The sequence below is a fragment of the Helianthus annuus genome, chromosome 2 (genome assembly GCF_002127325.2).
Source record: "Helianthus annuus cultivar XRQ/B chromosome 2, HanXRQr2.0-SUNRISE, whole genome shotgun sequence".
In the NCBI taxonomy this organism is placed as follows: Eukaryota; Viridiplantae; Streptophyta; class Magnoliopsida; order Asterales; family Asteraceae; genus Helianthus; species Helianthus annuus.
The window spans coordinates 22,986,704-23,058,792 of record NC_035434.2 but is presented as its reverse complement, the minus strand read 5'-3'; the positions used below and the strand labels follow the sequence as shown (position 1 = coordinate 23,058,792).

General features: G+C 38.9%; 4 protein-coding genes and 2 long non-coding RNA genes across 7 annotated transcripts; 3 read left to right on the top strand and 3 right to left on the bottom strand.

Annotated features, from left to right (window-relative positions):
* The first annotated feature begins 19,145 nt into the window (after nt 1–19,145).
* LOC110887673 lies at nt 19,146–20,273 on the top strand. The gene has a single exon (XM_022135252.1). It carries the CDS (start codon nt 19,146–19,148, stop codon nt 20,271–20,273), a length of 1,128 nt encoding a protein of 375 aa, XP_021990944.1.
* Nucleotides 20,274–23,159: 2,886 nt separating this feature from the next.
* LOC110887681 (probable anion transporter 4, chloroplastic) lies at nt 23,160–24,724 on the bottom strand. Its single transcript, XM_022135257.2, has 3 exons — nt 24,378–24,724; nt 23,293–23,337; nt 23,160–23,195 (listed from the first exon to the last, which is right to left on the bottom strand). Exons 1-3 carry the CDS (start codon nt 24,684–24,686, stop codon nt 23,160–23,162), a joined length of 390 nt encoding a protein of 129 aa, XP_021990949.1. The 5' UTR covers nt 24,687–24,724.
* Nucleotides 24,725–28,326: 3,602 nt separating this feature from the next.
* LOC110912516 lies at nt 28,327–31,145 on the top strand. The gene is made up of 3 exons (XR_002577955.2): nt 28,327–28,775; nt 30,720–30,780; nt 30,861–31,145. It is a non-coding gene; the product is annotated as an uncharacterized LOC110912516 (long non-coding RNA).
* Nucleotides 31,146–32,521: 1,376 nt separating this feature from the next.
* LOC118483961 lies at nt 32,522–32,927 on the top strand. The gene is made up of 2 exons (XR_004872524.1): nt 32,522–32,586; nt 32,680–32,927. It is a non-coding gene; the product is annotated as an uncharacterized LOC118483961 (long non-coding RNA).
* A 2,551-nt stretch (nt 32,928–35,478) lies between these two features.
* Nucleotides 35,479–36,557, bottom strand: LOC110912523. The gene is made up of 2 exons (XM_022157260.2): nt 36,394–36,557; nt 35,479–36,072 (listed from the first exon to the last, which is right to left on the bottom strand). The coding sequence occupies exons 1-2, from the start codon at nt 36,425–36,427 to the stop codon at nt 35,630–35,632; spliced, it is 477 nt and encodes a 158-aa protein (XP_022012952.1). The 5' UTR covers nt 36,428–36,557; the 3' UTR covers nt 35,479–35,629.
* Nucleotides 36,558–37,394: 837 nt separating this feature from the next.
* LOC110912528 (pentatricopeptide repeat-containing protein At4g14820) lies at nt 37,395–40,348 on the bottom strand. Of its 2 annotated transcripts, XM_022157286.2 has the most exons (3): nt 40,106–40,270; nt 39,188–39,836; nt 37,395–39,098 (listed from the first exon to the last, which is right to left on the bottom strand). In XM_022157286.2, exons 2-3 carry the CDS (start codon nt 39,772–39,774, stop codon nt 37,505–37,507), a joined length of 2,181 nt encoding a protein of 726 aa, XP_022012978.1. In that variant the 5' UTR covers nt 39,775–39,836; nt 40,106–40,270; the 3' UTR covers nt 37,395–37,504. The 2 variants fall into 2 exon arrangements, with proteins under 2 accessions (XP_022012978.1, XP_022012957.1); XM_022157265.2 differs by having other exon boundaries at nt 39,188–40,348.
* Between the last annotated feature and the right edge of the window lie 31,741 nt (nt 40,349–72,089).

Here is a 72,089-nt window from a genome sequence, read left to right as displayed (position 1 = left end):
TTATTTCCTGGTAAATTATTATCTAGGTGGTCGGGAGCTTTTCCATCACCCACATTTTTCCACACGATGCAATTTAAATTAAATCTCGAAATGGAATCCCATTCAAAGTCAATGGCCAACGGCTAAAGCTCTATCAAGGATTTATTTAGGATGAAGAGGAGGAAATCTCGCTACAAGCGGCCAAAGATTAAACAAAGGTTTGAGCATCAACATTGTATCTTGTAAGTAACGAACGACGGGGAAGCTTCTAAATCGGTAAGATTTCTAAAACCAAGTTTCGGGAAACAAGGGACGCACACGAGCACTAAAAATTTAAATTTTTGCCCTCCCACGGGGCCGTGTTCGTGCAACTGACGGGGATAAAACCCCTTTTTCTTTCATTTCTTCTTTTCAACACGCCCCGTTTCCCCGTAAACTCTCTGGTTCCACCGGAAATTTCTGCAGGTTTCCACATTTTTCCGACTTCCGACAACGTTAAGGTATGATTCTATCATCATAATTAGTTAGATTAATCACTTGCATGTAGTATAACATCAAAAATTTGGGGAAAAATCTAGGGTTCTTTAACTTGAACCGAATCAAACCTCAAATTTTTGCTTAGATCTGTTAGTATTAGCATAGATGCATGTTATAGGAAGTAAATCAACTTAAATTGTTTGTAGATTTGCCCGATTTCTCACAAAAACCTCAAACCCTTGTTTTTGAACCGAAAAAGATGAAATTGAAAGGGTAAATGGTTTGTTTTGGGAAAAACGACATTTGGGATTTCATTTTCGGGGAAAACCGCCCCTACTCAACCAAAAATTTTCAAGTTTTCAGAACCGGGTCGAAAAATTGGATTTTTGGGAAACAGAGACCTGAGCACGGGGTCGTGCTCAGTGAGCACGGTGGCGTGTCCAGCTGATTTCTGGCGAACATGGGGCGTGTCCACTGAACACAGGGTCGTGTTCAGCTGACTGTTTTCAGTTTTCTTCGAAAATTTTACTGTTTCGTGCTAATTGTTTGGTGTTTTCTTTCAGATGGCCAAGAAGTTCACAAGATTCAACCCAAATGAGTGCGCTGCTCAAGCTCAGTTTGAGATTCTAAAGACAAGGCCCGAAGAAAACCCATGACAAGTCTGCTTGGAAACCTTAGAAGCGGTAGGACAGCTTGACCTCTTCAACAATCTAGTCACTGGTCCCCTAAGGGCAGCTCTATGCACTTGGCTCCACTCCGTGCATGAGTACAACATGGAGTTTTATAGCACGTTTGCCTTCAAGGAAAAAGCGGAGCCTTTTGACAATGAGGGGGTGGAATTCCGTTGTGCAGGGGTTATGTACTCAATTTCAATTGCACAATTTGGGGCTCTCATTGGGTTATATGCTGAGGAGGATGCTGGATATGAGGAGAACACGGGTGGTCTCCTTGAACTCCCACAAGACGATCGTCAAGCAGCATGGTCTCAAATTGGGGAAGAACACTATAACCCGAGCCAGACCAAGAGCACACAGTTGCGGGACCCTCTATACCGTTACATCCACAGGGTCCTCAGCAACTCCCTCTGCCAAAGGCACGACAGTACTGGTGTTGTAGGCTTGCGTGATATGACTATCCTCTACTGCATTCACACCCGTGTAAACCTCGATGTTCCACACCTGTTACTTCACAACATGCACCTGAACCAACTAGCCAATGCCCCGACCCCTATCTTCTATGGAGGGTGGATCTACCGCCTATTCAAGCATTTCGTGCAAGGGATGCCTAGGTCCTTCCATAGGGCCCATGGTCAGGTAAGGTGGACCTCGTCATATGCCGCTCAATGGGGATTATTAATAAAGCGGATGACGGAACGATCAGATTTCAAACGGTTAGGGGACATGTGTGGAACCCACAAGAGGCTCTCGTCCTTCACGCCCCACAGTTCCGTCCTCCTCCCCAGTTCCAGTATCAGCATCATGGTGATCCGGGCCAATCCTCCTCTCAAGGAGGTGGTTTTCCTAATTTCCAAAGTTTACATGATCTCTTGCAGGAAAACCTCATGTACGCCCGAGTCGGAGTTATAGAAAGGAACATCTCCGAAATTTAGGATGACATCGACAACATTCAGGAGTACATGGCGGGCCAAGAAGGAGATGACGAGGATGAAGATATGGATTGAGATGGAGGCGTTGAAGGTGATGTTACACGGTTGAAGGTCTTGACAGGTTAACCCCTTTGCTCTTACAAACAATTTCCTAGCCTGTGTGCCACTTGTTGAACAATTTACTTTCTGTAACTCTTTTACTTTCCTGCATTTTTTTTAGTTTGTGTTGTGGATGTTGAACTTATGGTAAGGTAGGATGTTTGTTATTTTGTGTGGTGTGGTATTTTTAAGAAAAACATGTACCTAGGAGGCTTGGGAGCACTAAGTATTAGTGCTACATAAGCCCGGAAACCAGAACCGAAAGCCAAAACCTGTTTTCAAAGATTGCAGATTGTTAACACGGGGTCGTGCCCAGCCAGCACGGCCCCATGTCCACCACCCAGTACCTGCTGTTTGTTTAATTTCTGCCCAACACGGGGTCGTGTTCACCAGGCACGCCCCCGTGTCCACCTTCTGTAAGTTTTCGTTACTGGCAGTCTGACCACAGGGTCGTGCTCACCCAGCACGGGGCCGTGTCCAGATGCCAGTAACATCAAAACCTTGTTTTAAACACCTTTACACATTCAATCAACCTAAAAACTTATTTTTGGGACACATTGAGGACAATGTGTAATTTAAGTGTGGAGGGGGGGGGGTGCTAAAACCTTGAATTTTGCAAGTCTTAATAACAAGCCTTACACAAAACTCTATTGGAACCGCTAATCACCCCAAAATTTTTTTCAAAAACTTTTCATTTTTTTACTTATCTTGATTTAATTTGGGAGTAACAAGTTTTAAAAAAGTTATATTTTTACAAATTTACAACCGATAGCGTCATGATAAAAAGAACCAACGTAAGAAAATTATGAAACGACATGACAAATCTAGTTAAAATTTGATTATATATACTTGATCACATTATAAACTCATTCCCACAAAAGTGAGTTTTGAGCCTTTATTGAGCATAAAAGCATACATCTTTAAATAAAATGTTCGTCTTTCGTTTTCTTGTGTGAATAACCGCTTGGTTTCTTACGACTCTAGAACTTGCCATGACGATACATTCCCGGTCCTTACCAACTTAAACCCAAGTAAGTAAATGATGGAGGCATTAGGACTAACCCTTTTTCTTTTCAACACAATTACTTTTCATTTTTTTATCACCTACCCAAAAATCCCCCTAGTTAACCCCTTTGATCCTAAACCTTTTCGTTTCTAAACCCACAAAACAAACACCCTTTACCCACCAAAACCCTTTATTTTAGTAAAAAGCTCGGTTTTCATGTGACATTTCTTATAAAAAAAATGAAGCCTAGCAATAAACAAACAAGTTCCTAAAAGAAACTTTGTTTGAAAATGCTTTGTTTGAATAAAAGTCACAAAAACAAAAAGTTTTACGACGACCGACGCTTTTTACGCTTTTCGCCCTTTTTACTAACCACTAACCCAAAACCACCTACCTTTAACCCAAGCTTAACCCTTCCCCAAGTCCTCTTGATATTTACAAAGGTTTATAGTTAAAAAGGAGGAGGATTGATTGCTTGGCAAGCATATGGTAGAAGTAAGTTCCATGCCGGTCTCGAGTGTTTCACAAAAATACATCTTCGGCCGAGTGTTGAGTGATCTCCCGTGAGGTATGTGAACTTGTATATAAATGGAATTTTAAAATGGCATGTTATGCCCTAATAAGTAATTTTTCTTATGAAACGTTCTAAATAAATCATAACGAATAGGATTGTAAATAGCATAAAAATAAAATCTAATAAAGATCTTGGATTCCCGACACTCAAGACAAGCCCAAAGCTTCTCTTCTACCCATTCCATTTGGGAGTGTAAGCCACATTATAAAGAGTTTTGCTTGAGGAAAAGAAAAGATTCAAGTGTGGGGGTATTTGATGTGTGTAAAATGCAACATATAAATTACATCAATTGAGGCATAAAACTAACCATTTTTTAGTACTAGTGTTGGAAAAAGTGTGCTTTTGTCTTCCTTTTGTATTTTCAGGACCAAATGAGCTTAATTGAACAAAAGGAACAAATATGCAGCCAAATCTAGCATAAATAAAAAGAAAAGGAATAAACGTGGCATGCCCGACCCCTCGATAGCATCTTCCCAAGCAAAAACAAGAGAACAGAAGGCTGACCACGGCCCCGTGCCCAGCGGACACGGGGGCGTGGCCAGTTGTCTACAGAGAGGACAAAGTTATAGAAGCTTCTATTCCTGACACGGGGGCGTGCCTAGCTCAACACGGGCCGTGGTCAACGCTAAGATTCGCAGAATCCAAGCAAATCTTGATAGTACAGATATGCTTCTGCACACGGGGCCGTGCCCAGCGGACACGGGGGCGTGTGGAACTAATGCAGACAAATTGCAATTAATGAAGAAAGAGAAAGAGGATGGACACGGGGTCATGCCCAATGGACACGGGGCCGTGTCCAGGCTTCTGTGCAGGCTATAAATAGGGGTGTTTGGTTCACTTCAAAGGCATCTCTAGGCAACCCACCTCTCTCCGACTTCACCCACACTCCACCACCACTACAACCCACATCCACCACCATCATCCATCATCCATCTTAGAGTGTGTGTAGTAGTCTCGGGATCCAAATTGATAGTAAGAGTTCTTGACAATCAAAGACCATGTTTGCCTAAGTCTCTTACATCACTTGGTGAAGACAAGCATTTAGTGTAATACTTTTGATTTTTAATCTTTTCGCACTTTTAATTTGGTTTTGTATTAATGACTTTAATAACTAGTTTCTTATGTTGAAGGTGAAACTTCCTTATCATTTGTCTGTGGTGTCTTGGCGTTATTTTACTGTCTATATAAAATAAAAGATTTACACCATTCATATCTCTATGGTCTATATAGAGATATGTTGGCTACCTGGTCGGGGGTTAAGGGAATGGTTTGGTAAGGTTCTTGCCTTGTTCAGTGTATAGATCCTGCAAGGACCTGGGTCAAGCTTACTAGGACATCCTTCAATACCCACTGGTATTGGATGGCGGGGGTGCGAATGGCTTGATCCCCTCATACGTAAACTACTATTAATACATTAACCCGGCTAATTGAGATTGTATCCCTGCTGACTCAAACCACTTAGCCGAGGGTAACGTCACCTTCAAAAGAGGGGCCTACCACATTACGCATTAATAACTTAATTAATTATCTTTCAATATTCCGACCCTTTAGGATTGTATCCTTGCTGACTCAAACTGCTGGGTTGAGGGTAACGTCACCTTCAAAAGAGGGGCCTACTAGTATTACTATAACTAAGATAATCTCTAAAAAATGCAAAAGTGCGGAAATCATCAAAGGTTACATTAAAGGCGAGTCGGATCCAAGTGATTCATCTTGTCTATCTGTTTTATTTTTATTTTATTTTTCAGCACTTTTAGTTTTTAATTTTCGTGTTTATAACCTTTTCTAATTTTTTGATTTGATTAGACGTTGAGGATAAACCGGTATTAAAAGCTCTTGTGTCCTTGGATGACCTCGGTATCTTACCAACGCTATACTACCCTCACGAGGGGTGCACTTGCCCATATGTGTGTTTAGTGTTAGTAGAATATCGTGTTTTATAAATTTAAAACTTGACCAAAGTGTTAAAAAGGGCTTAAAATATACTTAAAAACATATAACGCTACGCACGCATCAATGCCTTCGAGGTTGAGAGGCAATTCCACGAGTTCGTCACCGAAGTAAGGATCCTTGATCCATTGGTGGTAATTCTGTATATAGTGAAGGATCCCATATTCTGACTTTTTTGTGCTATGATTTGCAGAGGTTTGTCCGCTTGAAGGCCCATCATGAGAAGAACCTCGCTGAGATGAAAAATATACCCTCACATATTAGGCATGTGAGGGAACTAAACTGAGAAAATTAACTTGGTTAGTCAAAAAGGATCGAACCTACAACAAAAAATAACGTAAATGTTGTTTTCAACAAGTTTTAAACATAAAAGTTGAAACCTGCAAGTTTGAACAAACATATAGGACGTTTTGTACATTTTACTCTATGTATTATTATATTTGATAAACGTCTATATATACTTGTAAAGATTATCGGATTAAATATGTTTACTTGTGGCACCAAAATTTTTTATTATAGGTTTTGGACTTGAAATGAATGTGCCAAGAAATCTTCATATTTTTAAAAATTTAATGAAAATGACATCAAATTGAAAATTAAGTATTCACTTTGCTAGATGGGTTATTTGAGACCCTTTGAGTAGTTTAAGTTTCTTTAACAGTCTCAATAATTTAAAATAATATTATCGATTATTTAAGGATAAAGGAATACAGTTATAGGGTGGGGTTAGTGTAAAAATGGGTGATTTTGTGAGAAGTGTAAGAAGTGTTTTAAGCCCTTAGATCTTGTAGTTAATTGTTGAAATCAAGAAGAGCTTAAAATGTAAATTATGTTTTTTTTTTTTGACTAATTTGGCTAGAATAGGGGTAATAGTGCCTTTTCATATGGTATTTTTAAATAAAGAATCTGTCATCAACTTTAATGCACATGCAAGTTACACCCATATTTTTTGAACGTCAATAACTTTTTATATGTAACGTTTTTTTAAATATATTACACAATAATAACGAACTTTTTTATCTTTAATATGAGTACCAAATTGTTATATTTATATAGATAAAAAATTAAGTATAGCATGATATGAAGCCTACTGGAATGCAGGTGTAAATGCAGGTTTAAAACACCATGCTACGAACATAAGAAGAACACATACTGGACTGTAGGTTTAAACATACGAAGAACACCTACTAGACTGCAGGTTTAAAACACCATGAATGCAACACCATACGAAGAACACATACTGGACTGCAGGTTTAAAACACCATACGAAGAACACATACTGGACTGGAGGTTTAAAACACCATGAATGCAGGTTTAAAACACCACACTTTAGATTTTCGCACAGATTAGAAAAGAAACTGTATAACAATGATGATAACTTCTTACGATCTTGAAGATTTATACAAGATGACAAATAAATCACAGATTTTTAAAAGATCTTAAAAAAACAAATCGAAATCCTAATCTACCGTTATATACTAACCAGCGGTAGGACCCGTGTTAACACACGGGTAAGTTTAATAACCATCGAAATCAAATATGAAAAAATAGATTATAATACATCATTTAAATTGTTTGTGTTTAGTTACATATCTTTATAAAAGTTTTTGTCTACATCTATATGTAAAATATGATGTTACATTATATCATCACAGGCTCCTACTTTCAAACAATTAAAAGCAAGAAGAAAAAGTAAAGCAAACAAAACCTCATTCACTTGATCAAAACACAATATAAGAAAATGATCAACTCATAAATGATCAGAAGATCAAAGGGTAAAAGGGAGGTTATTATAAGAAACCCTCATACTCTCAACAGAGTCTCATTCACTTGATCAAAACACAATATACCAAACGCCTTAGATTTGTTATCGCAAGTTGTTGTCGAAAACCGCAATGCCTGCAAAAGAATACAAAACCCAGTACTTAACAAATAAATATGATGTTACATTATATCATCACAGGCTCCTACTTTCAAACAATTAAAAGCAGGAAAAAAAAGTAAAGCAAACAGAACCTCATTCACTTGATCAAAACACAATATAAGAAAATGATCAACTCATAAATGATCAGAAGATCAAAGGGTAAAAGGGAGGTTATTATAAAAAAACCCTCATACTCTTAACAGAGTCTCATTCACTTGATCAAAACACAATATACCAAACGCCTCAGATTTGTTATCGCAAGTTGTTGTCGAAAACCGCAATGCCTGCAATCAACGTTTCATGTGTCAAATACATACATACTGAATTGCCTTACATAATGAAAGGGTGTAAACTCCCTCAAAGACCTAAGAAAAGAGCCAAAATGATTCAAAGAACCTTACTTGCAATGGAGGTAGAAGACAGGTGTGTTATTACTCATGTTCAAGATAACCACTTCTGCAACAGAGAGTTTCTTCTTATTACGTGAACCTGTATCATCTGAACCGTTTTAACCCATCCTTTGTGTCTTCCTCTCTTCTTGCTCACATGAACACGAAAGAGGTTATCTTGAACATGAGTAATAACACACCTATAAAACAATGTTAAGCAAAGTATGTGTTAGTATTATAAGCTTATTAACAAATGAGACCATATTAATTTAAAATTTAACCTTATGATAACCAAGAGGCAATCTTCGTATAGTCTGAAACATAAAGCATCCTTGAACATGGGTCATTGGCCAAATCAAATACTAAAAAGCAGATTATATCCCTGCATGAAAAACAAAATCGATAAATTTAGGGAAAATGATTTTGAAAGATGATAACCCAACAGTAGAGGATCTAATTCTACAACTCCGATAAATGCAAGGGTGTTCTCAAATAATGGTTTATACATGTTTGAAAACCAACAAAGAATGACAAATGTCCACAGTGCTTCTTCGTTGGACATTTGTCGGTCTTCAAACATCTAGGAAGCATTATTTGAAAACACACCTGAATTTACCGAAGCTGTAGAATTAGATCCTCCACTATTGCGTTATCATCTTTCAATCACATTTTCCCTAAATTTATCAATTCTGTTTTTCATACCTCCCAAAGCCACCTTCCGCATGCAAAGAGATCGAAAAACCTTGAAGTATACCCTGTACTTAATTATATGGCACCGGATTTTCACTAATTCAAGAATCTCAACATCAGCTAACAACAAAGAACCAATTCACAAACATCTTAATAGCAATCTATAATTCACATTATTAACTTCTGAATACACTAACCGGTTTTTCCTGAAGAATTGTTGTCCAGCCTGTGTGATATGGTGTCAATTGTACTGTTATTCCGCTCCTTCGCTGTATTAACACATTAAAATCTTAAAACATAAAAGCAAAAAAAAATATTCCAAAAAAAATAATAAACAAAACACAAGTAGTTAGTTATATGCTACCAACCTTGAAGTGTTACACCACAACTTCCACATGTGTACACCGGTTTGCTGCTTATCAAAGTAACCGGCATCGTAATCAGCAAATTGCTATTATCATCAAAACACGTTTAAGAAAAAAGTAAACTGAATGAAAAACAAACAAACAACATTGAATCTATAAACATCATCCAGATTTACACGTATCATTGAATCTATAAACATCATCTACAACAAAACAAAAATCATCACCACAACCAAAACCAACCAAAAAAGATGAAACCTTTATCAAAGTACAAATTCTTGAAATTATCAATCACGACTAAGAACAAACATACCAAGAACATCTTCAGGGATGGTAAAAGTACCTTATCTTTCTGAGTGAAGAACAATCGAGGATTGAGAGTAACCGCCCTGATCTGTAGGAGAAAGTTGCTTCAACCTTAACATCTTCTCAGTCACTCCGTATCAATGGCAATGATGATTCAAGCAAATTCAGAGACATAACTGTCCACACAACCACCTGTAAAACAAAATACAGGAATCGGGTCCAAACATCAATTTATATGACCGATCTACAAATGAAAAAATGGAAAACTTACCGACGTCCTCAGATACAGCTAAATAGGCATCTCAGACCAACGAAACTCCATTTTCTTGTATAGATGTGACAACGATTATACACGATCCCTTTTAAAAACCTTAATCACGAACACAGTTTCGGCGAAGGTCATTCATGGTGAACTTCCAAAACATTTGTATTGTTAAAATGCGAGGCTCAGATTGTGCATAAAGATGACAACACCATGGCTGCAAGAGAGGTTGCATGAACAACTTCCATCCTACAACCTTGCCATACCATAATGCTATCTTCATTCATTTTTTTCACAGATCTACAAAATCATCATAGCCACATCTTGAAAGGACAAGAAAAACACCATAGTTTTAGTCTCATGTGAGAAGCATCTTATCAACATCATTGACTGAATATCCCATAGGTGACATCGATCTCATCATCATCAACCGAACAACTATAATCTATATAATCTATCTAGAAGAAGAGATCAGAAGCTGATGTCGTTTTGCTGAATATCCCTTAGGTGACATCGATTCCATCATCATCATCAACCGAAGATCGATTACACCCAACGCTACCTAGAACAGCCGCGAACGGCAGCCAGCAACGATTAGGGCATGTTACAACAACACGCCAGATCTCGTCATCATAGCCTCAAATGACAAAATCATCTTCATTGATCTGTGTGATAAAAGATGGTGATTCACTGACGGATTTCTTTATGGATGACATGGTTCGTGTGGAAGATGAGGAAAATAAACCCTAAAATCGACTGTGAGTTTGAAATGAGAAGAAAGAGATAATAAAAAATGCACTTTGCATTCATTTTTATTCACCATCACAGTCAACACAAAATGATTTACTAAACTGATACAAATGATTGCAAAATGTCAGACCTCGCATATATGTAATCCACGTTTACTTCATCAGAAACGAATCTAAGTTACCGGAAAGTGCCCGAAACCCTATCTTATTACCAAAACACTCTGGGAGCACCTTCAACCCTAGAATTGTCAGAAAACACCAAAGTTATAGTCTCAGGTGAGAAGCATCTCATCAACATCATTGACTGAATATCACTTACAATCTAAAAAACGTGGTCTTAGGTGACATCGATCTCATAATCATCGACCGTACATGGATTACAGCCAACGCTACCTAGGACAGTCGCGAAGAACAGCCGGCAACGGTGGTTTATATATGTTGCAACAACAGGCCAGCATGGACATCGTAGCCTCAGATGACAAAATCATCTTCATCGGTCTGAGTAGAGACGTTCAAGTTGTTTTCTTATATAAATGCACATGTGAGAAGTAATCAAATCTCCATCTCTCTCTTTCTCCTTCACACATTAATCTACAAAATCAAGAGAGCCTCATCTTGAAAGGAGAAGAAAAATGCACTTTAGAAAATCATTATATACAATATTATTTAGATTAAATCGGATTTATGACATCAGCATGGACAATGTTGCATATCTCAAACGTTGACACGTATGCAAAATGAACTCACTTTCCTTACGTGTCAACCTCTAAAATATGTCACATTGTCCATGCTGATGTCATAAATCCGTTTTAATATAAATAATATTGTGTATAATAACCGTGCCTCGGTAGCAACATCATGAAGTGGGTCTAATTCAGCAAGATTTGTTGGTAAAACCACCATAGCGACACAACCACATGTAAAACAAAACACAGGAATCGGGTCCAAACGTCAATTTATATGACCGATCTACTTCGCAAAAAATGGAAAACTTACCGGTGTCCTCAGATACAGCTAAATAGGCATTCTGACAATACAAACTACATTTTCTTGTATAAATGTGACAACGATTATACACGATCCCTTTTCACAACCTTAATCAACAACACAGCTTGGGCAAAGGTCATTCATGGTGAACTTGCAAAACATTTGTATTGTCAGAATGCCAGGCTCAGATTGTGCATAAAGATGACAACACCATGGCTGCAAGAGAGGTTGCATGAACAACTACCATCCTACAACCTTTCCATTCCATAATGCTATCTTCATTCAGTTTTCACACAGATCTACAAAATCATGATAGCCTCATCTTGAAAGGATAAGAAAAACACCATAGTTTTAGTCTCAGCTGAGAAGGATCTCATCAACATCATTGACTGAATATGCCTTAGGTGACATCGATCTCATCATCATCAACCGATTTTAGAATTAAATCAGATTAAGAGTAAATTACGTTTTTGGCCCCTGTGGTTATATCAGTTTTACTATATTGGCCCAAAATAAGAATTTTTAACGTTTCTGCCCCCATGGTCCCTATATCTAACCATTTTGGCCCCTAATTCTAACCAAACCCTAACTCAGGTTAATTATTAGGCACATGACTTGCACATGATGGGTAATATGGTAATTTCACCTCCCCTTTAATGAGTTTATAAATAAAACCCAGATCTTCAATAAATCATCATCATCTGCATCTCAGATCTTCAACAAAACATCATCTGCAACCCAGATCTTCAACAAAACACATCATCTTCAAACCCAGATCTTCAAGAACATGACCACCTTCAACCATCATCATCATCCCCTAACCAAATTAAATGCAATGATACAGAAAAGAAAATAAGACTTTGATTATTTCTTATTAATATCAACCAGGTCTTCAATTCAAACACAAATCAAAACGAACATGATCATCTTCAACCATCATCATCATACACCACATAAACCCCTAAATTCCCATCATCTTCTCCATGAAAACCCCCAAATTTGCCATTGGAATTCCATTCATCAAACAACATCCAAACACCACCTAAATTCCTAACACAAAATTGTCAAAAAACATAACAAAATACAAACCTGAATATGAAAATCCACATAGCAAAATACAAATCTAATATCCCAAGGTGCATAACCCAAAACAAAAACTTACTCGTGTCCATCAATTGCTTTATGGGTATTATCATTATGCAGTTCAAGAACAATTTTTTGAGTTTTGGTTAACACTTCTACTTCAGATGATAGTTTTGGTGATGATTCTTGTTTGTCTAGTGCACTGATCTTACCATAAATCCCCATATCTTACCATCAATACTCAGAATTGAGTGAGGGGAAATTATTGGCCACCATTAATCCGTCACCCGCCATACCGTCACCAAATCAAAACCTTAGCCGTCACCATATTAAAACCCCACCCTTCACTCCTCTCACCAAGTCAGATCTGTATTGCGTCGACGAAGAAGAAAGCTTCAATTTGTGAACCGAATGGCTTGATCTTGTGATTCGATCTGTTTTGCGTCGAAGAGAGAGGGGTGTTTATGAGAGAGAGATGGTGGTGATGATACGGTGGAGGAGGTGGTGGTGGTAGGTACGGTGGTGGTAGGTACGGTGGTGGTAGGTACGGTGGTGGTGGTGGTGATGATACGGTGATGGTGGTGATGATACGGTAGTAGAGAGAAAGAGCAGAGAGAAAGATGAGAGAGGGAGTGTGTGTGTTCTGTATGTATGTGTGTGTTCTGTATGTATGTATGTGTGTGTTCTGTGTGTTCTGGTCAGAAAGTAGGGTTTTGAAAGAAGATGGAATCACAGAGAAGATGGAATCAGGAAGAAGATGAAGTGGGCTAGGGTTTTATTTATAAACTCATTAAAGGGGAGGTGAAATTACCATATTACCCATCATGTGCAAGTCATGTGCCTAATAATTAACCTGAGTTAGGATTTGGTTAGAATTAGGGGCCAAAATGGTTAGATATAGGGACTATGGGGGCAGAAACGTTAAAAATTCTTATTTTGGGCCAATATAGTAAAACTGATATAACCACAGGGGCCAAAAACGTAATTTACTCTCAGATTAATATAGATATAGATATAGATATTTTTAGGAGGGAATTTTGAAATGCATGGTAGGGGTAAGCAGAAAACCGAAATAACCGAACTGTAACCGAAATAACCGAGGACCGAAAAAACCAAACCGAAACAAAAACCGACGGTTCGGTTTTCGGATTTTTAATAACCGAAAATTTCGGTTCGGTTTTCGGATAATAATTTCCAATAACCGAAAATAACCCAAACGAACCGATAAGTTTTAATAGTATACCAAATCTATATATATTTATATTTAAGTTGTTTAAGTGTTTACCCATGCTACTAAAAATTATTAATTTTATTCTTGTTTGTTAAATATTTATAATAAGAACATTACCATTTTTATTTATCATTAAAATTATCCATTGTTTACAAAACTAACAAAGTTTAATACAAAAATTAAATGGTTTTCAAAGTATCATAAAAGAAAACGTCTTAACAAAAACTTTGGAAAACATTAAAATAAATTAGAAAGTTAGGTTTATGTGAATAATATTAATTTAAGAGACTAAATATATTAACAAGATTCTTAAACTTTGAATTATACTTTTAGGTTTTGAATCTTACATAATTTGTTTCAAAAACCGAAAAAACTGAAAAACCGAACTGAACCGTTGCTAAAACCGAAATAACTGAAACCGAAAAAATCGAAACCGAACGGTTTTTAAAAACCAAAAACCGAACTTTCGGTTACGGTTTTGGTTTTACCCAAAAACCAAACTGAACCGAACCGTGCACACCCCTAATGCATGGGGAGATGAAATGGGCATTTAATGCACCTGAGAGAAGTAATCATATCTCAACTCTCTCTTTCTTCTTCACACTTGTTAATGTAAGATCTCATATCTAAAAATTAAAAATTATAATTTAAGATCTCATATGTACAAATAAACGTATTAATGTAATACCAAACATATCACTGGTTGTGTAACTTGACATTGCATTATACTGTTGTAGTCTTATTGAAGTAGACAGGAACTCATCTAATTATTGTTAATCATGAACGTACAATCAAAACGAAACATATATATGTCAAGATGTCGACAACGATACAGAGCGTATGGTGCATCTTCAAATTTTAAGACGACTGAGAATCCATTTAGGTTAATGATCATAAACACAAAACCTAATTAAACAACCCTATGCATCCATTACAAAATCTGGTAGTAAACATACCTGAACTTCACCAGCTTGACGGTTAAAATCTGCACCTGATACATAAATAAATAAATCAAATTTAAAAATCAACAAATTTCGTCAGCAATATTAAAAGAAAGATCGTGTACCTGATAGAGGCCAGTTAACATCTGCACCTGATACATAAACAAATCCCCAAATTAGAACCCCAATTTCTAAAATTAAGCAAATTATCACAAAAAGGTAATTAATTTATACAAAAGTGGACAGTTCTAATTAGGTAAAACATTAAATTCAACCTCAAAATAAAGCTTTTAAATAAAGAAAAATTCAAAGTATGGTGCATCTTCAATTTTTAGATAAAGCTTGTAAAAATAAACGTGTTAATGAAAACAAAACATATATCTGTCGAGATGTCGACAATGGTACAGAGCGTATGGTGCATCTTCAATTTTTAGAACGATTGAGAATCCATTTAGGTTAATGATCATAAACATAAAACCTAATTAAACAACCCTATGCATCCATTACAAAATCTGGTAATAAACATACCACTGAAATTTTCGAATTCAAACCCATGAAATCTCGTTCCATAGTTCCACTACAAGATTACAATCCCAATTTCATCAAACTTTCACCCAATCAAAAACGCCCAAAATCTAAAAAAAACTAAAAACACTCAAAATTAAGAACAATGTACCATCATACTGAAACTCAAAAGGGGATAATGTAAATCAATCACCTGGATGGACGAAATATTATGAAGTTCATGAGATGTTCAATCACCTGGATGGACGAATCTATGAAGTTCATAGATTTGAGATCTGTGCTTTCTATGGTTCAGAACTTTCACAAACCATGGCTGCAAGAAGGGTTGCAGGTTTAAACTTGCCTTCCACTATTCTTGCCAAGCCAAGGTCATGAATTGTGTGTAAAAATTTTTAAGTCATCATAACCAAGCCACATACCACTACCAGTTGAAACCAAAGCCACCATCATCAACCACCGTTCAGAAACCCTAAAGGGTTCCAAGACGAACACGGAACAACACAAAGGCGGATGGCGCCGAGTCTGTGCTCCCCATCATCACCAGAGATATACTGAAACAAAAAGCTTCAACCATGGCCACATCAAAATCAAAAAAGAAAAATTTAAAATATAAATCTACAAAAAACAAATTCGATTTACCTTATCAGAAGTTTTAGATCGAGATATCATTGTGATAATCTAAAGTATAAACCGAGTCACCGTCATGATCCCAATCGGAACCGCCAGATCTCGCCATAGTAGCCTCGGATGACAAAATCATCTTCATCGATCTGAGTGACAAAGATGGTGTCACCGACGGAATCGGCTGATAAACCCTAGAATCAGCTGAGATGTATTGAAATGAGAAGAAAGAGTGAAGAAGAAAGAGAGAGTTGAGATACTTCTCACAGGTGAATTAAATGCCCATTTCATCTTCCAATGAATTTTTTAAAATTCCCTCCTACAAGTGGTGAATGGGACACAAAAAAATAAAAAATATAAAACGTATTTATGACATCAACTTGTACAAGTGGCATACCTCAACGGAGGACACATATATAGTTTTACATCAGCTTCTAATCTCTTCTTATAGACTAATTAATACTAGGATTTCATGATTGATTATTAAAGTCAAACATGCATACCAATCGTGGCTTCCCAACTCCACTTCTAATTTTAATTATTTTAGCAGTTTATAGCGTGTCTCATTCAAATTAAAATCAATTCAATACCGAATTAATTTTAAAGTAGGAGACCCATAAGAGCTAGTATAAACACGTACATGTAGTGCTTATTAGATGTAACAAAAGAAAATAAATATAAGTCGATATTTGTCTTCTTATAAACCATATTTAAAGTAATGTTTATATGTGCTTATGTAATTCTTACAATTTTTTTTATATAAAATTAGTTATTTATCTCCAAATAAATCCCATTTCCAAAGAATAGTATCGTCCTTTGTCCTTGGTTGTTTAAATATCAATTAAACGAACATATATGCAATTGTTATGATAGGATTTTGAATGTTCAACCAAATATAATAGAAAAGTCAAATAACTATTGTTTTTAGTTACACATTTACTTTTAGTTTAGTTATTATATTATTATGATGATATGATTATGATTATTAGTAACCACGAGGTCCACGACCTAAAAGGCATATGCTATGAATTAAATTCGAAAGGGCAAATACCAACAAACCAAACTACTATTTTAATTGCATACCTTGCAAAATCTGCACATCATCTGCTTACTTCTATCCCGCCAATCGCCGGAGGCTCGACGTCGGGTAGTCCCCCGGGTTAGCGTGCGAGGTCGCCATTGTTTCTGGCTGTGACCTTTCATTCTAACTTGTGTTTTCTGCCCTTCCATTCGCCGCCGGGTTGGTCGTTTGCTATTCTGTGTGTGGAGGCGACTCGCTGGTGGCTCGACGGAGTGAAGGAGGAAGGATAGCGATTGTGGTGTGACATGACCAGTGTATTGCTTGCTGTTCTAACCTTACCATTTTCTCTATCTTGCTATCTGGCTGCTTCCACTCGCTTACCGGGAGTTCAATCCTCAGGTGGGCGGAACCATGGAGCAAGATGGTCCATGGCTGGACCCGCACCATCTTCGAAAAAAGAAGTTTCATGAAGCTAATGGAAAGCAAACCAAGGAGAAGATAACCAAGTTCTTTGTTACCAATCTTCCTTCGGGGTGTAATCCTTGGGACATTTCGGAATTCGTAAAAGTTTTTGGGGAGGTGGCGGGTGTTTACATCGCCAAAAAGAAGGATAAAGATGGCAATAGATTCGGTTTCGTCAGCTTCAACAATGTTAGGGACGCGAAGGAGCTGGAAAGGGCTTTGAACGGCACCAAGATGGGGGATTCGAAACTTAAAGTTAACATCGCCAGGTTTGCAACGGAAAATGTGGGTTTGTTGGATGCTGCGGAGACTCGGAAGAAAGACGCTCCGGATCTGCAGAAAGGAGGGAATCATGTTAACCAACAGTTTAGGAACAACGATTTCATCAAAGAAGGAGGAGGTAGGTTATTTAGCGATCTTTTTGTTAAAGGGAACGGGGCGTCGGGGGGTGTTTCGTCAAGTCTACCCAAGGAAGGAATTATGGTGGAAGCGCATGAGAATATCTTAGCGTTCCAGGAATTGATAGGGTCGGCAGCGGTGGGTAGATGCTCAAATTTGATGATCCTCAATAGTCTTTTTTCCTTGATGACAAAGGCGGGCGTGGGCGAATTTAGTGTCAGCTACCTTGGGGGTTTGTATGTGTTGGTGAAACTCCAGGATGAGGAGCGGTGCAATAGCTTTATCGGTAACCATGCTCTTTGGGAAAACTGGTTCTCGTCTCTAGACCATTGGAACGGGCAGTCCTTGCCGTTCGAAAGGATCGCTTGGCTTAGAGTGGTTGGTGTCCCCTTACACTTGGCGGTAGATGAAGTGTATGATTCGATAGCTCGGCATTTTGGCAAAATTATTCACGCGTCGGAGAGATCTTCGGAAGACATTGACCTTTCGGTTAATTGTATTGGAGTGTTGAGGGGGGACGGTGATAGGATCGCGGAGGTCGTCTCGTTAATTTGGAAGGATAGAAGATTCAAGATTTGGGTGGAAGAGGTGGCGGAAGAATGGACCCCGGAAGGGTTGGAGAACGACGGGACGGAGTCTGATGGAGTTAAGTCGTCGGAAGATGTTTTCTCGTTGGAATTCCAGGACGGCGTTAAGGTAGATGAAAAGGTTCATGAAGTTTCACAGCCGCCGGACAATAATTGTGTTGCGTTGGAAGAGGAGCAGGAATTGCAAAAGTTGCATGGGGAAGGTTCATGTCACGTGGGAGGCGGAAAGTTTTCTGTCAGGAGGGAGAATGTAGGGGGGATCCAAATGCTCCTTTTGTGGATCGAGGTCCTGCAGTTGGAGTTGATGTGGTCCCACCGGATCACGTAGATGGGGTGAACATTAAGTCAAAAAAGAAAAAAGCCCTTTAATCTTTTGAAAGACTCTCACCCCAGGAAGCCCATCATAGTTAGCCCGGGTAGTGAAAACAGGCCCAAGAAGAGATCAAGAATGGATGCAGAGGAGCCCAGGTTTTTTACTTGGCCAACGGGGTTAGTGAGAAGCGATATTTCGAGCCTTTCCTTGGCCTCTATGCGAAACACTGACTCTAACACTTCGGGACCTAAGGAGGCGGTGGGCAATGGCGATATTGTCGAACAACGGGTAGCGAACATGGGTTGCCAGTCTGGTTCGGAGTTTGAGGTGGAGAATGTCCCAGAAACTCCAATTCAGGATCAGGGGATTAGGTATGTGGAGGAAGGTCTGCAAAAGGAATTGGAAGCCACAATCGATCTGGGGAACAGACTGGGAGTTCTGATAGGTGAGCATGCTAGTAGAATCAAAGGGGTTCTATTCGATGAAGGTAAAAATGCGGTTCCCAAATGAATTTTATGAGTTTAAATATTCGGGGTTTTGGGGGTTTTCATAAAGAGAGGTGGATCAAATGGTTAAAGATTAAGCATAAAATAGATTTTATGGCGTTTCAAGAGACAAAACAAGAGGATGTCAGCAATTTCAGGTTCGAAAACTTTTGGGGAAGTAAGAACTTTGGTATGGAATTCGTCGGTTCTGTCGGTATGTCTGGAGGCCTCGTTTGTCTTTGGAATTTGGGGATGTTCGAACTCGAGAACTCCATTAAACGCAGGAATGTGCTGGCGGTTAGAGGAAGATTGAAAGGTAGTGGTGAGGTGATGAATTTTATTAATGTATACGCTCCGCAAAGTTGTTCAGCCAAGTTGGAGCTTTGGAACGAGATTCGGGGAATCATGGGAGGCTGGGATGGTTTATGGGTGGTGGCGGGGGATTTCAACGCGGTCAGGATGGAATCGGAGAGAAAGAATTCAGCTTTTAAAGCTAATTGCGCGAAAAATTTCAATGAGTTTATTGCTCAAGCCAACCTTCTTGAGTATGACTTAAAAGGTTGTAGGTTCACGTGTTCGAGAAATAACGGAAAAAAATGGAGCAAACTTGATAGATTTTTGGTGTGCCCGGAGTTTTTTAGTAAATGGCCTACGGCTTGTCAGAGAGCTTTACCATTTCTCCATTCCGATCATTGCCCTATTCTTTTGGAGCTGGGGGATAAGAATTTCGGGCCGAAACCTTTTCGGGTTTTTGACGCTTGGTTGGGTAAAGAGGGATATAAGGAAGCAGTTGAGTTAGCGGTTAATTATGTCGATGTTCAGGGCCCTCCGGACAGCCGGCTCACGGCTAAATTTGCTCGCATCAGGAATGAGGTTAAAAAATGGCGGGATATCTATCGAAAAAAAGAAGGTGAGAATTACGCTCGGGCTTTAGAAGAACTTGAAGCTTTGGAAAGTAGTTTGGAAACGCGGGATCTTAACGAGGAAGAAGAATGGGTCTATGCAGAAAATAGGAGGGTCATCATGGATTTGGAATTTAAAAAGTGTTCGGAAGCGAGACAAAGAGCTAGAAGCAAATGGGCTGAGGAAGGTGATGCCAACACCAAATTTTTCCACTCCTTGATTAATCAAAGGAAAGCGTCGAACCTTATCCCGGGGCTGAATGTTAATGGGAGGTGGGTGTCTAAGCCAGCCAGAGTTAAAAAGGAAATAATGTCTTTTTTTCAGAAATCGGTTCCATGAAGATTGGAAGGAAAGGCCTCAGATGGATGGTGTGTATCCTAAAGTGCTAGGGGAGGAGGATAAGCAATGGTTGGTTCAATCATTTTCTTTGGAGGAGATAAAAGAGGCGGTCTCGGAATGCGGGAGTGATAAATCTCCTGGTCCGGATGGCCTCAACATGAGGTTCATCAAACACTTTTGGCACTTGTTCGAGAACGATTTTAAAGAGGTTCTTGATGATTTTTTTGTCAATGGCGAATTTAGTGTGGGTAGTGGTTCTTCTTTTATTGCTTTAATCCCGAAGATAAAAGACCCCGTGGAGCTCAGAAATTACAGGCCGATTAATCTTATTGGGATTATTAGCAAGGTGGTTTCGAAGGTCCTTGCGAATCGGTTAAAGAAGGTGATAGGTTCGGTCGTGTCGGAGTCTCAATCTGCTTTTCTAGAGGGAAATTTCATCTTGGATGGGCCTCTCATTGTGAACGAGGTGTTTAGATGGGGTTAATATTTAAGAAAAAAGGATTCTTCCTCAAAATCGATTTTGAAAAAGCATACGATAACGTGAATTGGAATTTTCTCTTGGACACTCTGTCCAAGAAAGGATTCCCAGATCGTTGGTGTGTTTGGATTAAGGGTATTCTTAAGTCGGCTAGGTCGTCGGTCCTTGTCAACGGTTCCCCAACTTTCGAATTTCAGTGCTTCAAAGGTTTGCGACAAGGAGACCCAATCTCTCCTTTTTTATTCATATTGGTCATGGATGTGCTTTCTTGTCTATTGGACAAAGCCAAATCGGAAGGGATTATCAAAGGATTAAAGCTGCCGAACGATGGGCCTAACTTATCTCATCTATTTTATGTGGATGACGCTATTATCATCGGGGAGTGGTTTGAAGAAAATATTCTTAATGTGGTGCGTATTCTTCGGATTTTCCATGTGTGTTCTGGCCTTCGAATCAATTTAGACAAATTGAACCTTTATGAGATGGTGGTGAACCAGGAGGAGTGTGAGGAGTTAGCGAACTCTATCGGTTGCAAATCAGGTTCTTTTCCGTTTTGCTACCTTGGATTAAAAGTGGGCGCTAATATGAACCGGGTCGTTAATTGGAGACCGGTGTACGAAATTTTAAAGGCTCGATTATCAAGATGGAAGGGATCTTTATTGTCTATAGGAGGGAGAGTGGTTCTTATAAAATCGGTGCTTGAAAGTCTTCCTAATTATTACTTTTCTTTATACAAAGCTCCAAGTAAAGTGATTTCTGATTTGGAGGCAATGATCAGGAGGTTTTTATGGGGTGGAGATGAGGTTAACAAGAAACTTCATTGGGTGGCCTGGAGTACGGTTACTCGCCCGAAGAAACAAGGAGGATTAGGTCTAAGTAAGCTTAAAAACACGAACATCTCGCTTCTTTCTAAGTGGGGGTGGAGGTTCAAGGTGGAAAAACATAAACTTTGGGTTAAAGTGGTGGAGGCTATTCATAACACTAGGCTTAATTGGGATTTTATTCCTTCAAGACCTTCGATGGGTGGGGTTTGGTGCGGCATTGCTAAGGTTTTGTCCAATTCGGCTGTGGATGGGATTCCTCTCAGACACTTTTTCAAAAGTAAGGTGGGGAACGGAGAAAACACATCGTTTTGCTAAAATCCTTGGCTATGTAACGAACCGTTGAAGTTGAAGTTCCCGGAGTTATTCAAACTTGAGAAAGAGAAAAGATGCAAGGTGGCAGATCGTGTTAAAAAGAGGGCTGGTGACAACGGTTTCGGTTCGGGTTTTATGTGGGCCTGGGTCAGACATATTGAGACCGAAATGGAGGTAAATGAGCTCACTGATCTCTGCAGTAGGCTGTTGGAAATTAATCTCGTGGATAGTATGGACTCTTGGGAATGGATCGGAGCTGAAAACAAGGTTTTTAGTGTGGGAGCGGTGAAAAATCTTCTTAATAAAAGCGGGCAGCCGGGTGGTGATCAGCAGACTCCTTTTGATGAATGTAAATGGATCCCGAACAAAATTAACATCTTCATGTGGAGAGCAGCGGCCAACAAAATCGCGACGGTCGAGGCTTTGAGGATCAGACACATCGAGGTTCAGGAGGACTCGTGCGCGTTTTGCAATGATGGTATAGACTCGGTTGCTCACATTTTTTCGTCTTGTTACGCGGCTGCGGTGGTTTGGAACCAAATAAGTAGTTGGTGTAAAGTGCAGAACCTATTCTTTTTCGGATTTGAAGACATCTCGGTGATTCACGAGTTCGTGGGGTTAAACGGGGCCAAAAAGGAAGCTTTTAAAGGCATCATTAGGATTGCGGTGTGGTGTCTTTGGAAAGCCAGAAACAAAGCGAGGTTCGAGCAGAAGGAGATCAGAATAGGGGAAATTGTTAACGAAGTGAAAGCGTTAGGTTTTTTATGGTTTAAATATAGGAGTAGATTTGGGAACATTGTGTGGGATGATTGGTGTAAATTTGTAATTATGTAGGTCTGGTGTTTTTTGTGCCCCTCGATTTGAGGGTGTCGTTTTGGTTTTAATGAAGTTCTCCTTTCAAAAAAAACTATTTTAATTGCATGATTGATTTTTTTATTTTTATTTTTTACATCAAATATTGTATCTCGTTTCACCGAAAGTCCGGCCAGCTAGGAGTGGTGGAGCCACATGTAAGGTGGGGTCAGCACCCCTTTAAAAAGAAAATTTAGTAAATTTTTTAGGGAAAAATCATGATCGCATCTCTTAAAAGTTCAGTTAAACTTTCCGATCCCCTCACCGCCACTCAGAAAATAAATCCTGAATTTGTCACACTATCGTTGGAACCGAAAACAAAATACAAGTCAAATGTTACATCAAAACCACTAAGAAATTATACATCAAGACTAGGGGTGTCGGCATGATATATATGGACATCACGCTGCTTGTCGAAGGTCAACATGCTGCTTGTCGAAGGTCAACATGATATATCTGGACATCACGCAACATTTTATGATATGTTTATTTCAATATATATTAGTTTAAGTATCTAGAGAAAAAACAGAATATGCCATTGAGAGAGACTTACTGTTTTAAAGTAAATCGGCATCCATGAAAGAATAACAAAGAATCCCTGTGGAAAAAAAGTATAATATGCACAAAGTTAGTATCCTCCATGATAATAGCCAGTAACTCTAGCATAAAAAAACAACTTAGAAACATAATCAAGGTGAACACCCATTGAAGAGTACAGACTTCCAACCCATTCCCTTGCGATGAGCCGATTCGAGTTACGTGTTATCTTTTATGTGTATGTTTTAAATTTAATCGGTCAAACATGTAAACTAGAAAATTTGCTACAACTGAATTGAGTCAAAACAAGTTGAAAGTCACCTACAGTGTATTTAATGCATAAAATCTCATATTTTACAGAATTCTAAAAGAACTTTTTTGTTTCGGAAAAAAAGGTGTTTTCGGCTATACAGTTAATGTGATATATCACCGATACATCGGTTATCGATCCCCATGTAAAATATCGGTACTGATATTATCGGCGATATTTGACCGATATATCACCGATTTTCCCGATATCAATACCTTTCTTCTTAGCTCTACCATTCGTCTTTCTTCTTATTGCTGCTATTAGTGTTTTAATTCTTAATTATTGATTGTTAGTGTTTTAAGTCTTAATGAGTTCCTACTTACTACAATTGTTAGTGTTTTGCAAGTTGGAAAAGGTTAATTTCTTAATGGTAGGAGAGTATACTAAATTATAAGTGTTAAATTGATATATATAGTGAAAGTGTAATGTACAATGTGCCTTATCGTACAAGCGTACGAGATGTGAATTCCGCACGTTATAACCCCCATAACGGAAACCCCGCATGTTGTAAAATACCAAAGTCCGCATGTTGGGAAAAAACCCGCAATGTTGTAAAAAAAATCCACATGTTGTAACTGAATCTCGTACGTTAAGACAAATTGTACGTTAACCAACCCCTATATATATCCTATATCTCAAACATCATTCCTTGACCGATATCCAATTTTTTACCGGCATAGGTTTTCGGTCAATCTAACACGTAGAGAAATCATCCGTTTTGTCCCGTTACACAACCTACCCATGCGCTATTTTATTGCATATGCTAAAACATAGGGAGAAAAATAAAGTACCCAGCTATGCATGGAATTAGCAACAATGAGGGACCAAGTTGGTAATTTAGAAAGCAAACGCCTGAACGGTGGGATTATTTTGGTTGTCTTCATTTGACCCTTTTTCCTTTTGCTCTGTATGTATTCTAACTCATATTTAGTTATTTGAGGGCTTCTCTCTGGAGTGCTAGATGTTGCAGATACCCATACCGAAACCCATAGAAATCCAGATAATCCAAATATTATAAAGGGTCCTCCTACACCACCTTGTGACATCAGGATCGGAGAAAGCGTGAGTCCAATAGCACTTCCAAGCTGGAACCCAGCCATTGCAAGCCCAACAGCCCTTGATTGTTCCGTTTCTAGAAACCATCTAAAAAAAGTCCCGCGACAGGTGCTGAGTCCAAACTATAGTACTATCGTTGCTAAGGTGTCAGGCAACAAAAACAAATTTGACCCGTTAGAGATATACCATAATCCGAATTCCAAATCGACGCATGGTAAATCAAATGTTTGGTAAGGAGAGGTTATTAGTTATTACCTTGCTATCATGTTGTTCATACATGGAAGTGCTACGCCTTGTGCAACGCCAAGCAAAGCACACATGGTAAGTAGTGCCAAAAGAGAATGATCGGCAGCCCATGGGGTAAGAAATGTGTTGGATAATCTTGACGGGTTCGGTTCAGGTCAAGGATACGGGTCGAAACTAGTCAAGTCGGGTCGGTAAAAGTATTTACTTTAATTGGGTCTGTAGGTTTTTAATGGGTCAACTTTAGTTAATTAGTAACATGTTTTTAGTGTTTTAATTAGTCAAGGGTTAGTTTTGTTTAAGCAAGTAGTGGGTCAAAACATGGGCTTGTTTTACTATTTTGTAGGAGATAATGGGCTAAGTCGTTATTCATGTACGTCTAAAGAGTCTGTATATATTTAGGGTTTTATCAATGAATGAAAGTGTGGAGTTCAAGCAAAAATTTAATCCTTGTGTACGTGAGTGTTTTTGTGAGTTTGAAGCTTGAACCCGACAAAATGTAGCCATTGACCATAAAGCTACCCCACATGCCATAACTATTTTACCACCATAATAGTCCACTAGTGTTCCTCCGGCAATCGGTGATATCATATAACCCCAAAGAAAAGATGACTGCCGATGGAAACAATAATGACATTTGCAAATAAGATCAAAGCAAGATAAAGTACAAGTTACGAAAGGTAAAGTAAATGCTTGTATAAATTTGACAGGATACGGATCCTTGAAATATGACGTACATTTTAACTGGTCAGCATAGGGACGTGTTGGCCAAACAGCATAAAACTTTTGTAGGTCATAACCAAAATGTGTAAGACAATCAATGTTGTACAAAGTTGTCTATCAGTGTAGGATAACATACATGTGTATACATTTGTTAAGTAGTTATGGAATAGTCGGTGTAACATTTCTAAAGTCTTAACATTTCCAAGGCAGTTTCACGCTAACCTTATACGATGCCAACCCTTGCACTGACTTTTGCATAAATGATCAGATATATAACTGTCATAAATGACAGTTATGTTGGTTATATCTACTTTTCACCCCAAAAAGTGCAAAGGTAACTTAATATCTGTTAAAAGGATTTAACTAACGTTTCATCAACAGTTGCAACGTTTTATGGAAGGTGCACTAATTAAGTATTTATACTATTCCATGTTCTTGAGGACACACATATACATAGAGGAATCAATCAGAACATGCAAATTCATCTCATAATATATAGTTTTGCTTATGTTATTGCCGTATACTGAAGTGTTAGCTTCCTATATTGTCCCAAAGTTGATTTTGCGATACCCAGACATCTATAGGGCCGATATACTACTTTTGGAAAGTGATTGGTGTATATATTATATAAAGAAACATATCCAGGCCATATGATTAGCATTACCGTTACAACAAACAATTCCCCAACAGAAAATTCCTAGAATACAAATTACCATTTGGTTACAGTTTAACCAATCAAAGTGAAAGAAAAAAAGCGCAGACGTAAATACTGCAGAATCACTGGTACGAGCAGTTGTAATCAGCTCACAAGCACACTTGCCTTACACTGAAGTGTTAGGCCGCCGAAATACTACTTTTGGAAAGTGAATCTTGTACACAATATAAGGAAACATATCTAGGCTATATGATTATCATTACCATCACCACAGACAATTCCCCAAAAATCCTCAGAATACAAATTGCCATTTGGTTACAGTTTAACCTTTTTTTGAACGGCGGCGTATTCGGGCTTAGTGGCATGCCTCTTCATAGCCCAGGTATATATCCACACCTCAGATGGAAATGGAATTACAACTGTCCAATATTAGTTTGACACTTGTAGAAGTATTTTAGACAATTTAAAACCATTTGATCAATCCACTTTCAAATCATAATTGAGGTCAGTTTTATTTTACTAAAAGTTGTCATCTTTAACGAAAGAATTCCATCAATTCACTTCTTGATTTTAACTTTCAGAACACTTATTAATTGTTATGAATCAGTTTATATCCATTACTCTTTTTGGAATAAAAGTTGTCATCTTAATAAAAGAATTCCATCAATTCAATTCTTGATTTTAACTTCACACTCATTAGTTGGTATAGATCAGTTTAAGTCTATATCCACAATTTTTTTCAAAGTCGAATTTCTTTTAATTTTGTCGTATGTGGGATTTGAACCCAATTCGAACCTAGATGTTCCTAAAGGTTTTGCCTTTGCCAAGGGTCCATCAACCCCATTGCTAGTTTATATCCATAACTAGTGACTTAAACACAATGTTATCCGCCAAGAAGCTTTGCGCTAATCTCCAACTCGTCCTGCCAATAAACATAAACAAAGAACCCGTGAAATATGTATAACATCATCATAGTTGTAACACCCAAAAGCCTGATCCATGACTCAACGGCCCCCGGGGTATACATCTCAAATTTTCAAGTCCTCTTAGGTATGGGTGTACTTGGCTTGTTATAAGCTCCAAATGAACCCAACTTAAATGAGCCTGAGCTCGAGCTCTTTTTACATACCTACTCTTGTTATATAGTTGGCTGCAGTAATGTGCAGGGGTCGGTTTTGGGCTCAAACGAATCCAAAAACCGAAAATTTGTGTTTTAAGTTTTTGAAAACCGTTTGGTATTGGTTTTGGGCCGAAAAAATGAATTCGAGCACGAAACTTAAAATTTTGTGCCTAAACTTCTTTTTTTTTTTGTTAATTAATGATCAATTGATTATAACATATTTGGGTGTAAATTTTTTAGCCTACAGCATTTCTTAAAATCAAATAAATTACATAACATTTTTTTATTAAAATAAAAAAAATTCATTCCAATCATCAAGGCAAATTACATAAGGATAGCAGGTAGACGAGCAACATCATCTTCTGAATAGAGAACCCTAATAAAAAAATATAGTCCACAAAGCCATATCGTTTTTTAAAAGCGTTGAGTTTCGTTTTTTGGTTTTCGACTTTCCCAATTGGTTTGGGTTCAGTTAAATCGATTTGGTAATTGTTTGGCAATTATATAATACTCTAATTTACAACAATTGTGTGCAATAGAGGTAGTACATTTTGCTTCTAATGTTGTACGGTGCTTTTGAGAAAACATAGGGTACTGGGCTGTTTGTGTTATTTTCTTCTCTATCCTCGCTTCTCTGTACCGTCACCCCACATCAACCAAAACACTCATCCGTTCCTTTCCTCCTTTTATATCAGACTCAAAAACACTCATCCCTTCCTTTCCTCCTCTTATATGAGACTCAGGGCATGTTTGGCTAAGATTTTTGAAAACAACTTATTGACTTATTGGCTTTTTGGAAAAGTCAGGATGGAGTGACTTTTTGGAAAAGTCACTTTTCCCCTCACATACAACCTGGTTGCCAAACATCATTTTGGAGCTTATGACTTTTCAAAAAGCCAATAAGTCAATAAGTTGTTTCAAAAAGCTTAGCCAAACATGCCCTCAAAATTGACATTAGGGTTTAGTTATCGAAGATGGGGGACGACCGTAAGCTCAGAGATCCATCGATATGCTGGAAGCGAAGTTTATCTATAAACAATAAACATCCGGTACGGCGTTCAGATGAAATAGAGGGAGAAAGAAAGAGATGGAGAGAGACTAGAGGAGGGAGACGGCGTAAAGGACAAGGAGGATGACCACCGTCGTTAGAGGGAGGCTTGGCGTTGGCATCATCGCCATCCACACGCTTGGCCTGGTTGTATTCCGGCGAACCTAGTGTTCTGCCGTGACTTCCGACGGTGGTGGATAGGGTCAAATCAACCACCAAAACCGGCGGCGGCTAGGGTTTCGTGGTGTAAGGGGTTGCTGATGAGATTCAGATCCCATTCAGGCAGATTTTTGTTAGAGTTTCTTGAGAGGTATTGTACACCTCTTCTTCGTCGCCAAACGCATGTGAGTAATATTTTCATCTAGATCTTTTCTATTATTATCATGGCTGGTAATCTTGACCCGTGATAGAAAAAAACAGGTTGAAACGGGTAACATTTTTTTTCGTATTTGGGTCGAGATGGGCAGATACTTACAGACATGGGTTGAAATGGGTAGATAAACAATAAGATTAATTTAGGACAGGTCACGGGTTGATAAAGTAAGTTCCACGCGTTAGAACGGATTGATAAATTAAGTTCCACGGGTCAGGTACTGGTACTCCTTGGTGTGTTTGTGGGTGTTTGGCAACTATTGTTCTGATTGAAGAAGGATGAGGAGAAAGAAACGGTTTTGTAGTCGCAACATTAGAAATCAAGAGGTTTTGAAATCCGAATTTTAGATAGCTTAAACTGATGCTGAACGATTCAACAAGAAAATGGGGGATAGTCGATTTGTTCTTGCGGCTGTTAGGACCGAATTAGGTTTAGAGAGATGGAAGATGTGTGGGTGTGGGTAGGGGTGTTCACGGTTTGGTTCGAAACCATGAAACCGTCCAAACCGATCACCGGTTTGGTTTCGCGGTCGGTTTTTAATCTAAATTTTTGGTCGGCCACTCGGCCGGTTTCAAAAATTCCAAACCGTAGTGAAGGGTTTGGTTTGTGGTTTATACCTAAAACCAACCGTATAAAACCGGACCATAAAGTTTAACTATATTTTTTAAATATTTTATGCTACATGTGTATCACTATTTGTATATTGAGGTACATACTAACTACTAAGTTAGAAAAAGTTGAACTGATCAGGCTACTATTATAATGCAAATGCAGCCCACAATCTAAACTACTCCAAATCGAATTATACATATGTTCCATCTCAGTTATATATAATATATTCTTTGAATCATATGAACAACAGATGTAGTAAAATAAATTTAAGTGCTTGAACCAAATAAGATGTGTTGAATCATTTGAAAAGATTTGTTATCTATTTTTGGACAGTCTTTTCTTTTTTATTAAGAGCTCAATAAACCCAAACCGTAAAATTAAGCTGGAACCAAACCGTTTGCGACGGTTTGGTTTGGTTCGGTATTAATTTTCAACGGTTTGGTTTCGGTTTCGATAATAAAAAACCGTTACTAGCGGGTTGGCTCACGGTTTAACCCAAAAACCGTAAAAACCGGACCGCGAACACCCCTAGGTTTGGGTGTGAGTAAAAAAGTTATAAATTTATAATATTAATTTATTATATTATTATATTATATATATTTATTAATATTAATTAATAATAACTTAATTTTTTTTGAAAGAAAAAAAAATAGATAGAGAGATTAATCTTACAGCAATTTACGAAAGCTATATTGTCTTTTTAACAGTTTTTAATTATATTTTTTATTTTTTTTTTGTCACGTGATATTTTAAAAGTCAACCCTTTTGACTTGAAACCCGTTTCGACCCAAACCCGTCTTGACCCTAACCCGTTTCGACCCGAACCCGTTCTAACCCGAACCCATTTGAACCTTTTTTTAAATTGACCCGTTTTAACCCAAACCACTTTGACCCGAACCCGTTTTGATACGTGACTCGACCTGACCCAACCTGCCCGCTTTGCCAAAAGGCGTCGGTTGGGCAGTTTACAGTTTGGCTAAAAATAGGCAATTTTTCATACAGGTAAAAAATGGTTTGGTTTGGACCTTCTGGTTGAAGTTTCTAAAGAAATAGTTTTACTTCTTGTCTTCAATGTATACACTAACCAAACGGTTGATAAAGCGGGTCTCCTGTGGTACAATCTCCTCTGCTAGGTGTATCTTGTGTACACCAAACCTAACATCAAAGAATGATCTATTTAAAAGAATTGTTTTATCTACAAAACTAACAAATTTTTTTTACTTTTTGCAAGTTACTATCCACAAATGTTGTTTACAGTACACTGTTATTAGTTTTATTATTAAATAAGGTAACATCTAAACAGGCTAAAAGCACCAAGAAGATTGTGCTGAGGTTGCAAGCATGTGTCCCAACATCCAATTAAGGTTAGCTTTGAATCTCTTTTGATGTTTTTTTGATTTACTTTTGTTGTTATTAATGTTGCTTTTTTTAATGTTTTGTGCAGAGATGCAAACATTTTGACATTGATGGAGACAAGAAGGACAATGGAACTAAACAAAAAAGATGCAAACAATTTGGCATTGGTGCAGAGATGCAAACATTTTGACATTTGTATACGTCGTATGTGTTGGAATTTTCGTGTAACTTTTAGAAAAATAATTATTTGTCAATTTGTCAAACAAACTGAACGCAGCGGAAAACATGTACACGAGGTTCGGTTCTAAACCGTTTCCACCAGTGATCTCTTTACAATCAAAATAGGTTATAATAAAATTAAAGAATCGTGACATCCAAGAAAGACACCTTGGTTCAACGAACGATCTCGCTAGATGATCGTTGACCACGAAATCATATTTGTTCGTTTGAAACAATTTCAAACGAAACCTTAAATCTAAAGAAAATAAAGTTCAAAAACTTTACTTACCTTTTTGCGTAATTGAAGAAACAACAAGCTTTGTGTATCCTTTTTGAAATATTGCAATTGCGTAAGAACGTCGAGTAGGTTATCCTTTTGAATGAATTGTAGAGTTTTTACAAAAACCTCCAATCAAGTATGAAAGATCTTGATTTTTAAAAGCCTTGGCAGACCTTCAAAACTTGGAATCCCACTTCCGTATATCACCAAAGAGACATATATGAGGTATTCCCTTTTAATAGGTACCAAACTTTTAATAGATAATAAAAGAATTAAGATTTGTAATCTAATTACAACTCTTCATAATTATCTCATAATTATAACAATTATCTATTTTCTTCTAATTATCTAATAATTAATTATAATTAACAATTAATTATAATATTAATTCGACTCTCCGTAGTTATTCTAAATAATTCCCGTTTCTTTTATTACGCTTATTATTTCGTGATCCGGTGATTAACGATTAAAACATCGTTAAATGTTCGTTGCCCAAAGTGTAACTCTTTGGGTCGTACCTTGACGGCAACATTGAATTACAATCGACAATTGAACATCATATCCAACAGTGTGTATTTAATTTATCGAATAACTTGATTGATTACGTTTTTAAACTAATTATTTGATGTTTTTGACTGACCAATCCTTCTACATTGAATAGTTTTCAAGAGATCAGAGGTAAGGACGTAAGATAACCGGATTCAACACTGACGGCAGCAGTGTTTTAGGGTTTCCACAACACCGTGCTTTATGATTGTCCTATCGAAATCTAGATAGTGAAGTCTTCATACAGAGATATGTTTTTTTATAGTGGTTTCTATTGTCTTATGTGATGTTTTGTTTTGGGCCTGAAGCTCTTTTGATGGGTTAACTTGCTTCACAACTGAATGTTGTTTTTTTTTATTCTATAATTACAGTCACAAGTTGCTAAGAATTTAGGGGTAAACGTCAACAACAATAAGACAATTCAGGTATGTACACCGATATCGTGTTACCAAATTACATTAAATCGGATGATAGAGATGGGTTTTGTCAGAAGCAATGCTTTTATTCAGAAATTTATCCATATTTCTTGGCGAAAAACATCAAAATTCCGTTTGTATACATTAGTGTACTAAATTATCAATTTATCCATATCCGGAACTGGATTTCGTCTTCTGTTTATTTTATCTAAATTCCAGTAGCGGTTGTTTTACAAACACCATCTCTAACCAGATTGGTCATGGTGTAATGTTACAGGTGGTGGTGTCGGCTTCCGGCGAAAAGCCGTTATTCCAGAGACCGTGAAAAACACCCACGTCAAGTTGTGAAACAGGTAAATAAATAACCCACATTTAACTAGGAACCTCTTCTTTTGTCAATTAAAATTCAAAATTTGAGTTGGGGATTTGTTATTGCACAACAACAGTTATAGCCAATTGCTTCCAATCAAGATAACCAACCCCAAATGTAAGATCAGGGAGTCTGACGCAAAACAATGAAAGAATGAAGCAGCGTTTGCAAGCCCACTGACCATAGGCCATAGGGAGTGCATCAGCCATACTACCATAATAACCAATATTTATCCATTCGGTTAAGGGGATTGTAAGGCAGTAAGCCTAGATGATACATTCTCTCAAATCTGGTTTATTCCCTTATTTTCATTTTATTTGTTTATTTTATTCATGCTATTGACGGCTGTAGTTAAGCAAGCCACATCGTCAAGAAAAATGTATTTTGTGCAACTTATGTAACTAACATGCTTGGTGTTAACATCCTAAGTTGCGACCATAATACATATACAAATCTAGGCATAAACTCTTGGTTGCAGTTTGTGTATCTAACTTAACGGAAATATAAATCTAGCCCCCGCCGCATCGCGACGGGTTACTTTTCTAGTTCTATTCTAATATCTAAAAACAGAAAGCTCCTACTACCTAACCTGGCTAAAACAGACACACAATAATACCTGAAGTTTCAACCTCGGCCAAAAATAGACGCCCTATTTGGGGAAGGGAGCAGCAAATAATGAAATGAAACAAGTAAAGTAATGAGATTGGCCGTAGAGAGATAAGAAATAGACATATCAAAAGAAACATTCATGGGCACATCTTTTTCATACACCATCGTCGCACCAATCTCATCCACCAAATTCGCAATCGCACCCACCGCCAGATTCCCATTTCTATCCTGAATTCACAAATCAAACTCCTCATTATTCTTCAGATCACTCAGTTGAGAGAGAGAGAGAGAGGGGGGGGGGGGGGGACTGTGAAAGAGCATGAAATGGAACCACCGGGTTGGAATCGGTCAACTCGGAAAGTCGTAGTCTGGTGGTTTGACGATTCAGAAGTTATTATACACGGGTAACATCTGTTCCATTCTATGCTTTGTAGTGGTTACAAGTAAATGGTGTTTGTCTTTTTTTTTTTTTTTTTGTGGTGTGGTTTGACTTTTTGAATCATGATAGTTGGCTTTTTTGTTCGAATCAGCCGTTGTTCTTGCATAAATGTTGAAATAAACACTATGTAGTTTTTTCAAATGAGTAATTTTATACGAATTGTGGATATTTAAATGGTAAACAAACCGACACACTTGGCACTCCCTTTTGTCGAAAATCACCCATTCTTTTAAAAAGTAGTGTTCATCTTTTGCTTTTGCACATGAACCGTGTGTTAACTACAAAAACTAAGCATGATTCACCTTTAAAGTCAGGGTGGACACTGGACCATTAAATCCCTGTGTTAACCGTTTGTCTTCTAGTTGATAAACCACAACACCTTTGTAACAACACTCATCCTCCTTTGTAATTGTCATGTGATGCAATTTGTGCACCTATTCGTTATCATATACCAGAATTTCAACGTGGACAGAGTAGTGTTATGCGTGCTCCTCGCAGACCAAAAGAGACATTTAACTATCACTACTCGTCATTGCGGAATATCATTGAACGAATCTTTGGAGTATGGAAAGCTAGGTGGGCATTATTGAGAGATATGCATGTTAATTACACATACGAGCATCAAGTGAGTATTGTGATAGCATCGATGGCGATCCATAACTTTGTTAAAAAGTCTAGTATGTTTGATGAAGCATTTAACACGGCCTAACAAGAATCTTACAATCCCCGCGGTACTATTGATGAACTTCATGAAGAAGTTCCGTCTAACCTAAACACTTTTTTAAAAAGTCTTTTCAAAAAGTCATAAGTTAATAAGTCATTTCACAAAAAGTCCTTTTTTAAGGACAATTTTTTTTATTCCTATTATCTGTGTGACTTGAACCCAAGACCCCCCCCCCCTCCAAATGTGTTTAAAGGCTTTGCATTTGCCAATGGACCACAACCTCATTGGTTACAAAAAGTCCCTTTTAACTTAAATAAGCTAAAACACCCCCTTAATATAGCAACCCAAATCCTAAAAATGATTAGATGTTGTTTGGTTGGTATTAGTTTGGTTCGTCATGGTAACAGTTACAATATCAACACTAAGTATAGTTTATTGTAGGGGTGTGCACAACACAATTCGGTTCGATCCAGTTTTATGATAAAACCAAAACCAAATTGTTCGGTTTCGGTTTTTGAAAACCAATAGGTTTTGGTTTTTTTGGGTTTTAGCAACGGTTAAGTTTGGTTTTTGGAACATCATTTCATAAGATTCATTACAAAAAATGTAATCCAAGATTCAATAATTTTTGTTAGACGTGTACATTTAATTTAATATTTTTAATTAATATTGTTCACATAAACTTAACATTCTAATCTATTTTTATAAAGACATTTTCTTTTATAATACTTTGAAAATCATTTATTTTTTACGTTAAATTTTGTTATTTCTTGTAGGCAATGGCTATGCTTTTGACATGTAAGGCGTTTTTGTTGCTTAGATGATGTGTGAAACTTTTATGTTTAACGTATATCGAATTGTCATGTATGCTTCTTTTTATCTTGAAAATTTGGATTTATTGATATGAAATATACATAGATTCCATCGATGGTGTTATTGTTTTGCAAATTTTACTTTTTATGTTTCATTTTGAACTTGTCAAGTGTTTGTATTCTGGTAAGTTGAGCGCCATACCGAAATCATGCTGGGACTGTGTCTTGTTTGCCAAGAAGAATAGAACACGTTCAGAAATTGTTAACGATTAAGGTGCCCACTTACTGGAAAACATAATAGTCAATTCCATACTTGTCCGATTACACATCTCACATGTTTGTCGAAGGACATTAAATTAAAAAGAAACAAAACACACCCGTTTAAATATTTAACAACTAAGTCACTTCATAAAACTCACATAATAATCGACTATGCATGCATCTTCACGCGAGTAAAATCAAACATTATTATACTTGAAACATCGATGATAATCACTCCAAATCATACATACCCTTTCCCCTGAAGCTCTTGAACAACTTCATTCTTCATCCTCAACCACAACTTAAGTGCTTCCTGATCCAACTTGTCTTTCTGCAACTGCTTCTGATAGTTCATGGGACCGGAGGAGTCCATCTCTATGGTCCCTTTGGCACTCACCATTGTCCCAATCATCCCACCTTTTGCAATGAAATCAGTCATGGCCTCCTCGTCACCAGGGTACGGGTAATTGATTCGTTGATAGAGATGAGCCAGTTCTTTCTCTTCCTTGGGTACTGGTTTCAGCGTCCACCAACCAAGTGGGGATGTTTCATTGTATAACCACACGGCACCGAACACTGTGTATGTGCATAAAAGTGTTTTGCCTATTTGTTTCCAAAAGTAGTAGTCTTCCTTTCCAAGGCCTATTTTCTTTAGGTACTTCTCAGCAGTCAAAGATCTAGCCACTGTGATGATCAATGTTACACAAAGGTATAATCAGTGAAGACCAAACGTTAATGAATCACCTTAAGAATCTTCTTGTAATCCTCTCAAAGAAAATAAAAATGATGCATTTTGGGTCAGTCATTTTATCAAACAGTTGGTGGGCATATGTTAATACACAAAAAGAAACAAGTGTAATGCATCAAAATTCAAAACCCAGGTTCAGAAACTAATTCTTATCAATCACTAACAACATGACCCACAAAATCATAAACACGCCTATCATAAAATGGACGAACAACATTCCGATTGATAAAGAAATAGCCGTGGGGGTTCAAAATTACCTGTTTCGGCAGCTCTATAACTTTTTCGAACCATCGAGAAGATAAAGATGCGAGCTTGAGTGATCTTAGTTCATGAAAAATCACAACGAACAAACGGTCCCCTGTAATCTGAAAAGATGAAAAGTGTTGGTTACCATACTCCTTTATGTTCAGTGTTATTACACCTTAACCCCTTCAACTTCTCTTTATTTTCATAAAAGATTAAATTTCTTCGAGAGTTAATTAATCAGATGGTCCTTTTGGTTTCACCAATGTTGCCGATGTATGGACCGTCATAGTTATAAAATGCATACCGCTAGGAGCATCTGTGTAATTTCGAAACGCTTAGGAACAAAGTTGCAGTATGGGCGAAACACATGGACCATTCAAGTAATTACCTCTTTTTTCCGGGTCCTTTGTAGTTTTTTAGCGTTGGGATGCTCATAGTAAATTGTTAAAAAGTGAAACAAGTTGGCAGATTTAAGATTTATATAGTTTGGTTCATAGTTCAACTTTAACGTCTTAACTATCCGTTTGAGGGTTTGGATCTGGAAACCAAGTGAATAATCTATATCATCTTTTTGTTTAAAACTAGAGTAAATTGCCATTTTAGTTCCTGAGGTTTGACTAAAATTGTCACTTTAATCAAAATAGTTTTTTTTTTTATTGCCATTTTAGTCCAAATAGTTTTCTTTTCTGCCATTTTAGTCCTTGACTTTTGTCATTTTTACCAAAATAAGTTCGGGTTGAAATGATTCATTAAAAAAATGAGCAAAATAGGTTAACCGGTTTTATATTTTTTTATAGCTGCTAATAGCGGCGATGAAGGTGGCATTAGCATAAGTAGACAATGGTTGTGCCGTTGCAGTGGCGTTGCTTGTGGCGGCAAAGATGATAAGGTGGTGCTACCGGCAGGTGGTGGACTGGTGGCGCTGTCAACGATGGGAGTGGTGGTGGTAGTGAAAAACAATGGCCGTGGGTTGTGTTGTTATGTCTACACTCCCCAATGGAACATCTTGGTGTTATGTGGTATACTTAACTAAAAAATTAGGAGTTAAGGAGTTCTAATCCTGCAACATACAAGTTATACTTGCTGTTCATTTTCTCAGATTTTTGTTATATAATATGAAAGTCACCAATAGTCTTTGCAAGAACACAAACCATCCTCGTACTGATGAAACCGAGTCCTATCTCGTACGAGAATCTGAATCCCGTAAACCTTAGATGCCAACTTCATGAAGTTATGACAGTCTTCACAGACCCGAAGATTCTTGATTACACGAATGCAAGATCCTCTTTTCTGTCTTAACAACCCGAAACACAGTGCCAACTTCTCACTATGCCATAATAACGCCTTTGTCTTTTCATCCTCGTCCAGATCAACCAAAACACAAGACATGTTTGGAGTGTAACCCGCCACCTCTAACTCCTTCACAACCACGTCTAACTTTTCATATATCTCATCCACATGAGCGTGGTTTTTATCCGCGGTTAAAAACTCATGTATCTCCCCATCCAGTTCAATTCTACTACATCCCCGTTGCTTTACCACGCCTTTGTTCTGCATCAGCTTTCGAATTTCCCCAACACTTTCCCATTTTCTTTCTTTTGCATAAACGTTTGATAGAAAAATGTGGGCCCCATCATGATACGGGTCGAGCTCAAGAACCCGTTTTGCCGCAAACTCACCTAGTTCAATCTCGTTGTAGATTCGACAAGCAGCCATCAGGGATCCCCAAATGACAACGTTTGGTGCCACAGGCATCTGTTCAATCACCTCAAGAGCTTCTTTAAGCAAATTAGCTCTGCCGTAGAGATCCACCATGCAGCCGTAATGCTCGCGTTTGGGTGTTATGTCGTAGTCGTTAACCATCGATGCAAAGATTTTCCGACCCTCTTCAACTAATCCCGCGTGGCTACAAGCGTACAACAAACCCACAAACGTTACACCGTTTGGCTCGACTCTTTGGGATTTCATTTCATGAAAGAGGTCAAGTGCGTTAATAGCGTCTCCATGAACCGCGTATGCCCCGATCATGCTACTCCATGTAATAACGTTTCGTTTATGCATTCTAGCAAAAACTTGTTTAGCCCTTTCAAGTTCCCCGCATTTTGCATACATGTCAATAAGGGCGTTATTCACCGGTAAGACTCCACTAAACCTATTTTCATCAATATATGATTGGATTTTTATCGCGTTATCTACAGCACCAAGACTAGCACAAGCGGAGATAACACTCAGCATAGTGACCTGATCGGGTTTTACTCCCGAGGTTAGCATTTTGTCGAAAAGCTGGAGCGCTTTTCGAGGCTGACCTCCCTCTGCATACCCGGTAATCATTGCACTCCAACAAATCAAGTCCTTTTCAGTCATCTGATCGAATACTAATCGTGCAGCATCAACCTGTCCGGCTTTTGAATACCCTGTAATCATGGCGGTAGAAACAACGATGTTTGTTGGGGACAGATTTTTAAACATGTTAGTTGCCATGTCCATGTAGCTGCAACATGCGTACATGATCACGAGTGCACATTGCAGGTTATAGTCAACGAAAACTTTGTTTTCGGTAATAAACCCGTGAAATGCTTTCCCGAATTCTAAATTTCCAGCACGGGCACAAGCAGACACGACGGTTGAAAAGATCTTCTCATCTGGTTTTACGTTCGATCTCTTCATCTCCTCGATCAACGGCAACACATTGTTGTAGCGCCCATTCACGCAATAACTGTTCACAATTAGAAATTTAGACAAATGGAATAAGCATTTCATGCTAACAAGACGAAAGAAAGCAACGTGCGTGTAAAGAAGCCATACCCGTCAATCATACTATTCCAAGCAACAATATCTCTTTCCGGCATTTTATCAAACATCAGGCGTGCATCTTCAATATGTCCACAGACCGAGTACATTGCAACCAAACCTGTCTGCACAAACGGGTCTGATACAAAATCCATTTTTGAAGCGAACCCATGAAGTTCCATCCCTTCACTTAACGCTTGAACTCGCATTGAGGCTTTTAGAAGCGGAGGGAGGCTAAAACTGTCGATCACAAATCCTTTTTCCCTCATCTTGGCATAAGCTAAAAGGGCCTTTTCAGGTTTGGTGCTTCGGGAAAGTTCACGTAACAATTTGTTAGATAAATGTGGTTCTGGGTTGTGCATTTGGTAAAAGACCGATAGGGCGTAGTCGAAGGATGGGGAAGATAATGTGCATGCCGTAATAACGAGTTTGATGAGGAGGGAGTTTGAGCGGTCAAGGCCCGAACGAATAATTCGGGCATGAATTTGCTTGAGGTGTGAGAGGGAGGATGACGCCGAGAGGGTGGTTAATAGGTGGTTGTAGTGGTTTACGTGAATGGTTGAGGAGATGATGGGCTGTGGAATGGTGGTCATGACATTCATGGTAGATTTAATATTGTATTGATAATAAGCCTATATCATTAGAATTTCTGCTGGATCAAGTCCTGAATGAAAAACAATCGTATAGCAAGTGATTTCAATGGAAAGTTTGAACTACAGAACATTATTGTTTTGGGTCAGGCATTTTATCAAACAGTTGGAAGGCATACGAGGGAAACCGAAAATGCTTACAACAACAAACCCAGATTCAAAATGTCATTGCATATCAATCATTAACATGACCCACAATATCTGAAATCAAGAAACGCATGTACAAAATACAAATTCAATATATGAAACTAAAAAGGACATTGTCGCAGGGTTGAAGAATTACCTGTTTCCCCAATTCTATGATTTTGCGAACCATCGAAGATATAGAGGTGAGATTCCCTACTGTTTCAGTTACCGTACTACATACTTGTTCATAAAAAAATAACAATATCTTTCTTCATTCATTCATTCATATATGGCAACGTAACAACGTTCTTTTATAACTATATTATATTATACTAACATTAATTAAATTAAAACTAAAAATAAAAAAAAAAAAAGGTAGGGCAGCCGCCCATTTAACCCTATGGAGGGGAAGTACTATTGGAAATCATGAAATATGTATACGTTGAATGAATGAATGAATAAAATAATAATAATTACCTATGCCGGTAATAGTTTCACAATGTTATTGGTAGGTTTGGGCGGCTTAGCTTTTTTTTTTTTTAGTTTTTTTTTCTTTTGATTTTTTGAATAGTTTTATTTTGTGTTTGGCTAAAAGTGCGCTGTTTGATAGGTTTGGGCGGCCAGCTTAGCTTTTTTTTTTTTTAGTTTTTTTTTCCTTTTGATTTTTTGAATAGTTTTGTTTTGTGTTTGGCTAAAAGTGCTCTATAATTTTATTGGCCAAAGCTTTTTTATTTTTTTTTAAGTTAGTATATAATAGTTAAAATTACGACTTTGCCCTCAATTCAAAATAAAAAATTGGTTTTCTCTCCAGCTTAAAAATTACGATTTTACCCTCAGTTAAAAATTACGATTTTACTCCCGTTCAAAATAAAATTATGGTTTTGCCGCAGCTATGGTCCTGCCAAATTACGATTTTACCCCCAGTTTAAAATTATGATATCGCCCCGGTTCAAAATAAAATTTCGGTTTTGCCCATAGCTTAAGATTACGATTTTGCCCTTAGTTAAAAATTACGATTTTGCCCCTAGTTCAAAATAAAATTATGGTTTCGCCCTCAGTTTAAAATGTGATTTTGCCTCCATTTCAAAATTACGATTTTACCCCGGTTCAAAATTGCAATCTTACCATCGTTTTTTTGGACAAAACTACGGTAGTGTTTTATTTTACTTGATTGCCTCATTGTAGTTTTTATTCGTGCCAAACAGCTACCTAGCACTCGCTAATTGGTCCTAACAAGTTATTGTTTTGCCCCCAACTTTAAATTACATGCTTGCCATCGTTTTAGTTATTTTTTTGGCAAAACTATGGTAGTGTTTTGGTTTAATTGGTTCACTCGATGTATCTTTTTTTTAGATCGTGTTAAAAGTAGCATGTATAAGTGACCGAAATAAAGGCATACATGTTATTAAACTAAGAAATAATCGGTTTAACGCCCCGCAACGCGGGCGGCACATAACACTAGTTTTATACAATTCCCATGGGCGGGAATAGTGCTTCACAGCCATTGGCTTAAATGGGCGGCCGCCCCTTCCCTATTAGACCAACCAATTTATTATTTTATACACACTTTAAAATTACGGTTTTGCCCCGGAATAGTGTTTCTCTGCCATTGGTTCAAATGGGCGGCGGGCAATACCCATTCGAGCAACCAGTTTATTATTTTATACCCACTTTAAAGTTACGGTTTTGCCCCCAGTTAAAAAATACGGTTTTGCCCCAGCTTCAAAATACATTTACACTTTTGTCCCTAGCTAAAAAATACGATTTCGCCCTCGGTAAAAAATTACGCTTTTACCCTCAGCCTAAATTACGTTTTCGCCCCAGTTCAAAATAAAATTTGTATTTTCCCTCGGCTCAAAATTACGAATTTACACCAGTTTATTATTTTATACTTACTTTAAAATTACGGTTTTGCCCATAGTTTAAAATTGCGTATTTGCCCCCAGTTCAAAATAAATTTATGTTTTTGCCCCCAGCTAAAATTTTCGAATTTCCCCTCGGTTCAAAATTACGATATCACCTTCAATTCAAAATTACGTTTTTGCCCCCCGTGAAATATAAAAATATGGTTTTTCCCTTAGCTAAAAATTATGATTTTACCCTTTAGGAAAAAAAATGATTTCCTCCCAAGTAAAAATAAAAATATGACTTTGCCTCTAGCTAAAAATCGTGTCAAAAAACTACCTAACACTCTTTTTACTTTTTATTTTTATCAAAACTATAGTACTGTTTTTTTAATTGGTTGAGAATTGTTCGTCAATCGCCCTGCAATACGGGCGGGGCATCACATAAATTTTATCAAAGAGGATGTGTGTATTGTATATAAAATGGAAAAAAAAATAATCATTGGAAAAAAGTTTGATCTTTGAAAAACGGGGATTTTTTTGTTCATTTTAATGGTAAATTAAATTAAATATACATAGAAGGAGAGTAATTTCCTACATATACATTTCCTATATATACATTTACCAAGTTAGGGGAATAGTGCCAGGCAGCTGCCTGACACCCCCCCTCATTGAACCAACACGTTTATTGTTTTATATCCATTTTAAAATTATGTTTTAGCCCCCAGCTCAAAATAAAATTACGTTTTTTTTCCCATCTCAAAATTACGATCTTGCCTTCAATTCAAAATTACGACTTTGCCTGGCACTCTCTCATTGGACCAACCAGTTTATTATTTTATATCCATTCTAAAATCACGTTTTTGTCCCTCTTTAAAATTACGGTTTTGTCCCCAGCTCAAAATAAAATTACGCTTTTGTCCCCAGCTCAAAACTACGATTTTCCCTCCATTCAAAATAAAATTGTGGTTTTGCCCTCAGCTCAGAATTACCTTTTCGCCCCTAGTTCAAAATAAAATTTTGTTTTTGCCCATAGCTAAAAATTACGATTTTGCCCTCTGTTCAAAAATGTGATTTTTCCCCGTTTAAAAAATTGTGATTTCGCCCTCATTTCAAAATTACGTTTTTCTCCGGTTCAAAATAAATTGTGTTTTTGCCCCCCCCCCCCAAACTCAAAATTACGATTTTGCCCTCGGTTCAAAATAAAATTGTGCTTTTGCCGCCAGCTTAAAATTACGTGTCACACCCCCAAAATCCACGTGCGGAGTATCACCGCTTGGGAGCGTGACTGACCAGGATCAAGCCACCAATCATATAGAACAACATGTATAGTAAGAGTATTTGCCATTAAACCAAGCCAAATCCATATGAAAGGTGTTTCAAAACATAAGTAAGTTATCACTGTTTAGCGGAAGCGTATAATTAAAACCCATTATAATAAAGTATCAACTGTCATGAGTGTTTAACAAGATAATCACGATCCAAGCCCACAACGACCAGCTCCTCCCTGTGCAAGCTCCATGTATCTAACGACCTGCAAGGCATGTAACAGAGGATCAACAACTAGTTGAGCGAGTTCACAGAAAGTAAATGCGTAATAGTATGTTCGTTTGTAACATGTGGCTCTACTGGGCCGATAGTACGTTCCATTGGTGGGGGCTTCCCATGTTATATATCCACTAGACTATTTGTAACCATGTGTGTTCTTCACAATCCGAGAACAGTAGTAAGTATAAGTTCACGTAGGTCTTACGTGAGTATCCTTCACATCCGAGGATAGTAATTAAGTATAAGTATCCTTCACAACCGAGGATAGTAATATGTATAAGTATCCTTCACAACCGAGGATAGTAATTTAGTATAAGTATCCTTCACAACCGAGGATAGTAATATGTATAAGTATCCTTCACAACCGAGGATAGTAATATGTATAAGTATCCTTCACAACCGAGGATAGTAGTAAGTATATGTGTACGTAGATTGCACGTATGTGTCCTACACAACCGAGGACGATGGTATGGTAGTCTAGTGATAGTGTTAGTACGAATCTTTTCAACCTTATTCCTTTAAAACCCATTCCCAATCCCCGGGAATCCCATGCCTTAGTAAGGGTGTGAACTCACCTTGGTTTGCTCGGTATGCTAGGTTATGCACTCACAAGTAATTAGTTAAGTCCTATAGCGTGCAGTTATACGAAATCAGTCCAAGATCATAAAGATTCGCATGCAAGTTCATATCAGATATTGCTTGGTAATTAACATCATGCATCACATAAACAGGTTGTCATATTCATAACATTCATGTTTCACACACGTGCCTTTCACAGTTGCTGTAATATCGTTATTCATTAGCATGCTCGACAGAAACATGTAAACTAACAGGAGTTGACAACCCTTAGAGTAATCATACTAACAATGTTAATACATTACGACAAAGCACCTCAAAGGAAGTCGAACAAGAGATGAAGGGGGGCTTCCACTTGTAAGTCGGACCACCCTGACCTATTGCCAACCTCGGACACACACTCACATAAACAAGAACTCGGAGGATATTATTTAAAGAAACTCGGGCAAGATCACACCCATAAAGGTCGGACGGTCATGGGGGTGTAGACATGAAACTCGGACCCCCTTTTTATTGATCAAACTCGGACCACATTAAGTCCTTGATAAAACTCGGGTAGCTCATGAATCATCAAACTCGGACATCCCTGATTTGCATAAAAGTCGGACTAAACACTCACCACTAAACTCGGACATTTTATGTTCTATGTAAACTCGGACCAAGTGGTTTACTCACCAAACTTCGGGCAACATATAACAGGAGTTAAACTTGGACATGATATGTTATAAAACTCGGGCCACAACAGTTCACAAAAGTCGGACCTTGCAAATTAAAACATGAAACTCGGATCATGAATATAAGTTTCACAAAGTCGGGCAAGGTGTTCTCATAACATAAAAACTCGGACTAAAGTAACATGCCAAACTCGGACTATGTATCCAATATACAAAAGTCGGGCTATGTGTTATAACAAGGAAACTCGGACACACTCATAGAACAAAAAGCTCGGACCTTTGTTTTATTATAAACCTCGGATCATAAATTATCACAAAACTCAGACATCATGTACAAATCAATCGTCGAGCAAAACATAGTTCACATAAACAACAGTTACGTAAAAACGCTTAAAACCCTAACTTCATACAATGCGATCATTGAAACTCAATTGTCAATCACAATTCTACAGTTCTTGTATCTTAACATCAGGCAACAATCACTCAACATACAACATTATTTCACAATCACTAGAATGAATCAACAATTACAGAACTATCATGAGAAACTAGGGTTTACAAGAATCACAGGAATCAAGGATGGATACAATCAACAATCAATTAGGGTTTACAAGTATTACAATGGTTAATAAACAATTACCTTGAATGATTCTAGAGAAATAGAGGAATCGAAAGTGATGAATGCCTTGTGCCAATGATGGTGGTGATGATGATTGCTAGGGGATTAGAGAGTTGCAAGTACGTGGTTTGTTTTGTGTGCAAATGATTAGTGAAAAGGGATTAGGGTTAAGTATCTCTATGATTTCACTAATTACCCTCTACCTCCCTAAGTATCATGTTTTACACTTGAACACCATCTCATAACAATTTCATAGTTTCACCACCAAGTTTACCTATTTGACAAGTTTATCACAATTTACACATAACCATGCAAAATCACACAACGTATACAATTCCATAGCAACAAATTTTGAAATTAACCAACTAAACAAGACAGGACGTGCAATAATAAATGCGAAATAGAATCTTTGAAATTCGAGTTGTCACATTATTCCCAACTTAAAAGAAATTTCGTCCCGAAATTTGGTACGCACTCACTGAGGAAGCTAGGTAAGCGGTATTGTTCACTGATTTTCCTGGGGTGTCACATCATCCCCCCGTTGATTTGGAATTTCGTCCCGAAATTCCGTGGTAGTAGCTTCGGTCTCAGTAGTGGATGCATTGGTTCTGAATAACTGGGGGTACTTTTCTTTCATTTGGTCTTCGCGTTCCCAGGTGTACTCTGGGCCACGTCGGGAGTTCCAACGAACTCGAACAAGAGGGATTCTCTTGTGTTTGAGGATCTTAACATCCCGGTCCGTGATTTCAACTGGCTCCTCGACGAACTGCAACCGCTCGTCGATAGTGAGTTCCTTAAAAGGAACTATGAGGGTCTCATCTGATAGACATTTCTTCAGATTCGACACGTGAAATACATTGTGAACTGCACCGAGTTCAGCTGGTAAGTTCAGTCTGTAGGCTACTGGGCCTATTCTTTCAGTGATTTCGAACGGTCCAACATACCGTGGATTGAGTTTGCCTCGTTTACCAAATCGAACCACACCCTTCCAGGGTGAGACTTTAAGTAAAACCCGATCCCCGACCTGAAATTCCAACGGCCTCTTACGCTTATCCGCGTAGGCTTTCTGACGGTCGCGTGCTGCCGCCATGCGTTGTCGTATCTGTGCAATCTTTTCTGTGGCGTCCACTACAATCTCTGGACCTGTAATCTGACTATCCCCCACCTCTGCCCAACAGAGAGGTGACCGGCATTTACGTCCGTACAATGCCTCGAATGGAGCGGCTTGAATGCTGGTGTGGTAACTGTTATTGTATGAAAACTCCACTAAAGGGAGGTGCTTTTCCCAGCCGTTGCCGAAATCGATAACACACGCTCGAAGCATGTCTTCTAGAGTTTGAATCGTGCGCTCAGACTACCCATCGGTCTGAGGGTGATATGCTGTGCTCATGTCTAAACGAGAGCCAAACGCTTTGTGCATCGCTTGCCATAGGTCTGACGTGAATCGTGCATCCCGATCCGAAATGATGGAGGTGGGCACCCCGTGCCTCGAAACAACTTCTTTAAGATAAATGTCTGCGAGAGTGGAGAACTTATCCGTTTCCTTTATAGCTAGGAAGTGTGCAGACTTGGTGAGTCGATCCACGATTACCCATATTGTATCGTTCCCACGCTGAGATCTAGGTAGGCCTGTAACGAAATCCATGGAAATTTCTTCCCATTTCCATTGAGGTATCTTAGGCTGTTGAAGTAGGCCTGCGGGTTTCTGATATTCAACCTTGACTCTTGCACGGGTCAAGCACTTGCCAACATAGGTGGCGATGTGGGCTTTCATACTTGGCCACCAGTATGTTGTTTTGATATCGTGGTACATTTTATCTGACCCTGGGTGTACCGAGTAGCGAGACTTGTGCGATTCGTCCATCACAAGCTCTCGTAGACCGCCATAAAGTGGGACCCAAATACGCCCCGTTACATAGTAGGCGCCGTCTTCCTTTTGTTCCATGCGTTGCCTTGAGCCGCGTAAGGCTTCAGCTGTGACGTTTTCGGGCTTCAATGCTTCCACCTGAGCATCTCGTATCTGTGCAGGAAGACTAGACTAGATGGTGAGCTGTAAAGCTCGTACGCGTCTAGGTAGAGTGTCTTTTCGACTGAGAGCGTCAGCCACAACATTGGCCTTGCCTGGATGGTACTTGATGGCGCATTCGTAATCATTAAGCAGTTCGACCCATCGTCGTTGACGCATATTCAATTCCTTCTGCTTGAAGATATGCTCGAGACTCCTGTGATCGGTGTAAATTGTGCACTTGGTACCGTACAGGTAGTGTCGCCATATCTTAAGCGCAAAAACAACAGCTCCCAGCTCTAAATCGTGCGTCGTGTAGTTCCGTTCATGAACCTTGAGTTGACGAGAGGCGTAGGCAATAACTTTATCCCACTGCATCAATACACAACCAAGCCCCTGTATCGATGCGTCACAGTAAACCACGAAGTCATCCGTGCCCTCGGGCAGTGAGAGGATAGGTGCGCTGCATAGTCTATCCTTCAGGTACTGAAAAGCAGTTTCCTGCGTATTACCCCATCTGTAAACGACACCTTTCTGTGTCAGCATAGTAAGCGGCTGCGCGATCTTGGAGAAGTCTTTGATAAACCGCCTGTAGTATCCCGCCAAACCCAAGAATTGGCGTATTTCTGTTGGTGTATGCGGTGCAGGCCAGTTCCTGATCGAATCTACCTTGGATGGATCGACATGAATCCCATCCCTGTTCACCACATGGCCTAAGAAGTGGACTTCACGAAGCCAGAAGTCGCATTTAGAAAACTTTGTGTACAATTGCTCCTTTCGAAGGAGTTTCCAAGATAAGACGTAAGTGCTGCTCGTGTTCCTCCTGACTCTTGGAGTAGATCAGAATGTCGTCGATGAAGACAATGACGAACTTGTCAAGATAGGGTTTGCACACCCTGTTCATAAGATCCATGAAGACTGCAGGCGCGTTCGTAAGCCCAAATGGCATGACTAGGAACTCGTAATGGCTGCAGTGAGTTCTGAATGCTGTCTTGGAGACGTCCTCATCCCGGACTCTCTGCTGATGATAACCAGTCCTTAGATCAACCTTGGAGTAGTAACTCGACCCTTGCAACTGGTCGAATAAGTCGTCAATGCGTGGAAGAGGATAACGGTTCTTCACTGTGACCTTGTTCAGTCCGCGGTAATCAATTTCACATCCTGAAGGTTCCATCCTTCTTTTTCACAGATAATTGGTATCCAATAGTTCTTGTAGCTCCCCAAGGCGAAGAGATAGGTCGGATAAATCCCTTATCCAAGATTTCTTGTGACTGCGTCGATAGTTCTTCCGATTCTGGTGGAGCTAAGCGATATGGTACTCGAGCTATGGGTGCTACTCCTGGAGCGAGCTCGATTTGAAATTCGTCCTGACGATGAGGCGGTAGACCAGGTAAATCTTTAGGAAACACCTGAGGAAAGTCGCGTACAACTGGATGGTCTTCCAACTTCTTTTCTTTCGCTGATGCGTCAGTAACGAGAGCCAAAATTGCGGTGTGGCCCTTCCGCAAACATTTCTGAGCCTTCCGGAAAGAGGTGATGCCAACCATAGCACCACTCTTGTCGCCTTGAACTTCGAGAGGTTCTTGACCCGAACGAGGAATGCGAACAATCTTTTCTTTGCATAGGATTTCTGCTTGCTGTTGCTGCTGGCGATTCCGATTTGCAGGCCGTGGACTCCTGAATCCTTAGCTCCATGGCCCATCTTGAGACACCTCTGGCAACGTCCCTCGTTGCACTAACCACCGTGGTGTCTGTTGCATTAGTTACACGTTGGGTGTATTCCCCGATATCCACCCTGCCCCTGACCACCAGAAGTTGGCTGGCTCGGCTCTGGTGATCACTATTCTTGCGCTGCTGCTGTGCTTGAGACTGAATGGTAGCTGAACCCTTGCTGGAATACCCATCCCATTTCCGCTTGTTGTCACTAGGAGTAGCGGGAGTAGCAGAAGTGATAGCGGTAGTAATAGTGCTGATACAACTAGGCAGCCTGTTCTGTTCCACTGCCTGATCCGTGAGACGATGAGCTTCAATTTCTGACCCCGTCATTTTCAAATGGTAAGGCTCCACTTCCAACTTGTGGATGTCATCATGCGTGCAATATTCCCTTTTTAATGCGTTCTTTGAATTCGTTCCAGGGGGTGGCGTTAGCAGCTGCCAACCCTAGAATCTGTACTTGCGCGTTCCACCAGGTTAGCGCGATTCCTTCCAAGGTACCAGTGGCGTACTTGACCCCGCGAGTCTCAGGGCATTCACGCATCCCGAATACTAACTCGAGCTTCCCAAACCAATGGAGTAGTCCCACTGCTCCTTCTGTGCCACTGAATGTGCTTGGACGACAGTCCTTGGAGTTCTTGAATGTGTAGACAGGTTGCTGTGCGTTCCGACCCGTTGCGCGAGAAAGATAGGTCAAGGTTAAGCGCGAGAGTTAGGTCACGAGAGTAGGATCTAACATCCTAGAATAGGTCTGTAATAGCAGGTTATACCTCCTGCTTGTGCGGCTGCAAGTGCCGCAGCAACTTGTTCGTTAATGAGAGCCGTCAACTGGGCTTGAGTCATGTCAACACGTCCAGACATGATCGAACAGTAAAGGTAGCATAAGTATGAATGGTTCGCGAGTAGTGCGATGACAGAAAAGTGTAGGCACATAGGTGTTCTTAAACAGTAACAAGTAGTAAGCAAAGTAATGTAAGCATACTACGAGCAAAATTCTATGCAATTCTAGTATGTAGGCAATAAACAAAAACCTTATTACCTAGGATATTGAGTCTTGCACGTGGAGCGAAGCGTCGTTGTGGATCGTTGAGAGCACTGTTCTGGTTATAGTCTGGTTTTAATAAAACGTTTTCCCATATTAAAACCTAGTTCTCTATAACCAATGGCTCTGATACCAATCTGTCACACCCCCAAAATCCACGTGCGGAGTATCACCGCTTGGGAGCGTGACTGACCAGGATCAAGCCACCAATCATATAGAACAACATGTATAGTAAGAGTATTTGCCATTAAACCAAGCCAAATCCATATGAAAGGTGTTTCAAAACATAAGTAAGTTATCACTGTTTAGCGGAAGCGTATAATTAAAACCCATTATAATAAAGTATCAACTGTCATGAGTGTTTAACAAGATAATCACGATCCAAGCCCACAACGACCAGCTCCTCCCTGTGCAAGCTCCATGTATCTAACGACCTGCAAGGCATGTAACAGAGGATCAACAACTAGTTGAGCGAGTTCACAGAAAGTAAATGCGTAATAGTATGTTCGTTTGTAACATGTGGCTCTACTGGGCCGATAGTACGTTCCATTGGTGGGGGCTTCCCATGTTGTATATCCACTAGACTATTTGTAACCATGTGTGTTCTTCACAATCCAAGAACAGTAGTAAGTATAAGTTCACGTAGGTCTTACGTGAGTATCCTTCACATCCGAGGATAGTAATTAAGTATAAGTATCCTTCACAACCGAGGATAGTAATATGTATAAGTATCCTTCACAACCGAGGATAGTAATTTAGTATAAGTATCCTTCACAACCGAGGATAGTAATATGTATAAGTATCCTTCACAACCGAGGATAGTAATATGTATAAGTATCCTTCACAACCGAGGATAGTAGTAAGTATATGTGTACGTAGATTGCACGTATGTGTCCTACACAACCGAGGACGATGGTATGGTAGTCTAGTGATAGTGTCAGTACGAATCTTTTCAACCTTATTCCTTTAAAACCCATTCCCAATCCCCGGGAATCCCATGCCTTAGTAAGGGTGTGAACTCACCTTGGTTTGCTCGGTATGCTAGGTTATGCACTCACAAGTAATTAGTTAAGTCCTATAGCGTGCAGTTATACGAAATCAGTCCAAGATCATAAAGATTCGCATGCAAGTTCATATCAGATATTGCTTGGTCATTAACATCATGCATCACATAAACAGGTTGTCATATTCATAACATTCATGTTTCACACACGTGCCTTTCACAGTTGCTGTAATATCGTTATTCATTAGCATGCTCGACAGAAACATGTAAACTAACAGGAGTTGACAACCCTTAGAGTAATCATACTAACAATGTTAATACATTACGACAAAGCACCTCAAAGGAAGTCGGACAAGAGATGAAGGGGGGCTTCCACTTGTAAGTCGGACCACCCTGACCTATTGCCAACCCCGGACACACACTCACATAAACAAGAACTCGGAGGATATTATTTAAAGAAACTCGGGCAAGATCACACCCATAAAGGTTGGACGGTCATGGGGGTGTAGACATGAAACTCGGACCCCCTTTTTATTGATCAAACTCGGACCACATTAAGTCCTTGATAAAACTCGGGTAGCTCATGAATCATCAAACTCGGACATCCCTGATTTGCATAAAAGTCGGACTAAACACTCACCACTAAACTCGGACATTTTATGTTCTATGTAAACTCGGACCAAGTGGTTTACTCACCAAACTTCGGGCAACATATAACAGGAGTTAAACTTGGACATGATATGTTATAAAACTCGGGCCACAACAGTTCACAAAAGTCGGACCTTGCAAATTAAAACATGAAACTCGGATCATGAATATAAGTTTCACAAAGTCGGGCAAGGTGTTCTCATAACATAAAAACTCGGACTAAAGTAACATGCCAAACTCGGACTATGTATCCAATATACAAAAGTCGGGCTATGTGTTATAACAAGGAAACTCGGACACACTCATAGAACAAAAAGCTCGGACCTTTGTTTTATTATAAACCTCGGATCATAAATTATCACAAAACTCAGACATCATGTACAAATCAATCGTCGAGCAAAACATAGTTCACATAAACAACAGTTACGTAAAAACGCTTAAAACCCTAACTTCATACAATGCGATCATTGAAACTCAATTGTCAATCACAATTCTACAGTTCTTGTATCTTAACATCAGGCAACAATCACTCAACATACAACATTATTTCACAATCACTAGAATGAATCAACAATTACAGAACTATCATGAGAAACTAGGGTTTACAAGAATCACAGGAATCAAGGATGGATACAATCAACAATCAATTAGGGTTTACAAGTATTACAATGGTTAATAAACAATTACCTTGAATGATTCTAGAGAAATAGAGGAATCGAAAGTGATGAATGCCTTGTGCCAATGATGGTGGTGATGATGATTGCTAGGGGATTAGAGAGTTGCAAGTACGTGGTTTGTTTTGTGTGCAAATGATTAGTGAAAAGGGATTAGGGTTAAGTATCTCTATGATTTCACTAATTACCCTCTACCTCCCTAAGTATCATGTTTTACACTTGAACACCATCTCATAACAATTTCATAGTTTCACCACCAAGTTTACCTATTTGACAAGTTTATCACAATTTACACATAACCATGCAAAATCACACAACGTATACAATTCCATAGCAACAAATTTTGAAATTAACCAACTAAACAAGACAGGACGTGCAATAATAAATGCGAAATAGAATCTTTGAAATTCGAGTTGTCACATTATTCCCAACTTAAAAGAAATTTCGTCCCGAAATTTGGTACGCACTCACTGAGGAAGCTAGGTAAGCGGTATTGTTCACTGATTTTCCTGGGGTGTCACATCATCCCCCCGTTGATTTGGAATTTCGTCCCGAAATTCCGTGGTAGTAGCTTCGGTCTCAGTAGTGGATGCATTGGTTCTGAATAACTGGGGGTACTTTTCTTTCATTTGGTCTTCGCGTTCCCAGGTGTACTCTGGGCCACGTCGGGAGTTCCAACGAACTCGAACAAGAGGGATTCTCTTGTGTTTGAGGATCTTAACATCCCGGTCCGTGATTTCAACTGGCTCCTCGACGAACTGCAACCGCTCGTCGATAGTGAGTTCCTTAAAAGGAACTATGAGGGTCTCATCTGATAGACATTTCTTCAGATTCGACACGTGAAATACATTGTGAACTGCACCGAGTTCAGCTGGTAAGTTCAGTCTGTAGGCTACTGGGCCTATTCTTTCAGTGATTTCGAACGGTCCAACATACCGTGGATTGAGTTTGCCTCGTTTACCAAATCGAACCACACCCTTCCAGGGTGAGACTTTAAGTAAAACCCGATCCCCGACCTGAAATTCCAACGGCCTCTTACGCTTATCCGCGTAGGCTTTCTGACGGTCGCGTGCTGCCGCCATGCGTTATCGTATCTGTGCAATCTTTTCTGTGGCGTCCACTACAATCTCTGGACCTGTAATCTGACTATCCCCCACCTCTGCCCAACAGAGAGGTGACCGGCATTTACGTCCGTACAATGCCTCGAATGGAGCGGCTTGAATGCTGGTGTGGTAACTGTTATTGTATGAAAACTCCACTAAAGGGAGGTGCTTTTCCCAGCCGTTGCCGAAATCGATAACACACGCTCGAAGCATGTCTTCTAGAGTTTGAATCGTGCGCTCAGACTACCCATCGGTCTGAGGGTGATATGCTGTGCTCATGTCTAAACGAGAGCCAAACGCTTTGTGCATCGCTTGCCATAGGTCTGACGTGAATCGTGCATCCCGATCCGAAATGATGGAGGTGGGCACCCCGTGCCTCGAAACAACTTCTTTAAGATAAATGTCTGTGAGAGTGGAGAACTTATCCGTTTCCTTTATAGCTAGGAAGTGTGCAGACTTGGTGAGTCGATCCACGATTACCCATATTGTATCGTTCCCACGCTGAGATCTAGGTAGGCCTGTAACGAAATCCATGGAAATTTCTTCCCATTTCCATTGAGGTATCTTAGGCTGTTGAAGTAGGCCTGCGGGTTTCTGATATTCAACCTTGACTCTTGCACGGGTCAAGCACTTGCCAACATAGGTGGCAATGTGGGCTTTCATACTTGGCCACCAGTATGTTGTTTTGATATCGTGGTACATTTTATCTGACCCTGGGTGTACCGAGTAGCGAGACTTGTGCGCTTCGTCCATCACAAGCTCTCGTAGACCGCCATAAAGTGGGACCCAAATACGCCCCGTTACATAGTAGGCGCCGTCTTCCTTTTGTTCCATGCGTTGCCTTGAGCCGCGTAAGGCTTCAGCTGTGACGTTTTCGGGCTTCAATGCTTCCACCTGAGCATCTCGTATCTGTGCAGGAAGACTAGACTAGATGGTGAGCTGTAAAGCTCGTACGCGTCTAGGTAGAGTGTCTTTTCGACTGAGAGCGTCAGCCACAACATTGGCCTTGCCTGGATGGTACTTGATGGCGCATTCGTAATCATTAAGCAGTTCGACCCATCGTCGTTGACGCATATTCAATTCCTTCTGCTTGAAGATATGCTCGAGACTCCTGTGATCGGTGTAAATTGTGCACTTGGTACCGTACAGGTAGTGTCGCCATATCTTAAGCGCAAAAACAACAGCTCCCAGCTCTAAATCGTGCGTCGTGTAGTTCCGTTCATGAACCCTGAGTTGACGAGAGGCGTAGGCAATAACTTTATCCCGCTGCATCAATACACAACCAAGCCCCTGTATCGATGCGTCACAGTAAACCACGAAGTCATCCGTGCCCTCGGGCAGTGAGAGGATAGGTGCGCTGCATAGTCTATCCTTCAGGTACTGAAAAGCAGTTTCCTGCGTATTACCCCATCTGTAAACGACACCTTTCTGTGTCAGCATAGTAAGCGGCTGCGCGATCTTGGAGAAGTCTTTGATAAACCGCCTGTAGTATCCCGCCAAACCCAAGAATTGGCGTATTTCTGTTGGTGTATGCGGTGCAGGCCAGTTCCTGATCGAATCTACCTTGGATGGATCGACATGAATCCCATCCCTGTTCACCACATGGCCTAAGAAGTGGACTTCACGAAGCCAGAAGTCGCATTTAGAAAACTTTGCGTACAATTGCTCCTTTCGAAGGAGTTTCCAAGATAAGACGTAAGTGCTGCTCGTGTTCCTCCTGACTCTTGGAGTAGATCAGAATGTCGTCGATGAAGACAATGACGAACTTGTCAAGATAGGGTTTGCACACCCTGTTCATAAGATCCATGAAGACTGCAGGCGCGTTCGTAAGCCCAAATGGCATGACTAGGAACTCGTAATGGCTGCAGTGAGTTCTGAATGCTGTCTTGGAGACGTCCTCATCCCGGACTCTCTGCTGATGATAACCAGTCCTTAGATCAACCTTGGAGTAGTAACTCGACCCTTGCAACTGGTCGAATAAGTCGTCAATGCGTGGAAGAGGATAACGGTTCTTCACTGTGACCTTGTTCAGTCCGCGGTAATCAATTTCACATCCTGAAGGTTCCATCCTTCTTTTTCACAGATAATTGGTATCCAATAGTTCTTGTAGCTCCCCAAGGCGAAGAGATAGGTCGGATAAATCCCTTATCCAAGATTTCTTGTGACTGCGTCGATAGTTCTTCCGATTCTGGTGGAGCTAAGCGATATGGTACTCGAGCTATGGGTGCTACTCCTGGAGCGAGCTCGATTTGAAATTCGTCCTGACGATGAGGCGGTAGACCAGGTAAATCTTTAGGAAACACCTGAGGAAAGTCGCGTACAACTGGATGGTCTTCCAACTTCTTTTCTTTCGCTGATGCGTCAGTAACGAGAGCCAAAATTGCGGTGTGGCCCTTCCGCAAACATTTCTGAGCCTTCCGGAAAGAGGTGATGCCAACCATAGCACCACTCTTGTCGCCTTGAACTTCGAGAGGTTCTTGACCCGAACGAGGAATGCGAACAATCTTTTCTTTGCATAGGATTTCTGCTTGCTGTTGCTGCTGGCGATTCCGATTTGCAGGCCGTGGACTCCTGAATCCTTAGCTCCATGGCCCATCTTGAGACACCTCTGGCAACGTCCCTCGTTGCACTAACCACCGTGGTGTCTGTTGCATTAGTTACACGTTGGGTGTATTCCCCGATATCCACCCTGCCCCTGACCACCAGAAGTTGGCTGGCTCGGCTCTGGTGATCACTATTCTTGCGCTGCTGCTGTGCTTGAGACTGAATGGTAGCTGAACCCTTGCTGGAATACCCATCCCATTTCCGCTTGTTGTCACTAGGAGTAGCGGGAGTAGCAGAAGTGATAGCGGTAGTAATAGTGCTGATACAACTAGGCAGCCTGTTCTGTTCCACTGCCTGATCCGTGAGACGATGAGCTTCAATTTCTGACCCCGTCATTTTCAAATGGTAAGGCTCCACTTCCAACTTGTGGATGTCATCACGCGTGCAATATTCCCTTTTTAATGCGTTCTTTGAATTCGTTCCAGGGGGTGGCGTTAGCAGCTGCCAACCCTAGAATCTGTACTTGCGCGTTCCACCAGGTTAGCGCGATTCCTTCCAAGGTACCAGTGGCGTACTTGACCCCGCGAGTCTCAGGGCATTCACGCATCCCGAATACTAACTCGAGCTTCCCAAACCAATGGAGTAGTCCCACTGCTCCTTCTGTGCCACTGATTGTGCTTGGACGACAGTCCTTGGAGTTCTTGAATGTGTAGACAGGTTGCTGTGCGTTCCGACCCGTTGCGCGAGAAAGATAGGTCAAGGTTAAGCGCGAGAGTTAGGTCACGAGAGTAGGATCTAACATCCTAGAATAGGTCTGTAATAGCAGGTTATACCTCCTGCTTGTGCGGCTGCAAGTGCCGCAGCAACTTGTTCGTTAATGAGAGCCGTCAACTGGGCTTGAGTCATGTCAACACGTCCAGACATGATCGAACAGTAAAGGTAGCATAAGTATGAATGGTTCGCGAGTAGTGCGATGACAGAAAAGTGTAGGCACATAGGTGTTCTTAAACAGTAACAAGTAGTAAGCAAAGTAATGTAAGCATACTACGAGCAAAATTCTATGCAATTCTAGTATGTAGGCAATAAACATAAACCTTATTACCTAGGATATTGAGTCTTGCACGTGGAGCGAAGCGTCGTTGTGGATCGTTGAGAGCACTGTTCTGGTTATAGTCTGGTTTTAATAAAACGTTTTCCCATATTAAAACCTAGTTCTCTATAACCAATGGCTCTGATACCAATCTGTCACACCCCCAAAATCCACGTGCGGAGTATCACCGCTTGGGAGCGTGACTGACCAGGATCAAGCCACCAATCATATAGAACAACATGTATAGTAAGAGTATTTGCCATTAAACCAAGCCAAATCCATATGAAAGGTGTTTCAAAACATAAGTAAGTTATCACTGTTTAGCGGAAGCGTATAATTAAAACCCATTATAATAAAGTATCAACTGTCATGAGTGTTTAACAAGATAATCACGATCCAAGCCCACAACGACCAGCTCCTCCCTGTGCAAGCTCCATGTATCTAACGACCTGCAAGGCATGTAACAGAGGATCAACAACTAGTTGAGCGAGTTCACAGAAAGTAAATGCGTAATAGTATGTTCGTTTGTAACATGTGGCTCTACTGGGCCGATAGTACGTTCCATTGGTGGGGGCTTCCCATGTTGTATATCCACTAGACTATTTGTAACCATGTGTGTTCTTCACAATCCAAGAACAGTAGTAAGTATAAGTTCACGTAGGTCTTACGTGAGTATCCTTCACATCCGAGGATAGTAATTAAGTATAAGTGTCCTTCACAACCGAGGATAGTAATATGTATAAGTATCCTTCACAACCGAGGATAGTAATTTAGTATAAGTATCCTTCACAACCGAGGATAGTAATATGTATAAGTATCCTTCACAACCGAGGATAGTAATATGTATAAGTATCCTTCACAACCGAGGATAGTAGTAAGTATATGTGTACGTAGATTGCACGTATGTGTCCTACACAACCGAGGACGATGGTATGGTAGTCTAGTGATAGTGTCAGTACGAATCTTTTCAACCTTATTCCTTTAAAACCCATTCCCAATCCCCGGGAATCCCATGCCTTAGTAAGGGTGTGAACTCACCTTGGTTTGCTCGGTATGCTAGGTTATGCACTCACAAGTAATTAGTTAAGTCCTATAGCGTGCAGTTATACGAAATCAGTCCAAGATCATAAAGATTCGCATGCAAGTTCATATCAGATATTGCTTGGTCATTAACATCATGCATCACATAAACAGGTTGTCATATTCATAACATTCATGTTTCACACACGTGCCTTTCACAGTTGCTGTAATATCGTTATTCATTAGCATGCTCGACAGAAACATGTAAACTAACAGGAGTTGACAACCCTTAGAGTAATCATACTAACAATGTTAATACATTACGACAAAGCACCTCAAAGGAAGTCGGACAAGAGATGAAGGGGGGCTTCCACTTGTAAGTCGGACCACCCTGACCTATTGCCAACCCCGGACACACACTCACATAAACAAGAACTCGGAGGATATTATTTAAAGAAACTCGGGCAAGATCACACCCATAAAGGTTGGACGGTCATGGGGGTGTAGACATGAAACTCGGACCCCCTTTTTATTGATCAAACTCGGACCACATTAAGTCCTTGATAAAACTCGGGTAGCTCATGAATCATCAAACTCGGACATCCCTGATTTGCATAAAAGTCGGACTAAACACTCACCACTAAACTCGGACATTTTATGTTCTATGTAAACTCGGACCAAGTGGTTTACTCACCAAACTTCGGGCAACATATAACAGGAGTTAAACTTGGACATGATATGTTATAAAACTCGGGCCACAACAGTTCACAAAAGTCGGACCTTGCAAATTAAAACATGAAACTCGGATCATGAATATAAGTTTCACAAAGTCGGGCAAGGTGTTCTCATAACATAAAAACTCGGACTAAAGTAACATGCCAAACTCGGACTATGTATCCAATATACAAAAGTCGGGCTATGTGTTATAACAAGGAAACTCGGACACACTCATAGAACAAAAAGCTCGGACCTTTGTTTTATTATAAACCTCGGATCATAAATTATCACAAAACTCAGACATCATGTACAAATCAATCGTCGAGCAAAACATAGTTCACATAAACAACAGTTACGTAAAAACGCTTAAAACCCTAACTTCATACAATGCGATCATTGAAACTCAATTGTCAATCACAATTCTACAGTTCTTGTATCTTAACATCAGGCAACAATCACTCAACATACAACATTATTTCACAATCACTAGAATGAATCAACAATTACAGAACTATCATGAGAAACTAGGGTTTACAAGAATCACAGGAATCAAGGATGGATACAATCAACAATCAATTAGCGTTTACAAGTATTACAATGGTTAATAAACAATTACCTTGAATGATTCTAGAGAAATAGAGGAATCGAAAGTGATGAATGCCTTGTGCCAATGATGGTGGTGATGATGATTGCTAGGGGATTAGAGAGTTGCAAGTACGTGGTTTGTTTTGTGTGCAAATGATTAGTGAAAAGGGATTAGGGTTAAGTATCTCTATGATTTCACTAATTACCCTCTACCTCCCTAAGTATCATGTTTTACACTTGAACACCATCTCATAACAATTTCATAGTTTCACCACCAAGTTTACCTATTTGACAAGTTTATCACAATTTACACATAACCATGCAAAATCACACAACGTATACAATTCCATAGCAACAAATTTTGAAATTAACCAACTAAACAAGACAGGACGTGCAATAATAAATGCGAAATAGAATCTTTGAAATTCGAGTTGTCACATTACGCTTGCGCCTTTAGTTCAAATTTATATTACGTTGTTACCCCAACTTAAAAATTACGAATTTGCCCCTGTGAAAATTTACAATTTTGCCTCTGGTTCAAATTTACAGTACTGTCATTACTTTAGCTTTTAGCAAATTACGATTTTACCCCAGTCAAAAATACAACTTTCAATCAGTTAAAAATTACAATATTGCTATTGTTTTAGTTTTTTTATCAAAACTATAAAAATGTTTTGTTTTAATTGGTTGACTCGATTTAATTGTTTTTCGTGTCAATGAGCTAACGAATACTCGCTCATTATTCGGCCATCGCCCCGCAACGCGGGCGGGGCATTAACTAGTTATAAACAAACTACAAACTAATGGCAGGTAGATGAGCAACAAGCTGCGCCGCTACCCCTTTCTGAATAGCAAACCCTATCCTGCTAAACACAAAATTCTGCCCCTTAACATGTGCGGTGTTACTGCATACCACCTGTTGAACCTGCTTTAAGAACCGCACCGCGTCAGGGGCGAGAGCGCCAAATGTATCGAAAGCGAACGGGACAAACACGTGCTGATTCTCAATGCAAGCTTTTTCGTGTTTAGCTACTTTGCCTGCCTCTGCCTTGGTTATTGCCTGTCCTGCCACAAACCCGTGATCCCTTAGCCCAACGAGGGGGGACACACCTGTCAATTCGACACACGCGTGTTTCCCTCCTTCCCTACCAAAAACAAGAATGTCAGCGGGTCGTAGCGTAGATCTCCCTTCTAAGGATCAGTCAAGAAGTTCAAAAGAGCTTCCTTTTTTGCCAAGATCCCTGCTCGTTTAAGGACATCATACAGCACATCTCGAACTAAATCATGTCGATATTTAAAGCCCGGTAATTCTTTGCAATGTACTGCATGCTCCCCAAAAGAATCCAAGCAACACTTCCGACATACAGGACACGGGTCATCAACCGAGAAAAGGGGTATCATTAAACCGTACTTGAGGATAGCCCGATATTCCACAGCCGACATACATTGCCCTAAACCTTCGATGGGAACAACAGACAGGAAATCCTGAGCATGGGGGGCTCGCAAACACTCAAACACGGCTCGCTGGCGAGGGGAAAATGCAAACTTCTCTTCAACTGTCTTGACGATTTCGCCATATAAGGCATTCGCCAGAATTTTCTGGGCTTTAATGGGGGTGGTGTCTTTAATGTAGAGACCGCCAAGATCAAGATCAACATCTACTTGTTTTTTATGTTTAATGATATTCCACATTAACCCTCAAGTTTGATGTTATTCCACATCCTTCTACCTTTTTTTTAATGTTTGACGGGTTTCGGGTTGAATTGTTTAATTAGAACACAACCTATATTTTTACTCATGTCAAAATCATCAACTTTAACCCCACACACTTAAAGTCGTGTAACCTAAACATGACCTGTTCTAACTCATTTATCTAAATCTGTCAAATGGGTTGGTGAGTAGTATTCAAGTTTTAAGTTTGTTAAGCGGGTTAGCGGATCAACTTTTAGATTAAACAGATTGACGGGTCAACATGTTTAATCAAGGGTGTTAATAAAAGCACACCCAAAAATCTTATTTTCACACCCTCTATACGGTTCGTATAGAATAATCTTACTCAGATGAAACTATAACCTTAATCCTAGAAAGCGTTGGAGTTCCGACAGTCAAACCTTGTCATAAAAGTCAAGAATAATTAGAATGAACCTCCAAGTTCAATACCTTATGTTATAGACAGTAGATAACATAAAATATTAGAAAGGAGCTAGTCAACAAAGCCAAACCATAGTCACATAATTCGCCGATCCAATTCGCGGTACGAACAGGATCCGGTATATCCCATTTTAGTTTTACACAATTATGAACCTTACACCTTTTTTACTCTCTGATCGAGGTTCTCGGCATTGAAAAATCTTCGTAAACTAAATCACACGTGTATATGTAGACATTTAAGAGATATAAAGTCAAGAAAATCAAGAGCAATGGTGATATATATGCAGATTAGACACCAAAAAATAAACACTCAAAAAATGGCTACAATTTAAGGAATGTGTTTAGTGAGAGCATCAGATTCCTAATTGATGTAGAAAGGTCAGGTGGCAAGAAAAGCTGCTTCCAGAAGGTTCTCAAGTGTTTTCGCTCGACGATTTCATTCTTAGGTGGTTGGTTTGGCCCTTGTTCCTGTAACTCGAATCCTAGCCCGGTATATCCCATTTTAGTTTTACACCATTGTGAACATTACGCCTTTTTTACTCTCTGATCGAGGTTCTCGGCATTGAAAAATCCTCGTAAACTAAATTACACGTGTATATGTTGACATTTAAGAGATATACAGTCAAGAAAATCAAGAGCAATGGTGATATATATGCGTATTAGATACCAAAAAATAAACCCTCAAAAAGGCTACAATTTAAGGAATGTGTTTAGTGACGGCATGAGATTCCTAATTGATGGAGAAAGGTCTGGTGGCAAGAAAAGCTGCTTCCAGGATGTTGTCAAGTGTTTTCGCTTGACGATTTCATTCTTAGGTGGTTGGTTTAGCCCTTCTTCCTGTAACTCGTATCCTAGCCCGGTATATCTCCTTTTAGTTTTACACCATTGTGAACCTTATGCCTTTTTTACTCTCTGATCAAGGTTCTCGGCATTTAAAAATCTTTGTAAACTAAATCACACGTGTATATGTTGACATTTAAGAGATATACAGTCAAGAAAATCAAGAGCAATGGTGATATATATGCGGATTAGACACCAAAAAATAAACACTAAAAAATGGCTACAATTTAAGCAATGTGTTTAGTGACGACATCATATTTCTAATTGATGGATAAAGGTCTGGTGGCAAGAAAAGCTGCTTCCAGGAGGTTGTCAAGTGTTTTCGCTCGACGATTCCATTCTTGGGTGGTTGGTTTGGCCCTTGTTCATGTAACTCGAATCCTAGCCCGGTATATCCCATTTTAGTTTTACACCATTGTGAACCTTACGCCTTTTTTACTCTCTGATCGAGGTTCTCGGCATTGAAAAATCTTTAACATGTATATGTTGACATTTAACAGATATACAGTCAAGAAAATCAAGAGAAATGGTGATATATATGCAGATTAGACACCAAAAAATAAACACTCAAAAATGGCTACAAATTAAGGAATGTGTTTAGTGACGGCATCAGATTCCTAATTGATGGAGAAAGGTCTGGTGGCAAGAAAAGATGCTTCCAGGAGGTTGTCACGTGTTTTCGCTCGACGATTCCATTCTTGGGTGGATGGTTTGGCCCTTGTTCCTGTAACTCGAATCCTAGCCCGGTATATCTCATTTTAGTTTTACACTATTTTGAACCTTACGCTGTTTTACTCTCTCATCGAGGTTCTCGGCATTGAAAAATCTTCGTAAACTAAATCACACGTGTATATATTGACGCTTAAGAGATATACAGTCAAGAAAATCAAGAACAATGGTGATATATATGCGGATTAGACACCAAAAAATAAACACTCAAAAATGGCTACAATTTAAAGAATGTGTTTATTGACGGCATCAGATTCCTAATTGATGGAGAAAGGTCTTGTGGTAAGAAAAGCTGTTTCCAGGAGGTTGTCAAGTGTTTTCGCTTGACGATTCCATTCTTGGGTGGTTGGTTTAGCCCTTATTCCTGTAACTCGAATCCTAGCCTGGTATATCCCATTTTAGTTTTACAACATTGTAAACCTTACGCCTTTTTTACTCTCCGATCGAGGTTCTCGACATTGAAAAATCTTCGTAAACGAAATCACACGTGTATATGTTAACATTTAAGAGATATACAGTTAAGAAAATCAAGAGCAATGGTGATATATATGCGGATTAGACGCCTAAAAATAAACACTCAAAAAATGGCTACAATTTAAGGAATATGTTTAGTGACGACATCAGATTCCTAACTGATGGAGAAAGGTCTGGTGGCAAGAAAAGCTGCTTCCAAGAGGTTGTCAAGTATTTTTGCTCAACTATTCCATTCTTGGGTGGTTAGTTTGGCCCTTGTTCCTGTAACTCGAATCCTAGCCCGATATATCCCATTTTAGTTTTACACCATTGTGAACCTTACACCTTTTTTACTCTCTGATCGAGGTTCTCGGCATTGAAAAATCTTCGTAAACTAAATCATACGTGTATATGTTGACGTTAAAGTGATATACAATTAAAAAAATCAAGAGCAATGGTGATGTATATGCGGATTAGAAAACAAAAAATAAACACTCAAAAATTGGCTACAATTTAAGGAATGTGTTTAGTGACAGCATCAGATTCATAATTGCTGAAAAAAGGTCTGGTGGCAAGAAAAGCTGCTACCAGGAGGTTGTCAAGTGTTTTCGCTCGACGATTCCATTCTTAGGTGGTTGGTTTGTGAAACACCCCAAAACATGAATTATTTAGTTGCTAGTATATTACCACGTTTAAAAGAAGGAAATGTAATAACTAGGTTATTGAACCTAGTTAAATGCTTGGTTAAAACAACAAGGACATGAAATTGGGTTAATTATGAATAAGTGTCAAACATGAGGGGGTTGATTTGGAATAAATGGGAAGATAAAATATAAAATAAAATTAAAACCCCCAAACACACACACCTGGGCGTGTGTGTGTGTGTGTTCGATCAGAGGAGAAGAAGAAAGGGGGAAACCCCTCTCAAACCCTAATCAACGAATTGGATGGATTTTGGCCGAAATCGAACTTGCATGAGCCTTAAAAGTGATTATCTAAGCAAGCTTTAGCCAAGGTATGTCTTAATTCACAGTTTTGATGAACAACCATGAAGTGGGTTTTGATGAATATGTGAGTTTGATCTAAATTAGGATGAAAGTTTGCTAATGTTATCATGTTTATGTTGAATTATGGCTAAATTTTAGTTGTCATAGTGATTTAGAATGAAACCCATGTTCATAAGTATGAGAATGATTATGATGAACATGTGTATGTTGATGATTTTGATTATGTTGATGCATAGGTTATGTGGTAGGTTTTGATGGTAACATGATGTAGAATTTATGACAAAGTGATCTAGCTTGAATAAAGGGGGTTCATGAGGTGAATATGGAAAGAATATGCTTGAATTACTTGTACATTATGCATAAATGTTAAGTCTGCACGCCTAGTGTTTGATGAAATGACTAGGTGAAGCTAGAAAGTAAAATTTTATGCAAGAATTTGGTAATTTGGTATAGGATGTGATAATGTCATGTTTGATAGTTAAGTTAGCATGAGATACGTGTTTTGGATGAAATACATGTGAGTAGTTAGTTGATGAGGTGATTCCGTAAAAGTATGCTTTAGGAATTAGTGCCCTGTGCTTGAAAGGTGGTGCACACCATGAGTCGGATTAGTGGCTTAATGGTAATTTAGGATGACCATGTACTAAGTGAAGAAGTTGTGGACTACTAGTTAAGTATGATGTTATGTCACATTAAAATGGCTAACTTGGTATGTAGTTGTCAAATGTAGGATTATGAAAACGTACGTATGTGTAAATTGATTTTTTGTGTAACTAGGTGATCATGTAGTTTATGTGTCATACAACATCATGTATGAAATGAATATGATGTCATTATTATGGCCTACCATATCAACATGAATGCATACTCATAAGTTGGGAGTTGTATGCTAGAAGGTTGACTTTCTGAAAGTCAACAAAGTATAAATAGCATGGTTAGGCATTTGACACAAATGTAAGAATTGAGAGATCATGGGATATTTGTTAGACCAATTACGTGTTATGTAAGATGATGAATTTGAATTTTTAAGATATTGAACAATGTGGTTGACAATTCATGTCGTATGAGTGTTAGTGAAAGTCAATGTAAATAAGAATTTGGTAAATGTGTGTTAATTTGAAAGAGCATGAATACTAACATTATTATGGCATGACGACATGAAAGATTGGAACCACACAAGCATGGACCAGGCATGGAAGGCTAACGGGTCAAGATGAGGCAAGGAAGCTGTTACGAGCACAGATGCGCAAGGTAAGTGACTTCCGAATCACTTCTTAGTATACATATAGAATTTTCTTGTTTATGGATGAAGGGAAATTATTGTATGGGTATGAAATGAATGAAGGTATTAAGATAAGTATTTAACTAGTTTAGTCGGAGTTAGTCTTCTAAGTTGAAGGTAATTTGATGGGTTTAAACGGGTCGAATAATTATGTATAAGTAAGGTGGCGGTAATGAAATTTGTAAAGATTAAGGACCCGGGGCAAGGATTCTTAGTCTAATATGTAGAGAAATGTTTTACGGACATTTAGAAACTAGTTTCAAGCAAAACGGACGCAAAACGAGTAAGTTAAGCGAGTTTTTGTATTAAAAATGAAAGTTGAACTGGGCATCACCGTAACTTACGGCACCCACCGTAAGTTACGGTGGGTGCTGGGCCTTCTCTCTGCCGTAAAGCAGTTTAAAGCCACCGTAAGGCTTATGGGGCCACCGTAAGCTATGGTAGCCACCGTAGCTTACGGTGGAGGTCAGATGCAAATGTAAAGTTGATGGCATTTTTCGTTTTTCCTTTGAATTCGGACCCCGTGAACCCATTCCAAGCATCGTTAAGTCTTTATTATGCTCCTCAACCCTACCAAATGGCTTGTTAAGTTACGGGTGAGTACGAGACTCATTCTTAAGATCCGAAACATACCCGAAAGACATTTAAATAGCGTTTATGATGCGTGAGTAAGATTGGGATGTGGGAACGAGTATGCAGGGTATTGAACTAAGTATGTGGGCATGCATGTATAGACATAACTTCATTCTAATACGCTTAAACTAATAAGAAATCACGAATGGGAGTGAGTATGTATATAAGTTTGTTTGTACATGTTTTATTATACGAAGGTTTGTAATTAAGATACGATAGTAATGCGTGGAGGATTAGGTAAGTGGGATGTACGAGTTAATATGTATGTATGAATGTATTTATGTAATTATGTAAGCATATGTATGTGTGATCTAAGGTATGCATGTGAGTAGTTATGATTCGTTTTATGAATGCATGTAAGTATGTAGTTATGTATGCAGGTAGGTATATATGTAGGTATCGATGTACGTATGTATGTAGTTATGTATGTATGTATGAGTGTAAGTACGTATGTGAAGACATAATCGTGTATGTATGTAAGTAGATGCGTAGGTATGCAAGAAAAGGCATGTATGTATGTACGTAGTTATGTATGTATTGTATACGTGGTTTCAATACATTTAAGTATTGACGTTTTTAACAGTGTGCCTCGAGAATGAAATGTAATGCGGGTGCACTATTGAAGTTTCGCCAAAGATTAGACACCCAGATGGAATGATTAAATCTAGAAAAAATAACGAGATGGAAAGTATATGTGGATAGAACGTAACGAGACTACATGATTAAGAATCTTGTTTGTATATAATGTATGCTAATGTTGCGAATGTATGTGGTGGATGCAGGTTGTACGAATCACAGATTATCATCACAAGGAGTAGCGATCAAAGACCGAGTCACAAGATAGATTGTACGGGAATACTTGAGTATGTAATTTGATAAACATAAGTTATGTTTTTATTTTATTAAATGAGTACGAGTGATGCATATATTGTAAAAGAGTTACTTTATAATGAACTTTCAAGTAAGTCAAAACGTTTGTAATGAAAGAAATTTTATGGTACGTATTTCCGCTGCATCTTTTGTCAAAAACGAATTAGGGCGTTACAAGTTGGTATCAGATCCATGGTTTGATTGAAATCAAGTATGGGGAGATAAATACTTGAACTCAAACCTGTGTGCTCTTGTGACAAGAAACCCGTACAATCTGACACTCGACCAAGATCTAAAGGTAGAAGTGAAGGTAAGCATGTGCTTAAGTATGTGTTTGAATAAAACTAATAGTATGTTATGTGTAAGGTAAGCATAGTTGCTTGGAAAGGATGATTCATGAATGCGGTCTCGGACCGGCATCAAGGCAAGTAATAGGACAAATTGACCCCAGGTATGTAAATTTAACGTGTGGGCGTATGAAATGGTATAATTAAGCAAGTGAACGAAAATTTTAAATGAAAGTTTTGAAAATGTTACACGTGCCGAAACTTAATTCCTCGGACATAAGGTGGCGATTACACGAAGACACGAAACTAGTATGTGGATTGTGTACCTGGCCAGTACACAAGAAACGTATGACGTTCGTGGGCCCGTGATGACTGTTACAGGTATGTCCGTTAGAATTAGGTAGTATGTGGACGTGAGGGTGAAGAGAAATGTAAGACTCTCAGGAAGGAAAGTATGAATGATATGATAGAATCCGCGGAACGGATTCGAAGCATGAAAGTAATGAAGTATGAATGACCTGTTTGAATCCGCGAGACGAATTCACGGAATGAAAGGAATGTTTGAATCCGTAAAACGGATTCAAGGAAATGAAAAGTAGAAATGATATGTTTGAATCCGCAATACGGATTCAACACATGTAAGGAATGAAAGGTGTGAATGCTATGTTTGAATCTGTTAGATGGATTCAAATCATAGAAGGAAGAAAAGATGTAAATGATATGTTAGAATCCACGAGACGGATTCAAAACATGGAAGGAATGCGAATGATATGTTATAATCCGTGAGACGGATTCAAAACATAGAAGAGGATGAAAAGTAGAATGAAAAAGTTTGAACTCGTAAGTAAGTACGAATCAAATATGTAAGAATTACCGGTTCGACTTCGAAAAGTCAAACTGAAAAAGTTGACGAATGAGTCAAAGGTCTGCGAAATAATGGTTATGTATTGACCCGTCATGAACGGGTCAAACCACGAAAATGATATGTTAAGAAATGGTCATGTATTGACTTGTTTTGAACGGGTCAAACGCACTAAGGTTTTAAAAAGAATCAAGAATGGATTAATATGTAAAAAGAGTAATGTAATAAACGACGCCTGAATAAAACTGAATGAAAAGTGTAAGTCCCTGATTTTATAATGAGAGTGGCAGAAATCATGATGAGATAAACCAATCAAGGTCGGCGTAGGAATGCTCATGAGCGGAAGCTCATTACACGGATGAATGAGGTTGATCCAGAGATGGAGTGAATTGTAATGAAGAGGGCCGGTCCGTTTTGCGGATGGTACTACGGCGTCAAAATAGTAAGGTTAGTGAATTGTTTAATATGTGTATGTAACTATGATGTTATGAATTGAATAGTACTTCCACACGAAGTGATAATAACACAAGTATGACAGGATATAAAAGGTTTGACTTTTAGAGGTCAACAAAGGAATGAAATTTTGGTTTAGGCTTAATGTATTCGGTATCACACTAGCGTGTGTATAGTAAGTAATGAACGAGGTGATATGAATTAAATGAATTGAAATTTAGCATATGAGTATACATAGTAGCATGTAATAGTAACAAATGTAGAATGATGTTTAACTTTCGAGTTAAGTATGAATAAGTGAGTATGACATAATACTTTGGTTCTGGTAGCAATACTATAACCGAATATTTACAATATACTTATGATCATCTCCTAACACATTATGTGGCTATGGAAGAATATTAATAATGGATTGTTGTAATGAATATTTGTGCGATGAAGGTAAGAATGGCATGTCCAACATGAATTAAGAATAAGAGTAGAAATAATCGGGTCGCTATGATCAATGAATGCATAGAATATTATGCTTGATTGAGAAAGTAAGGATAAAACGTACGATTATATATTTGTACCTGAATAAAGCTCCTGTTAAGAGTCATGAGTGAATTAATGCCATGATATGCGTTTTGAATGAAACAAGTGAATCAACATGTAGTGCTAATCATCACTAAGGAACTAACATGAGGCAAGAATTCGAAATCTAAAGGTATACATACTAGAAGTGTGTTCTAAGTGTGCGAAATAGAAGGGTTAGTGGTAACCCGTAAGGAAATGGTAGTTAATGTCAAGTAAAAATAAGCAAGGTTTCGGGGACGAAACATCTTTTAAGGGGGGGGGGGTAGACTTGTAACACCCCAAAACTTGAATTATTTAGTTGCTAGTATATTACCATGTTTAAAAGAAGGAAATGTAATAACTAGGTTATTGAACCTAGTTAAATGCTTGGTTAAAACAAACAAGGACTTGAAATTGGGTTAATTATGAATAAGTGTCAAACATGAGGGGGTTGATTTGGAATAAATGGGAAGATAAAATATAAAATAAAATTAAAACCCCCAAACACACACACCTGGGCGTGTGTGTGTGTTCGATCAGAGGAGAAGAAGAAAGGGGGAAACCCCTCTCAAACCCTAATCAACGAATTGGATGGATTTTGGCCGAAATCGAACTTGCATGAGCCTTAAAAGTGATTATTTAAGCAAGCTTTAGCCAAGGTATGTCTTAATTCTCAGTTTTGATGAACAACCATGAAATGGGTTTTGATGAATATGTGAGTTTGATCTAAATTAGGGTGAAAGTTTGCTAATATTATCATGTTTATGTTGAATTATGGCTAAATTTTAGTTGTCATAGTGATTTAGAATGAAACCCATGTTTATGAGTATGAGAATGATTATGATGAACATGTGTATGTTTATGATTTTGATTATGTTGATGCATATGTGGTAGGTTTTGATGGTAACATGATGTAGAATTTATGACAAAGTGATCTTGCTTGAATAAAGGGGGGTTCATGAGGTGGATATGGAAAGAATATGCTTGAATTACTTGTACATTATGCATAAATGTTAAGTACGCACGCCTAGTGTTTGATGAAATGACTAGGTGAAGCTAGAAAGTAAAATTTTATGCAAGAATTTGGTAATTTGGTATAGGATGTGATAATGTCATGTTTGATAGTTAAGTTAGCATGAGATACGTGTTTTGGATGAAATACATGTGAGTAGTTAGTTGATGAGGTGATTCCGTAAAAGTATGCTTTAGGAATTAGTGCCCTGTGCTTGAAAGGTGGTGTACACCATGAGACGGATTAGTGGCTTAATGGTAATTTAGGATGACCATGTACTAAGTGAAGAAGTTGTGGACTACTAGTTAAGTATGATGTTACGTTACATTAAATTGGCTAACTTGGTATGTAGTTGTCAAATGTAGGATTATGAAAACGTAAGTATGTGTAAATTGATTTTTTTATGTAACTAGGTGATCGTGTAGTTTATGTGTCATACAACATCATGTATGAAATGAATATGATGTCATTATTATGGCCTACCATATCAACATGAATGCATACTCATAAGTTGGGAGTTGTATGCTAGAAGGTTGACTTTCCGAAAGTCAACAAAGTATAAATAGCATGGTTAGGCATTTGACACAAATGTAAGAATTGAGAGATCATGGGATATGTGTTAGACCAATTACGTGTTATGTAAGATAATGAATTTGAATTTTTAAGATATTGAACAACGTGGTTGACAATTCATGTCGTATGAGTGTTAGTGAAAGTCAATGTAAATAAGAATTTGGTAAATGTGTGTTAATTTGAAAGAGCATGAATACTAACATTATTATGGCATGAAGACATGAAAGATTGGAACCACACAAGCATGGACCAAGAATGGAAGGCTAACGGGTCAAGATGAGGCAAGGAAGCGGTTACGAGCACTGATGCGCAAGGTAAGTGACTTCCGAATCACTTCTTAGTATACATATAGAATTTTCTTGTTTATGGATGAAGGGAAATTATTGTATGGGTATGAAATGAATGAAGGTATTAAGATAAGTATTTAACTAGTTTAGTCGGAGGTAGTCTTCTAAGTTGAAGGTAATTTGATGGGTTTAAACGGGTCGAATAATTATGTATAAGTAAGGTGGCGGTAATGAAATTTGTAAAGATTAAGGACCCGGGGCAAGGATTCTTAGTCTAATATGTAGAGAAATGTTTTACGGACATTTAGAAACTAGTTTCAAGCAAAACGGACGCAAAACGAGTAAGTTAAGCGAGTTTTTGTATTAAAAATGAAAGCTGAACTGGGCATCACCGTAACTTACGGTACCCACCATAAGTTACGGTGGGTGCTAGGCCTTCTCTCTGCCGTAAAGCAGTTTAAAGCCACCGTAAGGCTTATGGGGCCACCGTAAGCTACGGTAGCCACCGTAGCTTACGGTGGAGGTCAGATGCAAATGGAAAGTTGATGGAATTTTTCGTTTTTTCTTTGAATTCGGACCCCGTGAACCCATTCCAAGCATCTTAAGTCTTTATTATGTTCCTCAACCCTACCAAATGGCTTGTTAAGTTACGGGTGAGTACGGGACTCATTCTTAAGATCCGAAACATACCCGAAAGACAATTAAATAGCGTTTATGATGTGTGAGTAAGATTGGGATGTGG

Excerpts from the sequence above, each read along its gene's own strand:
- LOC110887673 (XM_022135252.1), top strand. The coding sequence starts at position 19,146 with ATGGCGTTTCAAGAGACAAAACAAGAGGATGTCAGCAATTTCAGGTTC.
- LOC110887681 (XM_022135257.2), bottom strand. The coding sequence starts at position 24,686 with ATGGCTGGGTTCCAGCTTGGAAGTGCTATTGGACTCACGCTTTCTCCG. Across the intron at positions 23,338-24,377 it reads CTAATTCCATGCATAGCTGG|GGATTCTTTGTTATTCTTTC; the intron begins GTACTTTATTTT and ends TTTTTTCCACAG. Across the intron at positions 23,196-23,292 it reads TGCCGATTTACTTTAAAACA|ATATATCATGTTGACCTTCG; the intron begins GTAAGTCTCTCT and ends CGTGATGTCCAG.
- LOC110912523 (XM_022157260.2), bottom strand. The coding sequence starts at position 36,427 with ATGGTTCGAAAAAGTTATAGAGCTGCCGAAACAG. Across the intron at positions 36,073-36,393 it reads TTATAGAGCTGCCGAAACAG|TGGCTAGATCTTTGACTGCT; the intron begins GTAATTTTGAAC and ends TGATCATCACAG.
- LOC110912528 (XM_022157265.2), bottom strand. The coding sequence starts at position 39,774 with ATGAATGTCATGACCACCATTCCACAGCCCATCATCTCCTCAACCATT. Across the intron at positions 39,099-39,187 it reads TGGAATAGTATGATTGACGG|TTATTGCGTGAATGGGCGCT; the intron begins GTATGGCTTCTT and ends AATTGTGAACAG.